A 72,089-nucleotide genomic window follows, 5' to 3' on the forward strand; every position below is an offset into this window, starting at 1 on the left:
TAATGCAATCTCTATTACATAAGGGAAGAGGGGAGGGACATTTCGATAATCCCATTTTTTCGTGTCCCCCATGTATAAGACTAAAATAACTTTCATAGTTTTACAATTTACCTCAATAACAAAGCTGATTTGCAATAAGAAACGCCCAAAATGTATATTAGGGCGGCCATAAAGACAATTGTACGCCTGATTTGACTGATAACAACCTAAAATCTTCTTTGTTATAGGAAAGGAAATCAACTTGATTGAAATTATTGATGGTTGGGTGATTAAACCAGGAAAGGAAATGAAAATCAGGGAAAGATAATACAAATACAGAATCAATAAAAAAGAATTAATACAAAAAACAAATAAAATATTACAAATTAAGAAAATTTGATTATAAAAATACAACCTTTAAGCGGTATGCTTAAAAAAGACTGACTTTATGTTTATCTAAGAATAACACAACATTTTGGACCTATCTTCTTTTAAAAGGCTCCCCTCTACAATAACTTGCTAAAATATGTAATATATTACAACATTTTTTAATCTTCTTGTTAATTATATAAAGAAAAAATGTTTAATTTGTTAGGTTGGTTTTCATATTACCTATTATATCAAGTCATTTATGAGGGGAGCCCTTTAAAAGAATACATGTCTAAAAAGTTGTGTTATTCTTAGTTAAACGAAAAGTCAGCCCTTTTTAAGCAGATCGCTTAAAGGTTGTATTCTTAATTAGAATGGATTTTTCCTACAAATTATTTCAATTGCCAAATTAAACCAAATTGGCATTCGACTTTCTGTAAAACAAAAACACAATCTAAACCATTTATATTGTTAGAAGAAAAAAACTCTAGAAACAAGTCCATACAAGTTCGTTCCAAAAACTCCATCATTGTTCTTCATGAAGTCACTCCCACACAAGTAAGTATATTTTTCTCACGAATCCTTGCAAGAAAATAAAAACAGAAATTAAATAATTTTTTAATAATAATAATTCATGAATTTTTATGCATAACCATATAAAACAGAAATTAAGAAATTAAGTTTCTAAAAAATTCGTGAATTTTTAATTTAATTGTATGGAAAGATTCAAACTTCAAGGTTAGAGCCATTAAAATCTGTCTATGCATAAAAATACAAAAATTTATTGTATGCAGTACAATTAAATGTTTATGTACTACCTCCGTTTCAAAATGATCTTACATTGTCCGTTTTAGCCGTTTCATAAGGTTCTTTATACTTTTCTTTATTCTATTTTTTGACATGAAAATTTACTACCTTACTTTTCTTACCCCACAATATTTACAATATTCGACTCAAATTTTCTTACTTTATTCATTTTTTTCTTACACACACCCACTCTTTTACACATTTCTCTTCCTTTATCCATATTTTATTATATTCAACAAACTTTTCCACTTTTGTCTTAATATTTGTGCAAACAGTAACCGTAAAGATCTTTATGAAACGGAGGTAGCATATAAGACTAGAGATAAAATAAAAACAGAAATTAAACAATTTTTAATAATTATAATTTGTGAATTTTTATGCATAAACAAATATTCTTTTTTAAGATTGTTGTTATGTAAATTGAATCTGTCTAACTAAAACACTTGAGTTTATTTATTTTTCAGATTTGAAAATACAAGGTATGTCATATTCATGCTTTTATGCATTTTAATTAATTAATTCATATTTCATGCTTTTAATTAAATAATCTCTTATATTTTTTAATCTATAATTGCAGATTTTAAAATATAAGGTATGTTTATAAGGTTTTGGGAGAGTGCAATAGCTTTTGAAAGACATAACATAAATTTGTGTTATTGGAATTATGAATTGAAAAATAATTGACTTGCATAGGTTTTTATGCAGATTTTAAGTTGGATTTTAAGTTCATAACGAGATACAATAACCAACGACATACGTATGTGCCCCATCAATCTCCTAAAGAAAAGAAAAAGTAATATGCATGCTTTTATTGCTTTTAATTATTTATTTCAGATTTTAATTCATGATTTCGAAGTTGATTTTAATCTCTGATTTAAAATCTATTGATTAAATAAATACTTTTTACAGAGATGATTGTATTGATTAAAAGCATGAATTATGTATTGATTTAAATAAATATGGAATTATCTACAAAATAAATGCACTGCTAAGTAAATCTAAAATCAATCACGAAAATCTAAAATAAATAATTATTTTTTCAGGTTTTAATTTCGGTTTTAATTTCAGATTTAAGTTGGGTGTTAAGTTCGTCAAGCATACAATAACCAACGACATAAGGTATGTGCCCCATCAATCTCTTAAACAAAATAGTAATATGCATGCTTTTATTGGTTTTAATTAATTATTACAGATTTTAGTTCATGCTTTTAATTAAATAAGCTGTTATTTGAATGTAATCTCTAATTTCATATTTTATTAGGTTCTAGGAATGAAATACACTAAACAAACACAATCCAGTAAAAATGACACAAAAACCCAATTAACTTTATTGATTCTAGGAATATAATACACTAAAAAAAAACACAATCCACTAAAAAAAGCACACAAAACACTCAAAACAACAACAGAAAAAACAGGAAAACAAGACTAATTAATTTGTTCTCACGGGTGTTTTGATTTTGATTTAAGTTTGGTTTTTTCAGGGCGCAAAACATTTAATTGTATCAGATACTATGATCATTATATCTCTACTCCGTATTACATAAGTTAAGGGCTATACAAGATTATTATACAACAATAGACTCATTTAACTGTATTATACAACAATAGACTCATTTAACTGTTCGACATCATGTATTGTCAGTTTATGTTTTTAGTTTTTTGATTTTGAAAGTGATATGATTTTATTTAGATGTAATCATAAACTAAAAAAAAAGCATATCTACAGTAAGCTTAAACAAAACAAACATTCAAAATCAAGGCCAAGCTCAGTCTCCCCTCCTCTCTTTCGAGCCCAGTTAAAAATTCCCATTTTCAAATTTAATCCATGATTCTTCAACTGTATATCTACTATATAAGTGAAAAGCTGAAATTATTTTAGTAAATTCACTTTTGGTTTCCCCCTTGGATTATTAAAATATCTCCACACTTATAGAATAGAGAATATAATGACAAACTACTCGATAGGAAAAGCCCGAAAAAGCATTTTCACCACAAAAAATTGTACCATTAACGACGGGAAATCCCGTCGCTAAAGGCCAATAATCGTTGATTAATGACGGGATTTCCTGTCGCCAACCCGTCATAAAAGGGGGCCGTCGTTAATGGAAAATTCCGTCGTTAACCCGTCGTAAAAGACATTTGCGACGGTTATTCGCGTCTTTGTTTGATTGCTAGCCCCGTCACAAAAGGCTTTTGCGACGGGATTTTTGACCCGTCGTAATTAGGTTGTCGTTAAAGATACAAATTCTTGTAGTGTTTAATCAATCTAGCCTCTTAAATAAATTCTTACCATTTTAATCAATCTGCTTATTTGTTTCTTATATTTGCACGCATCGCATTTATATTATATTTTTACATGTTATTTCAGGTTTAAATAAAACAAAAATCTGTTTTTTTATATTCGCACGCATCGCGTGCATATAAGACTTGTTGTATAATACCAAATGTCTTGGGTTCAATTCTTAACAAGTTCATTTTTTTATTCTCTTTCCTTTTGTTTTTAATTAAATGGGAGTCTCATTTAAAGAATCTGCACAGGACCCCGTAATCATAAAGCCATTGTAGCCCGACACTGCAAATAACTAAACCTTAATTACATGGTACAACCGTTATTTTGTGAACTAAATTTTTGCTGGTTTGAAGGGTAATAAACTTCCAAATGAGCAAATATAAATAAACAACCTTAATTGTACCATAGATATGATCAATTAATATATCGATTGCCCATGCAAAAATGCACCGCCATAATTAAACCTAAACCTAAAATACTATTTTGTTACATCGACTTCAGGTAATGCACTAGTTTGAAACTGTGACTGCATTTATAATATACTTGCATCATCAAAGCTTGTTCAATAATTCCAACTTTTAGTCTAATTATATTTCTAATCCATGTAATTATTTAGTATTGGAAAATTAGATTATAAATACATCTCCATTATTAGATAGTATAATAAGTTATTTCAAATGAGTACTATACTAAGTACAAGTATATAGTTGAATGATGCCCTTAACTATGAGTAGCATTTAATAATGACTAGCTTTCTAGCTAGATATGAGTAGAAGAAAAACCTCAAACAATGAAAAGTAAGATGGAGTGCATGACTACAAATACACGCGTTTAGATAACCATGAAGAGTATTTAACTATTCATAATGTAAAACACAAAGGTAGCACTAGCTAAAATACAAATACACGCGCTTAGAAATAAAAAGAAGTGAATAAAATAGACAAAACACAGTCGTCCAAGTGTCTAAAATGCAAGAACAAGTTGACAAATATAATATCTTCTTCTTTCTTTTTCTATTTTCTTCCCATCAATTTCTTTATCAAGATGGCAAGTTCTTAATGGGGATTTGTCCCATACTCCTCCCAATAGTATATGTCCATCATAAAAATATTGACATAGAATGATAGAAAGGTGTTTTCTTTGCAAAATGACCTCTCAATAAGTTTGCATATTCTTCCACATAAAAACTTATGTTGAGCAAAAATCCAAAAGTAGTCAACAATGAGAGGGCCGGAGGATTAAGTGTCGATATCTAGTGGTTAAATGTGAACACGGCATATCATCGATTCATCATAAATCAATGTAGAAAATGATTGTGACTAAATCAAGTTCGTATATTATTTGTGAAGGGGAAAAACTTTGGGCCTTCAATCTATTTTGGTACTTTTTCCTCCCACCTTTGATCGTGAATTTTATGTTGGATTGTTTCGTTGTGCGGTTGTGGCATATTCTTATTGTACGTTTGGAAGAATTTGATGGCACTTTTAAGTGGGGTTCATATGTTATAAAGGCGTGTCCTTAAGAAACTTGTGAAGGAAACATTTTGTAAAAAAGAAAAAGAAAATTATACAGTCATCAATAGGTCAAATTGGACATAGGTTAACCCGACTTTAATGAACGAACTAGACGTGTAATTTTGATTTGGGAGGAGCCGTGGAGCAAAATTAAAATTTAAGACCAACAACCCACTCCACATATCAACACATGTTCTTGCAGTCAACCATCCTGAGATTACTCACAACTAGACCTGGTAAACGGGTCGTTTGGATCGGATTCGGGTCGGGTCCATTCGGGTCGGGTCATTTCGGGTTATTTTTCTTGCGGGTCGTTTTCGGGTATGGGTCGGGTCCATTCGGGTTTCGGGTAATATCAGTTTTTCATAATTGGGTCGTGTCTGGTTTCGGGCCAGAATTTCGGATCAATATCGGATCGGGTCATATCGGATCGGGTCATATCGGATCCGGTTTTTCGGGTTATAATAATAAGAATAATATAAATAAAATAATAATAATAATAATATGATAAGCTAAAAAAACTTGTATTTTAAACTAATTGGTAAATTTAAGGTGCTAGGTTGATTTTCGGTTCGGATCGGTTCAGGTTGATTTAAATTTTACGGTTACTTTCGGTTCGGGTTAATTCGGTTTCGGGTGAATATCGGTTCGGGTATTTCGGGTCGGGTCGTTCGGGTATCGGGTCAATTCAGGTCAAATCTCTTTCGGGTCAGTTTCGGTTACGGGTCAGTTTCGGTTACGGGTCGATTCGGTTTGGTTTTCGGGTTAATTTCGGGTCATCGTTTCGGATCAATTTCGGGTTACGGGTCGGATCAATCGGGTCGGTTTTTCGGATCCGGGTCAATTTTGCCAGGTCTACTCACAACCAAGCTTGGTTAACTATGGAGTTTCTTAGTGTATAAACTCTCTAAATAAAAGTTGCACCTTGATAGTATGAGCTGGAGGAAGTGTTGACCAAGAATAACTATTTCTCAATATTGATACAAACAACCTTTATTGATACCGATTAGTTTGCTATTAGATTTGTTAGTGTCAATAAAGATTTTGTCAATACTAATAAAGCAGAAAATCTAATCGGTATTAATTAGTAGTGTATTGGTAGACTGATAACATATACATTTATACCAGTACAGGTGGTTTGCGTCCAGGACACTCATTGTTCTTGTGTTAGCCAAATTCGTATAACTAGATTTGTCAAATCAGATCATTAGTCGGTTACCTATCGGGTATTACCAGTTCAATTATAATCACATAATCTTTTATGCAGGATTATTATGCTCATGCGAATTGAGTGTGTGATTTTTTTTCCGATCACTTCGATTTTTATCGGATGTCGATCGGATCGTATCCGTTTTTAGCAATCCTATGTATGAATAGTACATCAAATCCTTTTAAATCAAAGTTGAGGTATAACTAGACCCATTGTGAAGGGGGTCGGGAGAGGGCACACAAATTGTTACATAGGAGATTTAGATCGTATTGTGGTTTGTTATCGATTCTATGGAGGTCGTAAATCAGTATAATACCGGTCTAACCACTAGTCCATCAGTCATTCTGTCATCGCCAAAGATTAAGCACCTCAATCATGGCACCTCTCACGTACATGATGAGCTCGGCGATGCGACATTCAGATAAGTGCGAGAAAAAACATATCAGTGGACAATCTGTTCATTTCAGATGTATAAAAACGCCATTTTTCCCATAAAAAAACGTTATTTTCACATAATAACACTATTGTTATTATTTTATGCCATTTTTTCATTTTCAATACAATTTCTTACAATGATATGTATTTACTAATACATATCTGATATAGAAATTTTCTTCCTCCATACATGACTGATCTTTTGACGCACAAAGCCACAAATGGCTTGAATTATGCCCTACTTCTTCAAATATGATATGGTTCTTATATTTTGTGTTGTCCTTTATATTGCTTCAACATGTACATTAAGCCAGGTACAGTATGTCGACATATAAAAAAGTAATATAATATATGTGATTATTGATTTCGGAGATAAGAAAAATATGTACATGTTCCGATAATCATACATCAAACAAAAACATATAAATAAATTGTTATCAACTATAATGATCTAGGCACTTAGATCAAGGATGGTACACAAACCTATCGCCAATCTCCCAACAGGCCCTTGTCAGAGTAGCCAGGTTCATGACGAATTTTATCAAAGCCTATCTGGTACGTGTTGGAGTGGCATATACCGCAAATGGACCTAGGCGATAAGCGGTTCGATTTTGGTGGATGTGCTACATTGTGAATGCATCGAGTGGATAACATCCGAAGCGCGTGCACCCCCGGGCTGATAGGTGTCCTTGGTCTGGACTTCCGAGATGAAACATGCTAAGGAAGCCGAGATTCGGTTATGCGGTTCTGTCGCGATCATTCGTCACATTGAATGTTCAGGTCGTCCCAACTGAATAAGGAAATAATTGTGGCGTAGCGCTCGATTTCTGCTATACGGCTTCCTCACCGACGCACTACTTGCACAGATTATTTCAATATTGTCCCCAGCGGAGTCGCCACTGTGAGGGGGTCGAAAAACACGACGGGGCGCCTCTAGAAGAGTATACGGCCCGCACGACTTTTCCCCTCTGGATGTGGCAAATATATTAAGTAAATAGGAACTAATTGTACGTGGGAGTTAGCCTCATTTTACTAGTCTATAGGAGTCGCCATTCAGTTTAAGAAAACTGACAAAACCTGGTTATCGTGATATGCCTGGAGTGCAAAAATATTTGACTCACAACAGGCATAGGTTCCCTTGTGATCCTTGGTGTGGAGATCACTCAACGTACATCCAGCGGAGCAGAGATTGAGAATTTGGGGGACGTTTACTAATACGGGGAGTGCCCAGCATTAGCCCACGCGGCGCGGTCCTTACTAGTTCAATTGTGATGACGATGGGACACGCGTTATGCTACATTACTACTCTGGATTGATTTTAATGCACAAATATTACTAAACAGATGTCAAAACGCTGATTTTGGTTGATTTAAGGTACTTAGCAATAAACCGGTTTGTCCAAGTATTATCTGATTTAGGCGTGAGCAATATAACAGATTAAAGTTAACAGATTAATATGGTGATGAAAACTGTAAAATATAGATTCAGGTTGCAACAAAGCGTAGGCTTTACTGTGGTTCTCAGGAACACCTAGGGGTTTTCATTAGCGGATAACCGGCTTATCGGGTACCCGAAAAAGCGGGTACCCGCTTTTACGGGTAGTAAAAAAGTCGGCCCATGACCCGACCCACGAAAATCGGGTACCCGGTAAGCGCGTAACCTATTATTCCGAGTCGGGTCATAGGGTACCCAGTTAATTTCATTTAATCATTTTACTATAAAAGTTTTTGATTTTTTTAATGTATGCTTCCTGCAGACATGTCTTATATACAACTAGAGATTATGAAAAATAATTAAAGTGAAAAAAGAGCACATAATCTACCGATTAACTTTATTATTCATTTATCTAAAAAGAAAACTTTATTATTCACCTGTATTGTATTACAAATTAAAAAATAAAATTGGTTATACGAAACTCAATAAGTCAGATATAATTGGATATACGAATTAAAATTTAAAACAAATTGGTTATAATTGGTTATACAAATTAAAAAATTAAATTGGTTATACGACCTCAACTCAATGAAGGGATAGGAAGATCTAACTAAAGCTGCTTCAAGCCATATTGTCTCATCACTCGAGCAGGAGAGTAGAAGACTAACATGGTAAGGCTAGGCACCCTCAAAGCAGTAGAGCCAGGTGCATATCTCATAGCAGCGATTCCCCACCAAAGAACTACCCACCTGATACAAGATTCAACCCTCGAGAGTGCGCAGCACCACTCATCCAATGAAAGTCGGCCATACATCATGGGCCGCACAGTGAATCCCCTCCTATTATAGCTTTCCTTGTTCTCCGGTGGTGCCACCAACATGAGTGTCATAAGCCAAACATTGGGGAAAATACAAGAAAAGCAATTCAAAATTCAATATTCAAAATACACGTACAATTTCAAAATACAAGAAAGCTCCAGATCCTTACTTGGAGTAATACCAGACTTCCCGACGGTAAGGAAGAAGGGTCCGACTTTAGCATATCAAGGCCCATCAATGTTTTGCTAATCACGAGCGGCATCGGGTCCCTACCACTAGCAAACTGATCCACAATCTCTATTAGGGAGGCATTGCCATTGCCAAACCCATGCTTCGAAAAGAGGAAGCGAGCAAAGATACAAAGACTCGATCAAGGCCCTCAAGCGGAAAATCTTGGGGACGTCAAGCCCAGCAAAGTAAGTGACAAGGAGGGACAATTCCACCCCTCGGCCATATACAACAACACCAAAAGTGGGGGCTTCAAGCCCAAATACCTCTCAAAGGCCAAGAAAAAGTGTTTTTCAACACTAGGCATGCAAGGCTCTACCATAAGGGGCCACCCCAATATAGCACTGAACTCTTCAGGGAGGGGACATACCTCGTTGTTTCCAAAGCGGAAGACGTGGTGGATCGGATCCCAAGCCTCCAAAGCAGCAAGAATGAAATGCAGGTCAAGTTTTACAAACCGGAAAGAGGCGAGCACCCCAAGATGCATGCCATCAAGCTCCCTTTTCTCCAATTTGCCTAGCGAACCAAGCCAAGAGTTCAAGGCGTTTTCAAAGGATATAGCCATTTTCTTTCTTTTTGTGAAGAAGTAGAAAGCAAAGAAGAGCAGAGAAGGATTGGTGCAACAATATAATCCGGAAAGCTCCCTTTTTATACAAAAACCAGCATTCATGGTGGTACTCATAAGGACCACCTGCGCTGGGCGCGATAGCCTGCGCCAAGCGCAGGGCCTGCAACAAGGACGAGCTCAACGTCCCCTTTATGATTCCAAGTAAGCGCTCTTTATAGCTTTGGACATCTAAGTGCAGCCCCAACAATTCACGCAGAAGATTTCAAAACGCCGCAAGCCGCGCAAATCCAAGCAATCCGAATCAGCACTTTGGGTCAATTTGTTCAAATTTGAAAGCATTCAAGTCCTAGATCGGCGTCCTAAGTCGAGTCAGCATATACATAAGAAAAAGTTGAATATACTTTGACTTGCGCTTTTTTTAACCAAAAAACCTCAGTCAAAATGGGGATTTATAGTGGGTATGTACACCCGAAAAAATGGGCAATTTTTTTTCATTTTGCATGCATACATATAGCTACAAATTTCAAAAGCACACACAACGCATACAAAATTCAATTCAAACCCTGCAAAGACACATACAAAATTCAAGCCATAAAAAAAAAAAAAACCGAAATTCCAAACCATACAAAATCCAAATACAAACCATACAAATCCAAATACAAGCTACAAAAATCCATACAAACATACAAAAATCAAATCACGGCAAAGCTGAAACTCACTGCCATGCAGGATCAGTTCGAGTCATCATCAGAAGCAATGTCAATCATAGGCTCCTTGTTCCTGCTTCGGCTCATATAGCGCTCCAGATCCTGGTCTTGCTCTATTCCAGGGGTAGTTGGCTCCTACTCCGAAAGGCGATGGGTACCGGAAGGCCGCTGAGTTCTCTGATGATGGGGAGGATACTGATAAGCCTGCGAAGCCGTCATAAATCGGCGCTGCATCTCAAAATCATAGGCCTGACGCATCCGCTCCATCTCATGCCAGTAAGCCCAAGATTCTGCACTCCAAGGCTGGGAGCTACTCGCTCCAAAATAAGCACCAGGGGGAGGCGTGAAAGGCACTTGGCTGCCCATACCTCCAGCAGAGGACGAATGCCTGGTAGGCTCATCATATGTAAAGGGAACAACTCCCCTATCAACATCCGAATGCCTCTGATGGGCACCAGCACTAGTACCCGGGCCCCGACCTAAGCTCCGCTCGATCTGCTCTCTCGAAGTATCCACCGGGGGACCCCTGTCCACGGAATCCCTGCGACCTCGACGGCGCTCCTATACAAGATTCAAAATCCAAGCATCAGATATCCATGTACAAGTTTCAAGAATACAAAACCCTCACAGTCAATAAACGCACCTCTCTATCCCGGCCAATAAGCTTCCTGGTCAGATTGACGCAATGCCTCTTCAGGGAATCAATCACAAGCATCCAGCAACGCACTCTCACCTGAGGCGCCTGCATACAAAATTCGAAATCAATTTCCAGATACAAGACTACAATCAATTTCAAGAAACTACATAGGTACTTACAGCTGCATAATACTCCGGTACAGCATCGTACGCCATTCGATGTGAAGGAGAAGCCACCGGAACAGTAACCTCCACTTGCTATCTATCTGAGTCAACATAGAGGATAACCCTGTCAGCATAGGGAACATTCTCTGGGTCGATCTCCTCCTCCTACAAGCACTCATACAATAATCCGATTATACAAGAATACAAGATTCAAATTCAAAGCTCACCGACGGTACTAAGCGTACAGGTGGAGCGAGTCTCGTCAAAAGGTCACCATAACGGCCTCTCCTATCAACAAAGCTCTCCCAAGGGAGACAAATAGACTCGCCTCCAGTCTCCTTATCTTCCGAATAGAGCTTGGCAACATCCTCAACCTTTGCCAGCATGGTCTCCGGAGGATCCGTAGGGAAGAGCCTGCCTCTCGTACTATGCTGGAGAGACACCCGCTCCCCCAGATACCACATATGGATATACACCCCCGGGAGAAAGACCCACCGTCCAGACAAGTAATAGGCCCGCATGGTCGAAGCGGGTGTAGGCGCATCATCAAAAGGACGCCAAACTACCTACAGAACAGACATCTCGGACAAGTATACAAATACAACAAATACAAAGATCCGGTACAGTACAAAGGCATCACTAGTGGAAAAAACCCCTGTTGCAGCCCCCTTGTTGAGGGGGGCATTTAAAAGCACGCCTCAACAACCACTAAGTCAACGCGGGTCAAAGATTTTAATGAGATATCGAGGCGGGCTTCTAATTGTTCGCTTCAACAAAGTCTATTAGAGCGGGCTTTGGTGTTGTTCGCTTCAACCAAATCAAGGCTATTGGGCCGAACAATAAATGTTCGCTTCAATAGACCCGCCCAAATTAAATCAGGTGATTTGATTAGGGTTTTTATATCTCATTCCTTCTCTCTCCTTATTTCCTTAGCCGTTTTTTTCTCTCTCTCTCCTTATTTCCTTAGATCTGATCTTTTCTCTTCTTCATTTTTTTTTTGCGATTTCATTTTACTTATCCTCTCACATTTGCATTTAATTCCTCTCGTTCATCTTCTTAATCTCTTTCCCCTAAAAAAAATCCTTCTTAATCTATCAAGATGAATAATGTTTATGTGTTTTTTGAAACTCCGACGAAGAGTCAGATGTTAACGGCGATGGACGAGATCGTGTAGGTGGCGCCGGTGAAATTTAAACGAGTCAATATTTCAATATGAGATGGAGACGGCGGAACTAACGAGGGGATGGCGGTGCAGAAGGCGAAACGAACGAGGAGAATGTTTTAAACGGCAAGTTTCCTCATAATTTTCATTTTTTTTGTTTTATTTTGGATAACCTGTTGAATTTTTTAATTGTTATTCTGAATTCATTGGAAATATCTCTTGATTTTTTTAAAAAACACTTTAGGTTCTTTGATTTTCTTATTTTATGGAAATTATCGGTAATTTATTTAATTTTTCTTAATTTTATGTTTTCATTGGATTTTAGATCTAGATCGATAATAAAACTCTAAACGGCCGATTTTGTTGGAATTACGATCCATTATATTGGATTCATCGATCACTTTTATTTTCCGCTTTAAAATTTTAAAAAAAAAATTAATTTTACCAGTTTTTCTAAGAACTATAATTTTTATATATATATTAATTTTACCAGTTTTTTTTCTAAGAACTTCAAATAATATGTAAAATGCATACAATCTGAAAGATATATTTAATTTTTTAATGTTTAGAATAAATTAATGTAAACCTATTTGTTCTAAATTTAATTTCTAATTTCTATGTACGTATTTGTTTTTTATTTGGTGGATCTTTTCTTATTGGTTTGTTCACTTCTTAGTTTAATCTTTATTGCTAATTGTTTTTGCAGGTTTATCAAATGGTGAAGTACCTAGATCCTCCGAATTGAAGACTTAAAAAAATACTCATATTTTTTGATAAATGTAACTTGATGTAATCATATATACTTATATATAGAAAGTGTTAATTTATTTAATAATGTATTGCTGGATAAGTTATTTAATTCAATATGAATAAAATTGTTCTTGTATTTTCCCAAAGGATTTCAAATTTTTGTCTCGGAAGTTCTTGTTATTGTTGGAATTTCGATCCATTATATTGGATTCAATATCAATATGAATATGAATAATTACATTTCAAATTCCAAAACAAAAACAATAATTCAATTTGGCGAGCTAATGAGGCGGGCTTTTTAAGGGCCCCCTCAATAGACTACTCTGTTGAGGCGGGCTTTTGGTAATGCCCCCCACAACAGGTCCTTAATTTTTCCTTTAGTTTTGGGCTGTTGAGGCGGGCTTTTGAAAGCCCCCCACAACAGATGACCTGTTGAGGCGAACAAAGCCCGCCTCAACAGCTAAGTGAGCTGTTGAAGCCACGTCTGTTGAAGCGGGCCATGTTCGCCTCAATAAGCCCAAAATGCCCCCCTCAACAGGTATTTTTTCCACTAGTGCATACCTGTCCTACAGGCAAGACCTGCAAAGCTCTCCGGAAGGTCGCCAAAGACACATCGCTGCGCACCGCTCCTTCCCAAGAGGCAGCAAACGGATAAGCCGCACCCCTAGGGCGAGCCGGCGCCAAGCTCGGATAATGCTCGTACGCCCAAATCTTCAAAAGCAAGTAAAGGCATCAGTTAAGTCCTATGCATACAAAATTCAAGATACAAACATACAAGTACAAAATACAAGGAGTTCCAAATACCTCCAGCATGCTCCACAAAGCAGCTACACTCGCCTTGCTCTCGGGTGCAGTCTGGGAGGCGTTCTTCATTTCATACAAAAGGTGGCTATATGCCAGACCACCCCAGTTGAGGCCTAAAACAGCCCTCAAGTCGCTCAAAGACCCCAGGAAGACAACCAGCACACGGCTATTCCTGCCCGGAGCCATCACTCTACTCACAAGGGCCAAGAGGAAGAGCCAAACGCTCTGCTTTGCGGATATGTCCGTCATGCGAATCCCAGCCAAAATCACCTCCACGGAAGCACAGGACCCGCTATCTGTAATCAAATCAGCGACAGGGCCAATCAAATCCCCGACGACCTCCGACTCCTATTTCAAGATGAAATCAAAAGTCACATCCCTCTCGGAAAAAGGGAGGCCCGTGACATAGCAAACTCGAAAGGGGTGATGGTGATATCCCCCCATGCCATATGAAAAGTGTTGGTGGTATCCCACCACCTCTCCAGCAGGGCCTGCAGCCGGGCTTTGACGCCCTCTTCCCTTGGACGCCTCTCAAAGCCTCCCCGAAAGGAACCAAACCCGTCCGAGTCCAAATCGCTCGAGTCTCCTCGACGTCTTAGACAATCGGATAAACGGTACAATGATCCCTCAAAGACCAATAGGCACGTATCGCCTCCCCGTCAGCGTACAAATGGGTGGATCAGTTCTGATCTATACAAGTTCAAGAGACAAGTTCAAAATACAGTACAAAACTCACCAAGCCAGCGCGTGGCCGCTGTGACAGATGAAACTCTGGTCGAAATGCGAGATCCGAGGGCTGCCAGCCGGTGGGTACTGCTCGTGGTACCATGCCCGGCGCTGGCACGTGCGTCGTCGCCGTTTCATTATCCGTAGCATCCTCCATAGCCGCTCGAACTGTCGAGCGTTCGGCAAGCTTCCTCCGAGAATGACGAGGCATGCTAAAGCATTCGAAATACAAAAATTAACATTCAAGCCTGGGGGCTATCTCATACTAGCCCATACAAAGATCAAGATTCCAAAAATCCCCAATGGCAATACAAGTTTAGCCAGGGACCTCTACTTCAAAGAAGATTTCTACACCAACGCCTAGGCTATCCATGCCGAAGCAAGTATTCAAGGTCTACACCAACGCCTAGGCTATCCATGCCGAAGAAGGTATTCAAGTTCTACACCAACGCCTAGGATATCCATGCCGAAGCAGGTATTCAAGTTCTACACCAACGCCTAGGTTATCCATGCCGAAGCAGGTATTCAAGTTCTACACCAACGCCTAGGCTATCCATGCCGAAGCAGATATTAAAGATTCTACAACAATGTCTAGGCTATCCTAGCCTACTCTCTTACAATAGACCCGACAAAATCACCCATGGGGTCATTATCTACAAATGCCAAGTACAAAATTAAAAAAAAAAAAAAAGTTCAACAAAGTTCCAACAGTTCAAGTTCAAGTGGCTTCCAAACAATTTTCTTCCTACAAGATACAAGAATCCTACTACCATACAAGTGTCATATCAACAAAATATTTCAAGTACAAAAAGCGAAACTACATGAAACCCTAGAAGTTATTTCGTAAACAAAACATGAAATTCTTACATGGACAAGGCAAGAGCAACAAGATCAAGGGGAGAGTAGTCGACCTTTGAGAGAGAAAGAAAGTGAAGCAAAAGAAGGTGCTCTTCTAAGGTCACGACAAGAGGGATATTTATAACCCAGCCCTGCGCTGAAAGCGAGCCCCTGCACCGGACTCAGCGCCTCTGTGCATGCGCGGAAGATTCTTTGCGCGGTCCTCTGTGATGTACTTTGCTGCTACGGTTTTCTGCACCAGGCATCAAACATCAAATCGTGCTACCTTCCGAAAATACGAGTATACATCTGTTGTCTTCAACATCAACAGATAAGTATTTCAAGAATGCAAAGTCCGAAAAATACAAGAATTCAGGCGTTCGACTCCAAACGGACCCAAGCTCCAGGAAAGTCAGCAAAAATTTTAAGATCTTACGAGTCAATAAAAAACTCTTCCCCCAGTGGACACATCCCCAACGGATCAACTCCGGGTATTCAAAATTCAAGATTCAAAAATTCAAAACTCACAATTTTCGATGCCAAGTTCCGTTCTAAACCAAAGGCAGAAAAGAAGTACAAGTCAGAGTCGTCACGACCGCGCGGAGGTAGACTCTATCCTTTTTCTAACGCTTGTCTTGTGCAGGTACCGGTGTAAAAAGAATGGTCTTGATTGCAGAACATCTTGACCGTTCTCCATCCCTATTCGAAAAATTTGACTATTGCTTTCCTAACCGAACGCTCAGTAAAAGTGGGGGCTTCTGTAGACACCGAAATCGTGTCTCCCCTATGGGATGATGACGATACTATTATCCTTGTTAGGCGGTTGGTAAAACTCCGTGTGGAAGTCACGATTGCTAAAATATATTCCAAAGTCCAAGATCCAAAGTCCAATTCCCGAGCCCGTTCCCATTACGAAACTCGTAAAAAATTCAATTTCCAAAAATCAATTTCAAAATCCAAACAAAACCTCACCCAATGGACCTCTCCATTGGCTTTACAAGGCCTTTTCCAGTCAAAATAACACTAAGCAATCCAAATTCGGGAGCCGACCCACAAAACCGAGCAAGCCGGTCCCCGTCCCGTAAAACCGAATTCAAAAACCCGAAAACGGCTTGTTTTTAGTCGCAAAATCTAAGCCTTAATCATTAAGCATTCACTACGTGCTAACTTCGTACAATTCGTACAAAGGTACACCCGCAAAAGACAAATACAAGGACGGCGTCATCGTCCTTGCTTTGGCGTTTCCTGAGCCACGTCACTTGCGCAAGACGCAGGGCCCTACGCTGGGCGCAACTGCTTTTGGAATTTAGTCGTCTAATCTTCTATTTAAACCCTCATTTCCAAGCATTTTAGGACAGCAAATCAGAAACAGAACGTCGTAATTTCGAAATCCAATCTCAAAATCAAAACACAAAAATCAGTTTTCAATCTACAAAATTCCTATACAATTTCAAATATTTAAGCAATTGGGAGCACTAATCAGAAATCCAACCTAACCCTAACTAGGTAATTCCGAATCCCTACTCAAATCTACAATGTATTATATCCTTCTACATTTCTAATACAAAATCCAATGATGTTACCACTTAGGGTTCATACCTTTGGGTAACTAGGAAAATCATACAAAGGTGTCATCTTTGGGGAGGTTTCATACTTGAAACCCTCTCCAAATAATTGTCTAAAAACACCATTTCAATTATGCCATGCAAGATTAAATTTTCTTCCAAAATGATTAGTAAAATTGACACTTATGTTCTCAAAAGTGTTACTTACAACAATCACATATTTTTACAAAATCAACACTTTTTATGATTCAAGTACAAAGTTCAAGATTCTATGATGTTTAAGGTTGTTTGTAATCACTTACTTAAACTAGAATCATTTTCAAGTTATGGAGCAAATTAAAGGTGAGACCTTTTCAACATAAAAGGTTTAATCTTTGAGATTGAAGACTCCAAATTTTAATGTTCAAATACAAGTCGATCTCATCTTCAAGATTCTATGATGTTTAAGGTTGTTAGTAATCACTTCGTTAAATTAGAATCATTTTCAAGTTATGGAGCACATTAAAGGTGAAGCCTTTTTGACATAAAAAGGCCTAATCTTTGAGATTCAAGACTCCTAAGTTCAATATTCAAGTTCAATATTCAAGATTCAATGTTCAAAGTTCAATTTCAATAATCAAAATCTAAGACACTTTGGGATGTGCAACTAATTCTAAAGTTGAGATTTTTAGAATTGAATCCGTGTCGGACGCACTTATTATTAAGTAGTCGTTTGGCGTTCGGATCTCAAATACAATAGTACAATTTCAATATCGCAATTTCAATATCGTCATTTCAATATCACAATTTCAATAACGCATTTCAATATCGCACCTTTCAATAACGCATTTCAATATCGCACCTTTCAATAACACATTTCAATATTGCACCTTTCAATATCGCATTTCAATATTGCACCTTTATTCTTGCTATTTCAATTCCGCACTCTTTACTCACCTTTTTTTTAAGGTGATGTGGTTTTGTACGCACTTTGAATAATTTATTTACTTATTGTGATGTTGATTTACGTGTTTATTGCTTTCATCACCTCACATGCTAAATCCAAAAAAAATGCAAAGTTACATCACGCTTAACAAAGATAATTTCTTGGACAAACCGGCCTTAGGTTCCTTCAAATTAACTTTAAAGCGAAGTGGTCACGATACAAGTAGAAATTCTACGTTCTAAATTCAAAGTTCAAACCCACGTAGTGTCATGACTAGGGTTATTCGAAAATGCTTCTTGTCATGTGCTCGAATACAACTCTTAAAGCTCGCGGAATAAGCATGTAATACCTCGTATTTTTATAATATTTATAAATATATTTTATTATATTTATAAAGCATTTTAGGATTTATTAGCATTTAAATAATATTTAAATGTATTTAATGTATTTTAATTAATTAGAATATTTATTATTTTAATTAATTACGAAACGAATTTAATTCTTGAGTCGGGAAATTAAATGAGTTGTGATTTTTAAAGCTTCGGGTTTTAAATGAAAAGTCCAATTCGTTTTATTAAACGAGCCCCAATCAAAAGTATTTAATTTAAATCCTAAACTAGCCCAATTCATTTAATTCCTAAGCCCAACTCAAATATCCTAAGCCTAGCCCATCAAGGGATTAGGGAGCCTATAAATAGGACTCCCCATCATTAAATAAACCCCTAAAATTTCATAAAGCCCCTTCTTTATTTCTTGCCCCTCACTCCAACTCCCTCTCTCTTCTCTTTGCTCGGCCTCACGCCCACTCGGTCTCACGCCCACTCGTGCTGCACCGCACGGCCTTGTGCCCTCGTGCTGCACGTCCTCGGCCTCGTGCCCTCGTACTTGTCTCTCGCCCACACCCCTCTCGTCCCTCTCTTCTCTCGCCCGCAGCCCGCAGCGAGCACTCGTGCCCTGCGCTGCTGCTGTCCCTCGTAGTTGTTGCTCGTGTGCCCAGCGCACACCTTGCTCGTCCCCTTGCTCGTGTGCTCATCGCACATCTTGCTCGCCCCTCTCGCTCCCACGCTGCGCCAGCCCGCGCGCGCTGCCCTGCCCCTTTGTTCGTCGCCTTGCCGTGCGCGCACCCACACACGGACGTGTGTGTGTGTGTGTGTTGTTCGTGTTCGAATTCAATTCCTTTTTTCGCCCAATCACCCTAATTCGTGATTGTTCCGTGCTATAGCCCGGATTGGTATAATTCTCTTCTTCCTTACCTATTCTATTTAAATTCCGTATTTTAAAATATTATATTAATATTGTTTTGAGTAATTAAAATGCTGGGAACCGGTTATGAATACCGTGGTTTGAGGATTTGTGTGTTGTGATTCATTAGGTTTGTTTTAATTATTAAAGGATGAATTTTTAGATTTGTTTATTTAATAAAGCATTGATTTTTATGATATTAAACTATTGTTATTGGGATTTCCAAGTTAGGGTTTTAACCTAGACCTAATGAGTCAATTGATTAGCATAATTAGGTGATGATTTTAATTATGATAATCAATTATATTTTCAGATTTGAATAAAGGTTTAAAGTGTCGATTTTTATTGATTTTAAAGGCGGAAAAAGTATGTTTTTGTACTAGGGATTGATTTTGCAAATTGAGACGACTTTATTATTGAAAAACGATTGAATTCTAAAGTCTAAAGGAAGTTTTAATTTTTATAAAGTTGCTGGAAATTTAATGAACATGGAAATAATTTAGTTTCATTATCTTGATGATAGGAGGTGATTTCTAGTTGAGTGCTCGTTATTGCAAAGTGGCCCCTACGCTTAGGTATTCAAGGTACGTACAAGTCTAGGGCGACCACACTACAAGAAAGCGCTTGATTACCAACTGATTTTACCGACCGCCGTGAAAGTAGTCAGTAAAAATAAATTTACCAACCGAAATAGAAACGGTCGCTAAATTTACCGACCGAATGTAGAGCGGTTGGTAAATTTAAAATTTACCAACCGCTTTCATAACGGTCGTAAATTTATCGACTGCATAAACTTTCATTCCGACTATTTAGCAGTCGGTAAATTCCGACTATTTTCAAAATACATTTAAAATTTTACCAACCGCCTATATAATATACCCGACCAAAAAAGCGGTCGCTAAAATTAAAAAAAAAAAATAAAAAATAATCAATGACCAAAAACGGTCACTAAATTAAAAAAAGAAAAAAAAAATCTTGTCGGCCTTCCTCCTCCTTCGACCAATTTAGAGCCTTCCCTCCTTCGACCAAAAAAAACTTGAAGAGCCTTCCCTCCTTCGACCTTCGACGCAGCCGGTGAACCACCCCCCTCCCCCGACGGCGCCACCCTAACCCCCCGACTCGGCCAGAGTGCACGACCCACCCAGCCCAGCCGCGCACGGTTCCCCCCAGCCAGCAGCCCAGCCCACGCCCAACCCCCCCCAGAGCCGCGCACGGCGCCCCCCAGCCAGCAGCCCAGGCGGACCACCCACCGGACCGGACTACTCAATCGTCGATGTTTTCCACTCCAGGTAACCTTTATTCTTAGTTTTTTCATAATATAATGCTTTAATTTTTCAAACCCTAACTTTGTTGTTTATATCAATTGTAGATCTTGTATGTGAACTCTTCGATCTTTGAAGGTAATCTTTTTTTTCTCTTCTAATTTTTTGACCCATAACTATGGAATGACTTGTTAGATAATTAATGGGTATTTTTTTCAATGAATTTATGGAATGACTTGTTAGAAAATTATGGAAAATTATGGAAATTATGGAAATTTTATGAAATTTTCAAGGAATGCCGTACTTAATTTGATGTAGGTGTAAGATTTTATGAAATTTAATTTTATGCCAAAATTTCAAGGAATTTAATTTTGATGTAGGTGTAGGTGTAAGAATTTTGATGTAGGTGTAGGTGTAAGATTTTATGAAATTTAATTTTATGCCAAAGTTTCAAGGAATGTCATATGAGAAACAACGAATAATTTAGAGAATGAATTTGAGTAGTAAGTAAGTGTATTGAATAAATTTGTGCATGTTTAGGTGTTTATTGTAAATGCATTTTATTATTTATATTTGATTTTTATCCTTATTGGCTTGTGTTTAAGTAATTATTGATCTTTATATAAATTATAAGTAAATTATTGAACTTTATATAATTTATAAGTGCGTTTGAATAAATTATTGATCTTTATATCATTAATAAATTATTTAACTTTATATCATTAATAAGTATTGATTTTTATATAATTAATAAAATCAATTATTTGATTGTTTATTTAGAAAACTTCGAGCGGTAGTTAGACTATATAGTAGGTTTAGTAACATGATTAGTGTGAGATGTGTAGAGATTGGTTAGTAACATGTTTTTTGTGAGATATGTAGAATTTGGTATCATGAAAAGAAGAGAGCGTAGTTGGATGTATGATAGACTCGACGGGCGCAATCTTAAGCCCGACTTTCTCAAGGGGGTTGGAGAGTTCATTGAGTTTTGCAAAGAGCATCCAACATGCAATGATGGTGACAAAATAAGATGCCCATGCCCCTTGTGTGATAACAGGCGTTTTCATGATACTGAAACAGTTAGAGTACATTTGTACAAGAAGGGGTTTGTTCGTAATTACTATCAATGGATATGTCAAGGGGAAAGCTTAGTAGAGTCCTCGCGTGTTCAGCCAAATCAATATCGGGATATGGTTATTGATGCTCTTGGAAATAATCAAGAGCATTTGGTGAATGAAGAGGGTAATTCAGTTGAAGAAGAACCAAATGATGAAGCTAAGAAGTTTATAGACCTTCTAAAGGCAGCTGGAGATCCATTATATGAAGGGAGCAAACTCTCTGTGTTGGAGATGGCATCAAGAATTGCAAGTTTGAAATGTGAATTCAACTTACAACACAGGTGTGTGGATGGGTTTGCATCTTTGATGAATGATGCGATTCCAAATAACAACCAAATGGGTAGAACTTTCAATAGCACAAAGAAGGTTCTTGAGGGCTTGGAACTTCCTCATGAGAGGATCCACACATGCCCTAAAGGTTGTTTGCTCTTCTGGAAAGGCGATGCACAGTTAGATAAATGTAGAGTATGCGGAAGTGATCGGTATAAGAAGACTGCAAAGGGTAAGCTTATTCCAGCAAAAGTTCTAATCTATTTTCCAATCACACCGAGGTTGCAAAGGTTGTATGCTACCAAGAACATTTCGGAGGATATGACTTGGCATGCCAAGAATCCCCGAGTTCAAAACACCTTCGCACATCCTAGTGATAGTCAAGCGTGGAAGCACTTGGATACAACCTTTCCTAATTTCGCATCAGAGCCACGAAATGTCAGGCTTGGTTTGTGCACAGATGGATTTGCCCCCCATGGTAAATTTGGATCCCAATATTCATGTTGGCCGGTTATTCTTACACCATACAACTTGCCTCCATCGATGTGTATGAAAAGACCATTCATGTTCCTTTCTTTGCTCGTTCCCGGTCCTAAAAATCCTAAAGGAAACTTGGATGTGTACATGCAACCACTCATTGAAGAGTTGAAACAGTTATGGGAGGTTGGGGCTATGACTTATGACATCTCAAGCAAGCAGAATTTCAACCTCCGCGCAGCCCTTTTGTGGACTATTAGTGATTTTTCTGCATATGGAATGCTATCTGGATGGTCCACGGCCGGAAAGAAGGCTTGCCCTTATTGTATGGATAAAAGCAAGGCATTTTGGCTTGAACATGGAGGTAAAGTTTCATGGTTTGATTGTCATCGACAATTCCTTCCACATGATCACCCTTTTCGAAAGAATAAAACAGCTTTCTGCAAAAACAAAGTTGAAAATGGCATGGGTCCGCATATAATGTGTGGAGAAGAATTGTGGCAATGCGTGAAGGACTTGCCTAAAGCAACTGATGGTCCTGAAGCTCTTAAGAAGTTGAAGAGTGCCAAAATGGGTTGGTTCAAACAAAGTATTCTATGGGAACTCCCATATTGGAAGGATTTGCTTCTTCGTCACAACTTGGATGTCATGCACATTGAAAAGAACTTTTTTGACCAACTCATAAACACTGTGATGGATGTGAAAGGTAGCACCTCGGACACCACTAGTGCAAGGAAAGATATGGCTAAGTATTGTAAACGTCGGCAGTTAGAGCTTGGAAATGGAAATCAAACCATGCCAAAAGCACCCTTTGCACTTGACAAGGCTCAAAAGAAGGTGTTATGTGAATGGGTTCGAGACTTGAAATTCCCGGATGCTTATGCTTCAAACTTGAGCAGGTGTGTTAATCTTCAATCATGCAAGCTGTATGGAATGAAGAGCCACGATTGTCATGTCTTCATGGAGAGGTTACTTCCGGTTGCTTTGAAGGAGTTGCTTCCCTTGCATGTTTGGAAGGCAATTACAGAGATTAGTCAATTCTTCCGAGACTTATGCGCCCCCACTATCAAAGCGAGTGACATAGATCGCTTGGATAAGAATATAGCTGAGATCTTGTGCAAGCTAGAGAAGATTTTTCCACCTGCATTTTTCAACTCAATGGAACACTTGCCAGTTCATCTTCCACATGAGGCAAAGGTTGGTGGTCCCGTCCAGTACAGGTGGATGTACCCATTTGAAAGGTAATCAAAATAATACAAATTAGCGTAAATAAATTATTACTTTAAATATCTTATATGTTTACTAGTAACTATTAATCAAACTTACATAATTTATAGGTTTCTTAACCATTTGAAGCGTAAGGTTGGAAATAAGGCACGTGTAGAAGGCTCCATATGCAATGCTTACCTAATGGAGGAGATTACGAACTTTTGTTCCCACTATTTTCAACCTGAGGTTGACACCAAAGCAAGGGATCTAGGAAGAAATGTCCATTCGGTTGTTGAGAACCAACATGACGTTAATATCCCCGAGATGTTCAGGGTGGATTGTGGTCGTGCACCTACTAATGGCCGTTTGCGCTTCTTGCAAGACATGGAGTATGATCGAGCACATCTTTATGTGCTTGCAAACAGTGGCATCTTAGGTGAATATGAAAGGTAAAAAACTATAATTTAATTATTGTAAACTCTTCTAACGACGTATTTAACCTTTATTTCCTTAATTACCATAGGAAATTTGAGGAGCACATTATCCAAACTCAACCTCACATAGTAATGGAGGATATTTGGAGTAAATGCGAAGCCCAGTTCCCTGAATGGTTTAAATCACATGTGAGATTAATTGTATTTTGCTTTCATTCATAAACAATATTACTTACACTAGTCATTGAAAGGAAAATAAAATTACTAACTAATTCTACGAATTAGGTTCTCCGGTCTTTGAGTCCTAATGATGTGACACGGGCGCTTGCGATGGGCCCCTCTAGACAAGTAAGGACATGGAGCCGGTTCTATGCGAATGGATATAATTTTCAAACTCATGACTACGGCAAACACAAGTCAACTATGAATTATGGAGTGTGTGTACAAAGTCCTGATGAAGTTGACTACTTTGGCATTTTGGAGGAGGTGGTTGAACTTTCTTATTGTGGTAAGCTTCAAGAGTACAAGACAATCTTGTTTAAGTGCAGCTGGATGGATTCCGTGAAGGGTATGAACATTCATGAACAATACAAACTTGTTGAGGTCAATCATTCTAAGAGATACCCAAAGTATGACCCGTTTGTATTGTCTTACCAAGTTAGTCAAGTATACTTTGCACACTACCCCAGTTTGAAGAGGGATAAAGCCCAATGGTGGGCTGTGTTTAAAACTAAGGCAAGGTCTGTGATTGATGCTCCGGTTGACTTAGACTTTCTACAAGAAGATGCAAATGAGGTTTCTTCAGCTCTTTGTGCTCCAGATGAGATCCCAGATTATGAAGATCAAGATGATGATGATGATGACGATATTAATGATGGTGATGCTGATAGTATGAGTGATGAGGATGAGGATGATGAAGATGAGGATGAGGATGATGAGGATGAGGATGATGGTGATGATGACATTGATGATGATGATGACGATGGTGATGATGATGATGCTGATGATTCTGATGGATACGACGATTAACTTGATATTGCTGATTTTGGTCCTTTTTGGTTGTTTAATTTTAGGTTCAAGAAATATTATGTAGTTGTTTGGTAAACTTATGATTGGAATTTGACATGTGTTGTCTTTTATGATTGAACTTTGAATTATGTTGTTGTTTATTGAACTTATCATTGAACTTTTTATTTTGGTTGTATAAATTTATGTTTGTTAGACAATCTGAAGTTGTTTGTTACTTGTTATTAGGTAATTATATATGTATCGTAAGTTTATTAATGTTAATGCTTGGTTTGTGTTCCATTAAATAAACAGATGTCCAATCGATGAATTGTCTTTTATGATTGAAATTTGAGTTATTTAAACTTGGTTTGTGTTCTACTAAATAAACAGATGTCCAATCGAGGAGAACATTCAGCCATCCGCAGTCGTTTAGGTGCACGTGGAGGTGGTCGTGAAGGTGGTCGTGAAGGTGGTCGTGGAGGTGGCCATGGAGCTGGTCGTGGAGGTGGCCATGGAGCTGACCATGGAGCTGGCCGTGGAGGTACTACACGGGTGACCCAACCCTCACTGGATACCTACTTTGATGATGACGAAACTCAAGGTGAATACTCTGAAGAGGTGGTACCTGATTCACAAGTAAATGAAGAAGCTGAGGATTCTGGAGTCGTTTGGATGGCACCGGGTGAACTTTGGTAAGATTTAGAGTTACATTTTAATTATTTTATCTCATGTATGAATGTTGTAAACTAAAGTTACTTGTGTTATTTCCTATTCCACTATGTAAGGTTTGATCACAGTTCCATTTCGCGGGATATTACTAACGTCATCCAGAAATATTTCAAGAGTCCTTGGACGTGTTATACCAAAGTTGACAAGGATACAAAAGATCATTGGTTCACTCTGTTCAAGGTTTACACAATTTTATATCATGTAATGTATCACTTTTTATTTTTCAACTTGCTATAATTGTAACATAACAAAATATCCTTCTTTTCTTTTCTTTTGTGTAGAGGACCTATAAATGGTTGCCTGAGTTTGATCACCTTGCTGTGCGTGATTACCATGCAAATGCATATAAACGGGTTAAGTACATCCACTACCAAATAACAAGAAAGAGTAATGGAAGGAAGCCAGCTTGGATGTCTGAGAAAGTGCATGCAGATATGATGAAGCACGTGGATGATGATGAATTCAAGAAAAGATCTGAGCAGGCTAAGAAAAATAGAAGAGGGGGTTCATTAACCAACAATGTTGAACCATCACATTTCCAAGGTTCCATTTCCACAACTGAGGCTGCAAAGAAAATGGTAAGTTTAATAATGTAACTAAATTTCATTTAACGTTGTTACTAATTTGATTATTCACAAAAATTACTTGTATTATTAGGCAAAGGAAAGTGGAGGTGTGATGCCTACAGCTGGTGACTTATATTTGAAGACACACACGAAGGAAGTACCGGGTAAAGGGAAAGTCCCTTGTAGTAGCAAAGCAAAGCAAATCAAGGTAACTTACTATTATTCAAACAAAGCTTATGAAACACGTTTTAAGTTTAAAATCAACCCTTAGTTCGTTTATTTGAAAAATGGGAGCGAAAATGCCTTATTTGGTCAATATAGGTCCTATATCGACAAAATATGACCTATGAAACATGTTTTAAGTTTAAAATCTGCCCCTAGGTGATTTAGTTGAAAAATGGGACCGAAAATGCCTTATTTAGCCTATATATGACCTATAACGACCAAATAGGCCTTAGATGTGAGTAAATACCTTTGAATGTGACTTAGCAAGCTCAAACAAAGCTTATGAAACACTTTTTAAGTTTAAAATCAGCCCGTAGGTGATTAAGTTGAAAAATGGGACCGAAAACGCCTTATTTAGCCTATATGTGACCTATATCGACCAAATATGACTTAAATGTGCTTAAATTGCTAAGAATCAGTTTTAGAAACCTTTAATATGCCACATAAAACATGTAAATGGTTTGAAATGACAAGTTTGGTTCCTTAGTTCAAAGTTGGGCGAGAAAATGACATTTTAGGCAATATATGACCTATAACGACCATATAGGCCTTAGATGTGAGTAAATACCTTTGAATGTGACTTATCAAGTTCAAACAAAGCTTATGAAACATGTTTTAAGTTTAAAATCTGCCCCTAGGTGATTTAGTTGAAAAATGGGACCGAAAATGCCTTATTTAGCCTATATATGACCTATATCGACCAAATATGACTTAAATGTGCTTAAATTGCTAAGAATCAGTTTTAGAAACCTTTAATATGCCACATAAAACATGTAAATGGTTTGAAATGACAAGTTTGGTTCCTTAGCTCAAAGTTAGGCGAGAAAATGACATTTTAGGCAATATATGACCTATAACGACCATATAGGCCTTAGATGTGAGTAAATACCTTTGAATGTGACTTAGCAAGTTCAAACAAAGCTTATGAAACATGTTTTAAGTTTAAAATCTGCCCCTAGGTGATTTAGTTGAAAAATGGGACCGAAAATGCCTTATTTAGCCTATATATGACCTATATCGACCAAATATGACCTAAATGTGCTTAAATTGCTTAGAATCGGTTTTAGAAACCTTGAATATGACACATAAAACATGTAAATGGTTTGAAATGACAAGTTTGGTTCCTTAGCTCAAAGTTAGGCGAGAAAATGACATTTTAGGCAATATATGACCTATAACGACCATATAGGCCTTAGATGTGAGTAAATACCTTTGAATGTGACTTAGCAAGTTCAAACTAACCTTATGAAACATGTTTTAAGTTTAAAATCAGCATTGAGGCAATTAAGTTGAAAAATGGGACCGAAAACGCCTTATTTAGCCTATATGTAACCTATATCGACCAAATATGACCTAAATGTGCTTAAATTGCTTAGAATCGGTTTTAGAAACCTTGAATATGACACATAAAACATGTAAATGGTTTGAAATGACAAGTTTGGTTCCTTAGCTCAAAGTTGGGCGAGAAAATGACATTTTAGGCAATATATGACCTATAACGACCATATAGGCCTTAGATGTGAGTAAATACCTTTGAATGTGACTTAGCAAGTTCAAACTAACCTTATGAAACATGTTTTAAGTTTAAAATCAGCCCGTAGGTGATTAAGTTGAAAAATGGGACCGAAAACGCCTTATTTAGCCTATATGTGACCTATATCGACCAAATATGACCTAAATGTGCTTAAATTGCTTGGAATCGGTTTTAGAAACCTTGAATATGACACATAAAACATGTAAATGGTTTGAAATGACAAGTTTGGTTCCTTAGCTCAAAGTTGGGCGAGAAAATGACATTTTAGGCAATATATGACCTATAACGACCATATAGGCCTTAGATGTGAGTAAATACCTTTGAATGTGACTTATCAAGTTCAAACAAAGCTTATGAAACATGTTTTAAGTTTAAAATCTGCCCCTAGGTGATTTAGTTGAAAAATGGGACCGAAAATGCCTTATTTAGCCTATATATGACCTATATCGACCAAATATGACTTAAATGTGCTTAAATTGCTAAGAATCAGTTTTAGAAACCTTTAATATGCCACATAAAACATGTAAATGGTTTGAAATGACAAGTTTGGTTCCTTAGCTCAAAGTTAGGCGAGAAAATGACATTTTAGGCAATATATGACCTATAACGACCATATAGGCCTTAGATGTGAGTAAATACCTTTGAATGTGACTTAGCAAGTTCAAACTAACCTTATGAAACATGTTTTAAGTTTAAAATCAGCCCGTAGGTGATTAAGTTGAAAAATGGGACCGAAAACGCCTTATTTAGCCTATATGTAACCTATATCGACCAAATATGACCTAAATGTGCTTAAATTGCTTAGAATCGGTTTTAGAAACCTTGAATATGACACATAAAACATGTAAATGGTTTGAAATGACAAGTTTGGTTCCTTAGCTCAAAGTTGGGCGAGAAAATGACATTTTAGGCAATATATGACCTATAACGACCATATAGGCCTTAGATGTGAGTAAATACCTTTGAATGTGACTTAGCAAGTTCAAACTAACCTTATGAAACATGTTTTAAGTTTAAAATCAGCCCGTAGGTGATTAAGTTGAAAAATGGGACCGAAAACGCCTTATTTAGCCTATATGTGACCTATATCGACCAAATATGACCTAAATGTGCTTAAATTGCTTAGAATCGGTTTTAGAAACCTTGAATATGACACATAAAACATGTAAATGGTTTGAAATGACAAGTTTGGTTCCTTAGCTCAAAGTTGGGCGAGAAAATGACATTTTAGGCAATATATGACCTATAACGACCATATAGGCCTTAGATGTGAGTAAATACCTTTGAATGTGACTTATCAAGTTCAAACAAAGCTTATGAAACATGTTTTAAGTTTAAAATCTGCCCCTAGGTGATTTAGTTGAAAAATGGGACCGAAAATGCCTTATTTAGCCTATATATGACCTATATCGACCAAATATGACTTAAATGTGCTTAAATTGCTAAGAATCAGTTTTAGAAACCTTTAATATGCCACATAAAACATGTAAATGGTTTGAAATGACAAGTTTGGTTCCTTAGTTCAAAGTTGGGCGAGAAAATGACATTTTAGGCAATATATGACCTATAACGACCATATAGGCCTTAGATGTGAGTAAATACCTTTGAATGTGACTTATCAAGTTCAAACAAAGCTTATGAAACATGTTTTAAGTTTAAAATCTGCCCCTAGGTGATTTAGTTGAAAAATGGGACCGAAAATGCCTTATTTAGCCTATATATGACCTATATCGACCAAATATGACCTAAATGTGCTTAAATTGCTTAGAATCAGTTTTAGAAACCTTTAATATGCCACATAAAACATGTAAATGGTTTGAAATGACAAGTTTGGTTCCTTAGTTCAAAGTTGGGCGAGAAAATGACATTTTAGGCAATATATGACCTATAACGACCATATAGGCCTTAGATGTGAGTAAATACCTTTGAATGTGACTTAGCAAGTTCAAACTAACCTTATGAAACATGTTTTAAGTTTAAAATCAGCCCGTAGGTGATTAAGTTGAAAAATGGGACCGAAAACGCCTTATTTAGCCTATATGTAACCTATATCGACCAAATATGACCTAAATGTGCTTAAATTGCTTAGAATCGGTTTTAGAAACCTTGAATATGACACATAAAACATGTAAATGGTTTGAAATGACAAGTTTGGTTCCTTAGCTCAAAGTTGGGCGAGAAAATGACATTTTAGGCAATATATGACCTATAACGACCATATAGGCCTTAGATGTGAGTAAATACCTTTGAATGTGACTTAGCAAGTTCAAACTAACCTTATGAAACATGTTTTAAGTTTAAAATCAGCCCGTAGGTGATTAAGTTGAAAAATGGGACCGAAAACGCCTTATTTAGCCTATATGTGACCTATATCGACCAAATATGACCTAAATGTGCTTAAATTGCTTAGAATCGGTTTTAGAAACCTTGAATATGACACATAAAACATGTAAATGGTTTGAAATGACAAGTTTGGTTCCTTAGCTCAAAGTTAGGCGAGAAAATGACATTTTAGGCAATATATGACCTATAACGACCAAATAGGCCTTAGATGTGAGTAACTACGTTTGAATGTGACTTAGCAAGTGAAAACAAAGCTTATGAAACATGTTTTAAGTTTAAAATCAGCCCTTAGTTCTTTTTTTTGAAAAATGGGAGCGAAAATGCCTTATTTAGCCTATATATGTTTTAAGTTTAAATGTGCTCAATTTAATATATTTGTTATGCATGGGTGATAATCATTTTAATTATTGTAGGAAAACTACGTTTGAATGTGACTTAGCAAGTTCAAACAAAGCTTATGAAACACGTTTTAAGTTTAAATGTGCTCCATTTAATATATTTTTTATGCATGGGTGATAATCATTTTAATTCTTGTAGGAAAACTATGAAAAAAATGTTGCTGAATGTGTTGAAAAAGGCATTGCTAAAGATCCCAACCAAATCTACTTTGAGACAGTAGGTGGGAGAAAGAAGGGAAAGGTCCCCGGGCTGGGTAGTGGAGCCTCTCTATACTTTGCACCATCTAGAAGGGGTGGTAGTTCTTCTAGCTCATACACCCCATCTATTTATTCTCAAATGTCATCTCGATTGGAAGAGACTCAACAACAGTTGACCCAAAAATCCATTGAGCTTGAAACAACAAAAAATCAGATGTTAAAGGCTATGGAGGACGATCTACTTTTGAGGCAAAGGGAGAGAGAAGAAAGAGAAGCAGAGCGACTACAGCACCAAAGGGAGATGGAAAGGGAGAGACAAGAGAGAGAAAGGGAGAGACAAGAAAGAGAAGAACATGCCGCCCAGATGAAAAAGGCAATGGAGTCTTACGAGCGGATGTTCAGTCAGTGTACTGGTTTTCCTTTCTCGCAGTCGCAGGACCCTCGAGATCCACCCGGAGGCGGGACACCTTTGTGTTAGGTAGTTAGTATTCTTGTATTAGTTTGAACTAGTTACAACTTTTCGTATTAACATGTTTGAACAACATTATGTGTATTATGAATCTTTGTTGTATGACTTTGAACATGTTTAATATTATAACATCGAGCAGGTTTCATACGATTTTACAAAATTTATATAAATTCGTATATATACAGGCATATATAATATTTACAGGTACATATATAATATTTACAGGTACATATATAATATTTATACAGGCATATAATACAGGTATATATGCGATTTTACAAAATTGGCTGCAAATGATATTTGCATAATTACCGACCGCAAAGGCAGTCACAAATTTAGTGACCGCCACAAAAGCAGTCACTAATTTAGTGACCGCCCCCAAGGCAGTCACTAATTTAGTGACCGCCAAAGCAGTCACTAAATTAGTGACCGCCACGAAAGCAGTCACTAATTTAGTGACCGCTACAAAGGCAGTCACTAATTTAGTGACCGCCAAAGCGGTCGCTAATTTAGTGACCGTCAGGGCGGTCGCTAATTTAGCGACTGCAACAGCGGTCACTAATTTAGTGACTGCATTGGCGGTCACTAATTTAGTGACTGCTTAGGTGGCGGTCGCTAATTCTGTCGGTAAATTTTAGCGACCGCCTTCCAGTTGGAGTTTCCTAAATTACCGTCCAGGTGAAAACTGACCGCTTTTTTGCGACCGCTGGCGGTCGCAAAATCTTTTACCAACCGTTTTTCGCGTTTTACCAACCAATTTTAGCGGTTGGTAATTAATCAATTTCTTGTAGTGCCACACCTTTTTGTCAATGACATTACATGATTGTTGATGATGTGAATTACATTATGTGGAATCATGTTTATTTTGATGAACGAGCATGTGTTTTGTAATGTTGGATTTATTGAATTAATTGTTGAACAAGCATGTTGAAATTATTATGAGTATGGATTTCATTGTCAATCATGTTGTTCAATATTTATGCATGTATGGTTCAATTCACATGCAAGGGATGGATTAATTATTTGTATGCTATTGTACGGGATGTCTAGCATACTTTGAGCCATTTATTTGTACCTCGTTGTACTATTTATTTTACCACATGTGAAGGGTTAGCTCACGTAAGCCACCGCACATGTAGGGTTTAGTTGGGAATATTATGTAAGAAACGAATCAGGATTTGTCGTGCAAGGGCACAACCCTCATGTTAATATGCATGATGTGGAGTCTCACTTTGGTGAGGAGGAACATGGTAGTAATATCACAAGTGTCTTGCTTGGTTGATCACAAGTCTTAAAGCATTAAAATAAGATTGTTTTGGTTGTTGTTTATTAATTGTATGTATGCATGTTGTCGAGTCTTGAGTTCGCCTTTATTAAAATATTAATAAACGTAAAGTGCAACCGGAACAAGCTTCAAAACTCTTGGAACGTATATACCTTGAGTATGAACAATGGGGGAAGTCTTGCCGGAAAGCTCGTACTCCTACTAATGATACAAGACGTTGTTTCATTTATATTATGCGCAGGAATTCCGTCGGTATGGCCCGACACTCGGTATGGCCCGATTTTATTATTATTATTATATTTGGTGTTTGGTTGGCTCCCATCACCTTTTCCCTTTGTGGATTATTCTTTTGGCCCGTTCGAAGCTTATTCTAATTAAATTGTGAGTCAAGAGTCGAGTCAAGAGTCGAGTCTTGTATCTCATGATTGTTTGAATTGTTATTATATGGCTTTTGCATGTTGATTAGTACTTAGTGAGTGATGCATGCTTTAGTTTCATTACTCTATGCTTGTAAGTACTCAGCTTTTGCTGACTACGTGCTTTGTGTGTTTCCGGTCATGGCCTTTGCCTTAATGACCCTATGATGATCCATCATTTGCACTTGCATTGTTGGGGAGTAGAATAATATAGCAGGTTGGTAGATCAAGTACGATCGAAATCATGTGGCTTGGGATGATTGAGAGAGTTGCATGTTTTCGTCTTTTGAAACTATTTTATTTAATACTTTAATTATGTTTGAAATGTTTGGATTATTTATATTTTGGGTTTTGGGCCATTATGGTTCCAAATTGTAGGAGGCCTCGATATTTTATTAATTATGGTTTTTCCGCTGCGTAATTCTGGTAATAGCCTTAACCGTTATCACGGTGGCGGTAATGCTTTAGTAATTCCTTTATTTTAAGTTGGAAAATGGTTTTATAAAAGCAAGGAATTATTAGGGTGTTACAAAGTGGTATTTGCAGAGCTCTAGTTTGAGAGTTGCTTTGCATTAATTAATAGTACAAAGTGGTAAATCCTTAAACTACGATTGCGGAACTTTAGGATTTTCGAAACTTATTTTCCTAAAGTCAAAACGTATTATTTTGAGTACTCAATATTTTAAAGGTCAAATATCAATTATTTTGGGTCGTTTGAAATTAGTGGAAAAGTCGGATTATTATTTAATATTAATTAAATTTTTCCAAATTTTTTATTTTTCCGATTTTTTTTTTTTTCGAATTAATTTCAAATTTATTTTCTTAATTTCGGAAATTATCTTATTTAATTATCCGAATTATTTTAATCATTTATTTATTTATTTTATTCGAATATTATTTCGAATTTATGTTTAAAATTTTCGGAATTTTTTTTATTATTTATCCGAAATTTATTTATTTATTTATTTAATTAATCAATAATTCTTATTAATTTTCGATTTTAATTTAAATAATTTCAACAAAGTTAGGAGTTATTTCGTAATTAATTTCGAAAATTAATATTATTTTCAAGTGATAAATGGGTAGACTAAGAAGGGCATATTAGTCTAAGAATGCATATTATGTGACAATGTGATTATTAAGTGCCATGTATATGTTTTTAACCATGTTTTATCTTGCTTCATGTGATTAAGTGCATCATATTTCATGTTGAGCATATATTTGTGCATTGAAATTGTATGGCTCCACGAACTATTTATTGTATCCTTTTGGGGTTGGAATTTCTATTGAAACGCGTTAGTAAGTGTAGACACCAAATTTTGATCCATAATTTTTGTTATGATCCTTGTCAAGGAAAATATATTTCTTTTTTTTTAACATAATTTTTGCTCGAGTTTCTTTGTTCATTACCTCGGCGGTAATGGTAAGACGATTTAAGGAATAACAACGGTAGTAATTAAAAATTCGAAAATATTAACAATAAAACAAAGACGATTTTATTTAAATGCCCAAAATCCTTACATTGTACTCCTAATCTACCAAAATAGCAAATAAATCGAAGTACGACTCGAATCGTGCGCATTTCGTGCCGGAAACCTCCAAGCCTCACTTGTTCATAATTATGAAAACCACGAGCGCCACTAGTAGCACAAATAACGCCATGATCAAGTTCAAATACAAAGTTAGCATCCGAAAATGCTCATCGAAAGGAGAAGGAGGTGGTTGATCTTGGTTGTTGGGAGCCATGGTGCCGTGAAAATGGAGGATTTTGTTATTTTTGGATAAAGTGTAGATAAGAAATAAGTGGTGAGTGGTGAATTGGATAGGGGTAATCTCCTTTTATAAAGAAGCACTCCGTATTCCGTATTGTATAATATACTTTGATTCTACCGTATAAGACGTCAACACGCTAACAATAACTTAATTCAAGTTTGTTATGTGTAACGACACGCAAAAATTATGTGTCTATCCCTTATCCAATATCACTACTTAAGGTGTTTTGTGTAAATGTCTAGGGTCGTACAAATTTATATGTTACTATGAGTGTGTACCCGAAAAAGATAAAAACTCCAATTCATAGGACCTGGAATAATAACGTACCATGACCGGGTTAAAAGTTTCGCCTTAACAAACTAACAAATTTAACATTACTTACTACTAACGTAACAATACCAACATACGAGACCGACTAATTACAACAAAACAATGCAAAAATGACTTAACAAAAAAGTAAACTATTAACTAATATAAAATTAGTTACTAATTTATTAACTACCTAATTTATTAACTATCTAAACTAACCAAATTAAGATAAAGCAATAAACTAACTAATAAAACAAATAGCAAAAGAAAAAAAAAATATTTAAACAAACCTAATCCTAATGCCCCTAAACCAAACCCACGTACCCCCCCCCCCCCCCAAATATTAAAAAAAAGGAAAAAGAGAAAACAAAAGCAAAAAGACAAAAAAATAAAGAAACCTAATGTGATTGATCCCCCAAAAAAGCACGTGAACCCAAGTAAAAAAAAATCCTAAACTAAGTAACAAACTCACATTCAAAAACCAAAGTAACATACTGACATCCCCAAATGAAGACAACACGCATTTTATAACCAAAAATAAAGTTTTAATAAATTAAAACTTGATTGACACATCAATGCAATAACATGCATCAATGCATGCACAATGAAATAACTGCAATGCATCCGTCAAATCAGTTTTCTAACTGATAAATTTACTATTGCTTTCACCCCATCACTTCACCATGCAATAGTCACGAGTCATGAAACTCTCCCTTTATGATAAAACCAACTGATTGTAATGTCATTCAAACAGTCCGATATCGAAACCCAATTCTTATTTATCAGTTTTGAATAAACTTAACTGATAAAAATTCCTCATATCCAATCACGAAACTGATATTTTTACGACCACTAGTTTCCCTACTACTAATATGGGATGTATTAGGCGCTTTTTAAAAGAGTAGTATCCATATCGGAATATACACCATGAGAGTAATACTTCTAAAAAGTGCTTCCCGTGAATATTGTCTCTTAAAAGTACCATTACTATTAAGAGGGGGGTATAATACGTTATTGTTCAAATAATGTGACGACAACCTTGTTAATACGCAGTATTACAACGAGCCCCCGGGTAAAGAGAATAATGTATAACCAATTTTTATATGACGCCCTCTTCGTAATAATGGGCCTACATTTCTAACGCCCGACTTTCTTTAAAAAAAAAACGGACGATAATCTCTTTCCAAAATGATCATCTTATTTATGGTTTATTATGCCATGAATTTTTTCTCTAAGACGAGTACCTTGTTTAGCCCGTTGAGCTCCCAGACAGTATAACTTATCAGTTTGGCAAATAAAACAAAAGCAGTTATGGGACAATCAAGTCATGATTACTCAAATTTGCTTATTTATTCACAAAATCCTCCTAATAATCTATTTTTATTTCGTATAACCTTCAACTATTGTTTATTTGCAACTTAGTCCCTTCCACCCCTATAAATACCATCATCTTTTCTCACTTAGGGGAGGCCCAACCCCCCATCATTCTACTCTCTCTACAAAAAAAAAAGAGCTCTAATTCACTCACTTTCTCTAAAAAAATCAGTAAAAAAGGAAAAAATATAGTTCATTCAAGTCAAAAAATAGTTTTAGTTAAAGTGAAATCAGAAAAATCAAAAAAAGAAAATAAGTTTTTAGTTTAATTAATATCAATATTCAGAAAATCAAAAAAAGAAGTTATTTAATTTTCTTGGACGATTCACTTTGCAGTCACTTTTTTTTTTTTTTTCAATTGATCATTTGGATTAATCTCTCAAACATTGCTAGTAAGAGCCAAAGGTAATATTCTTGTTCCTTTTATTTTTGTGAATTCCAATTATTTTTTCATACATTACTAACTCTTTTCTTATGTGTGCTCTATAACATGTTAGGGCACTATACGTGCCGGTTACCTAATTTGGAAACCAACTAGAATTTGACCGACCACGGGCGAGATTCGAGAGTGAGTGTACGTGAAGTGTGTTTTTATTTATGTATGTTGATCACCAAAAAAAAAGAATATTTTTCTCAAAATGAAGTTAAAGTGAGAAGGTGCATAAGAAAATTCAAGAGAAAGATGGTGGAACTATAGTACTGACCAATTTCTTCATTTTCCATTTTTTTGTCAATTTGGTTGATAATTATATAAAATATCGTCACTTTTCAAAAAAAAATTTACAGAAACTTGAAGTATTTATAAGACCACGTCATTTTGGAATTTTTCAAAAATAAGTTTTAGAAAAATCACAATAAATCCTAAACTTCAGACTAGAAAAACTGTCTTTTTCAGGTTCCGATTTCTTATTTGGTGAAATTCGACCAGGTTAAATTATTATTTTCGAAAATCTCAAAGAATATCATAGAAAGACAAAATACTAAGCTTTCTAAATTGACCTCTCTCACCTCCACACGATTTTTATTCAATTTTACAGAATATTTTCAAAAACAGAAATCTAGGAAGACAGTTTCTTGAAAATGACAGTTTCAAATAAATAAGTTTTATTTTATTAAAAATATTAAATAAACTTTAAAATCTGAGATTTTTATACACATGACTCTAAAATGTTTCTAAAGTCCATTTTAAAAATAAAAACGTGATTTTGTTTTCCAACAATTAATTTATAATTTACTTTGACTTCAAGGTCTCAAAAAGGAGCAGCTTTAAAGAAAAATTATTTATAAATTATTTACTTTTTATTTTCCCATTTTTTAACACGTTAAATAAAAATCTTATATATTTCCAAAAAAGTATTAAACGCTCAAATCCGAGTTCGGGAGGTCATGGTACCAAATTTAAAGTTCAATGAGATGTAATTTTCTCAACAGTTTTTTTTTTAAAGGAAAATTGGTTTTCTCTTATAAAATTCGATTTCCCCTAAATAAAATTCTATTTTTCTTAAATAACAGATTATATATTTTTAAATACTCCAAACCCTTTACCACTTCGTTATACTTACCTAAAATCAATTTAGGTTGAGTTAAGTAAAGTGGAAAATTCTAAATAAATCAAAATATAGGTTTTGTTTACTTAGATCCCTACTTTCCAAACATCCAAAGCGAAGAAATATGAAGACTAATCAAGGCAACATGGTTCAAGGCGAAGGGATCAAGACTTGAAGCTGCTCATTAGATAGGAATTATCATTATTGTAACATTTGTTGTACTTATGGCAATTGTAAACTAAAGCTCCACCATCAAATTAATAAAACAATAAAGGAATTATCTTATTCACACTTCTTAATAATAAATTATTCGAGTGTTTTTTTTATATTAAATTGGTTAAATCACTTTGCATGCTTGATCCATATATCATTTCGCATTTGCATGAGATAAACCTAGTGACTTATGGTTTATGACCTTGAATTGAATAAACGGGTCAAATTGGAAATTTAGTCATATAGGATTGTGAAGTGATTCACCCACCTATAAAACCTATCATCATCAAGTCTTGTTACCTATAATGAATCACTCTCAATCTAGTATGACATGATTTCTATTATGAAACTATTATTCAATTTTAGGCCATATCAGGTGTCCCAACTTATATGGTCAATTTCATAAACCCCAAACACATTACCTCAAAATCCACTCAGATAGCACATTACTATCCATCCTCAAAAGAGTGAAGTTCAACCCAAAATAAACAAGTCACAAAGTACAAAACAACTTTCTTTTCAGAAACAAGTCAATCCAAAAGTCGTCAATCGGGACGCATTTTATTGTTGAATTGTCTTTCACAAAAGACTTTATGGTGTCACTAATCGGGGTGATTTCCACAACCTTGATGGAGCGATCTGATTCACAAAAGAAAGTCAGTTAAAGACCTATTACCAACCTTGTCTTGAGTTATTCAACACTCTTTTTCCCTTCACCTATTGGAATTGACCACATAGGAAGGGACACTTGTCAGAACTACGTAGGGTTTTGATCCAGGAGTGGATTCAAATGCCACAATGAACGGTACGTAGGGCAACTTTAATGCTCAAACCCACCATACATCACCAGATTTATCTCACCATATATTATATCATATTGCATCCGAGTGTGTTTGACTACTTGCAAATTATGTGACATTATGCATTAAATCAATAACATTGTGAATGATCATAACCAATTATTGTAGAAAAATAGGGACAACATATTAGTAGGAGCCTGTTTTAGAACAGAGGGAGAGACGAGTTCCAGACGTTCGATCTTCCTAACTTATACCCCGGACCTTAATCTTTGATTTCAAAAGACCAGATTTCATAAGAAAAAAGCCTTTTATTTTATGGAGCCATCATTGTTTTCGGAAATTTATTTTTTATTAAATAATTATTTTTCCTTGAAAATGATGATTTCAAAAATCCGGTCCCTATCGGATAAAATAGGGTGGCGACTCCGAATTTTTAAACATTACAGGCCTAACCATAGGCTTATGTGGGATTCTGACCGTAATCTAGGACATTCGAGAATCGGGTCCCACAGTAAGACTTTTGAGTTGTGAATTTTCAGGAATTAAGGATGCTACCTTCTAAGTTCACCAGTCTAGGATACTTAGAGAAGATGGATAATGAGACTCCTCGCACGTATGTTCAGAAGATCGTGTTTGCTTGTGACTATTTGGCTTCGACCAAGAACATGCCCCACCTTAGGCACAAAGATATGATGGCTAGAATGATTATACATTGCTTACCCCATAAGAACCCCTACATAGACCTCAAGAATAGGTTCAGTGACATGCATTATAGTGATGGTACCCCTAATAGGTACAAATATGGGACTAGTGATGGTAGGTGGAAGTATGATTCTGAGGTTCTTACTACTATCCTAGAGGTTGCGGAAAATAGCTATGAGGATGGAAAGTATTCTGCGGGTCTAGGTATGGGCTATGGAGGAATAGAAAGTGATGGTGAGGATGGTATGATCCATGATGAGCAAGCTAGTGATGTTGAGGAGGATAGTGATGATGATGTGGTAGAGATTGAGAATCCTAACCCTATAGTTCCTGAACCAACCATTGAGATATCCAGTGGATCTGAAGATGAGCTTGAAGAGAATAATGTGGTTGATAGTGAACCACAACAAAATGATGAGGCTATGGATGAAGACTCGGATCCGGAAGAAGACTTGGATGATCCTAATGATCAAGACTTTACTCCAGAGCAATACAAGGAAAGAAATGATCGTCGTGATGACGTTAGTCTCTAGAGAAATGTAATCCTTAGTTTTACTTTTCGTTGATTAATAAAGTGGCAAAGCTACTATTTATGGTTTTAGTTTATTATAGTTGGAGAATAAATGTTATGGCATTAGTGGATGTAAGACTTATTCATTGGAGTTTTAATAAAAGAATAGAATTTCCTTTTCGTGATCCTTTAAGTTCAATTCTCAATTCTAAGCCTTGTGGGTATCGCAAAGGGATTATTTGTTATTTCTTCAATGAAATTTTATGTGCAAGGTGGTTTAGTAGCAACCATCTAAATTTACTTGCATCGAATAATGGGGTGAGAAGGCCTGAAAGTGGCGCCGACTCTTCCCCTAGGTGGCGCCTAAGTGTGTTATTGTTGTTAGTAGGTTCGTTGTAGAACCAGTACCTTAGTAATGTCGTGTCCAACAAATATTAAAGCTAGCCTTTTTATTTATTCAGGAGAAGGGATATGGCTAGCCAAGAGATTTCTGAAGTGGTTAGACAACTAGCTGAGGTAGTTCGAGACCTAGCTCAAACCAGAGCAAACCCAATGCATGACCCGGCTGGGGAAATGTTTAAGAAAATAGCTCAAAGCAAGCCTCCACTCTATAGCGGAGAGATTGAACCAAGTGTGTTGGAGAACTGGTTGAGAGAGTTTGATAAACTCATTGTAGCTGTGAATTGCCCCGATAGGGTGAATAGTGCTGTGTACTACCTGAGAGGTGAAGCTGATTTGTGGTGGCAACGATGTGAAAATACCCTTAGAGCCACACCTAACTTTGGATGGGAAGCATTCAAAACTGCACTAAGGAACAAGTTTTACCCACCCTACCTGAAGAAGCAAAAGGCGCAGGAGTTCATTGAACTCAAAATGGGAAGTCTGTTTGTGACGGAATACTATTCTAAGTTTGTAGAGCTGTCTAGGTTTGCACCTGAAGTGGTGGCAACGAAAGAGCTCAGGGCTCAAAGATTTGAGAATGGTTTGACCATGGACTTACAGCTGTTGTTGTCTGGAGAGACCTTTACCTCATTAGACACCCTGTACGGAAAAGCTGCTCACCTGTATGGGTTACAGCAAAGGAAGAATGGTAGTGCTGAAATGAGAAAGGATGGTGGAAGCTCAAATCAAGGAAATAACCATCAGAATCAGGGGAATTTTAAGAAGTGCAAAGGAAATGGGAATTTCCAGTTTAGGGCTAACAATGGTGGTAATCGCAACAACCAAGGTGGTGGAAATCAGTCTGGAAGGAATGGAGTACGGACTTACGAATGTAGGCGCTGTAACATGAATCACCCTGGAAAGGATTGTGATGGGAACTTGGTGACTTGTAGATTCTGTCAGAAGTTAGGCCATAGGGAGTATGAATGCTATTCTAAGAATGGAAAGCCTAACCAAGGTAACCACCAAGGCAATAACCGGAATATATAGAACCGGAATGGGGGAAATGCAGGTGGAAATCAAAGAAACTACCAAAGTGGTAACAATGGCAATAGCAATGGCAATCACTAGAACCATGGAAAGCCTGGAGGGAACCAACAACAGAATGGGAATCGGAACAACAATGGGAACACCAATGGAGGTGGCTATAACAAGGGAGTTACCCAAGGAAAGTTGAATGTGATATCTAGGCAAGAAGCGGAGACTTCCTTTGACGTCATAGCGGGTACTTTTTCTATTAATTCCGTTTCAGTTAAAGTTCTATTTGATTCTGGTGCGACATATTCTTTTATATCAGTAGATGCTTTGGGGAAATTAGGGTTGAAAGAGCCTGAATCGATTGAAGTACCTATAGCCATACCTACTGGTAGTATAGTGAAGTGTACCAAAATCCATAGAGATGTGCCTATGACCATAGCCAAAACCGTATTCTTATCTAACCTAATCGAATTCGAGTTAGGAGAGCTAGATGTAATTCTAGGAATGGATTGGTTGGCCAAGTTCAAAGCCAAAATAGATTGTGAGAAGCAGAAGGTTCACTTGAGGTCTAGCCTAGGCAAAGTAGTGTCATATCGTCGTTTTGGTAAGCCTAAGAACATAGGAATCATCACCGCAATGGAACTCGTGAAGCTAGTCAGTAAAGGGAACCCAGCCTTCTTATGTAATGTGAGGAACCTAGAGCATGTGATCAAGGATCAGCCTGAGGATATTGCAGTAGTCAATGAATTTCTTGATGTATTTCCAGAAGAGATCCCGGGGGTGCCTCCCAATCGACCTATTGACTTTACCATAGATTTAGTGCCTGGAACCGCCCCTATTTAAAAAGCACCTTATAGAATGGCTCCAGCAGAAATGAATGAGTTAAAAGGCCAACTAGAGGATCTATTGGAGAAAGGTTATATTAGGCCAAGTGCATCGCCTTGGGGAGCACCAGTGTTGTTTGTGAAGAAAAAAGATGGAAGTATGAGGCTCTGTATAGACTACAGGGAGCTCAATAAGGTCACAATCAAGAACAAATATCCATTACCTAGGATAGAAGACCTATTTGACCAACTAAAAGGAGCAGGAATCTTTTCAAAGATCGATTTGCGTTCGGGTTATCATCAATTGAGAATCGCTGACCATGACATACCAAAGACCGCATTCAGAACTAGATACGGACATTATGAGTTCACTGTTATGCCTTTTGGGTTAACCAATGCCCCTGCAATATTTATGGACTTAATGAACCGTGTATTCCATGCATATTTGGACAAGTTTGTAGTGGTTTTCATAGTTGACATCCTAGTGTATTCGAAGAGTGAAGAAGATCACGCGGAACACTTGAGATCGGTGTTGAGTACCTTGAGAGATAACCAGTTATATGCCAAATTCTCAAAGTGTGAGTTTTGGTTAGAAAGAGTTGCATTTTTGGGACATTTTGTGTCAAAAGAAGGAGTGGCAGTCGACCCTGCTAAGATCAAAGCTGTCAGTGAATGGCCTACGCCCAAGAGTGTGACTGACATTCGTAGTTTTCTGGGATTAGCTGGCTACTATAGACGATTTGTTCAAGACTTCTCTAGGATAGCCAAGCCCATGACTACCTTGATGAAAAAGGAAACCAAGTTTGAATGGAGTGACCAGTGTGAGGAAGCATTCCAAGCCTTAAAGACGCGATTGACAACCGCGCCAGTGTTAACCTTACCAGATGAGAGTGGTGCATACGATGTGTATAGTGATGCCTCTAAGAATGGTTTAGGGTGTGTATTGATGCAAAACGGGAAAGTTATTGCGTATGCGTCAAGGCAATTAAATCCACATGAATCCAATTACCCTACCCATGATTTAGAGCTAGCGGCTATAGTGTTTGCATTGAAGATATGGAGACATTATCTGTATGGTGTGAAGTGTAGGATATTTACGGACCACAAAAGTTTAAAGCACATCTTCACACAGAAGGTTTTGAATATGCGCCAACGAAGGTGGTTGGAGTTAATTAAGAACTATGATTTGGATATCCAGTACCATGAGGGAAAAGCCAATGTAGTTGCGGATGCCTTGAGTAGGAAATCAAGCCATAGTGTCAATGTGTTAGTAGTTGCTAACGAGCTGTGTAAGGACATGCAGCGTTTGAACCTTGAAATAGTAAGTGGTGAAAGCCTTGTGGGAATAATGAATGCCTTAACCATCCAACCGTCAATATTTGATGAGATTAGAGAGAATCAAGATGGTGATGTGAAGTTGGAGCGAATCAAGGAAACGATTTCGCAAGGTAAGGAGTTAGAATTCCGAATCCATGATGATGGAAGTTTGAGGTACAAAGGCAGGTGGTGCGTGCCTCAAAAGTGTGGAGAACTGAAAGAGAGATTGATGAAAGTGTTAGGTTATGATACATATGACAATTCATAAATCATGCGGAAAAACCATAAAGCCAGGAAAGCATATTATTTACACATAATCATTTAGCATAGAATGGATGCATACATGTTGTAGCGTGCCTTCCCTAGTTGCGCCTGAACCGAACAAGAACAAGTCTTAGGACTCCAAATGTCGTCCCTCCGTAAATAGTCCAAAGTACGTCCGGATCCGCCTCAAGTTAGACCAACTAGAATCGCCCTTAAGGTGCTTAGGAATTTCGGCTAGTGTTTGCAAGTGTATGGCTGATTTTTATTTCAAAAACTTACCCTTTGAATACTTCAATCGTTCCCATAAATTGTGACCGTAGGCACCTATTTATAGGAGTATGGAAAAGGAATTGTAATCCTACTAGGATGTGGATTTGCTAGTTAGAACTTTATTAGGACTCTAAATAACAAAACAAATCTAATAGGATTAGGATTTTAATCTTTGCACAAATCCTAATAGAATTAGGATTTCCCGCACAAGCATTGCACAAGCCATGCACCCGCGCAAGCCTTGCGGCCCACGACAGGCGCACAGCCCACGCTGCTGTGCTCTCGCGCGCGCGCGCCCTTGGCTGGGCCTGGCCTTGCGCTGGGCCTGGTCGAGGCGTGCGTTGGTGCGTGCGGCTCGTTGGGCGATGGCCTGGCTTCGTGCTGGGCCTTCGTCTAGCGGGCCTCGTCCGATGCTAATTCGTACGATACGCTTCCGATTAAATTCCCGATTCCGGAATTCATTTCCGATACGAACAATATTTAATATTTCCGATTCCGGAATTAATATCCGTTTCGAACAAATATTTAACATTTCCGTTTCCGGAATTATTTTCCGATTCCGATAATATTTCTGATTCTGACAATATTTCCGTTTTCGGCAATATTTCCGATTTCGGCAATATTTCCATTTCCGGTAATATTTTCCGATACGTACCATGTTTCCGTTTCCGGCAACATCTACGACTTGGATAATATTTATATTTCCGATACGATCCATATTTCCGTTTCCGGCAATATCATCGTTTCCGGAGTATTCATTTCTTGCTTGTGACGATCTCAGCTCCCACTGAAACCAAGATCCGTCGATTCCGAATATCCATAGATAGAGTATTTAATGCCATTAAATACTTGATCCGTTTACGTACTATTTGTGTGACCCTACGGGTTCAGTCAAGAGTAAGCTGTGGATTAATATCATTAATTCCACTTGAACTGAAGCGGCCTCTAGCTAGGCATTTAGCTCACTTGATCTCACTGAATTATTAACTTGTTAATTAATACTGAACCGCATTTATTAGACTTAACATAGAATGCATACTTGGACCAAGGGCATTATTTCCTTCAGTCTCCCACTTGTCCTTAGGGACAAGTGTGCATTTCCTAATTCCTTTGTCGCTCGATGCTTGCTCTTGAACATAAGGTAAGAGTTGTCATCCTTATTATGTCCAGAGGTGTTTCTCGGTTTCAGAGTTCAACTGATCAAATTAACAGATAATCATAGCCTATGATTCATCCGAGCACGGCCATGCATTTCACAGTTTCTAGCTCTCCGAGTGGCCTTGTACAACTTTTAAGCATCTCATCCCGATTTATGGGAGGACAATCCCAATCTTGCGATCTTGAGTTAGACTTCGTTTGATAGGTGATTACCTGAGCGTTGCCTTTATAGCCTCCTTTTACGGTGCGACGGTTGGTCAACGTCAAAGTAACCAGTTCTCAAACAAGTAATCTCAAATCACTCAGGTATTGAGGATTTAGTGTCTAATAATTTTAATGAAATTTACTTATGACAGATTTTCATCTCTTACAGTAAAGTTTCATAGGTCTGTCCGATACTAGTCTTCCCAAAGTAAGTATCTATGCAAATGATTATGACATTGCCATGTCCACATAGTTCAAGAAACAGAACTACTAGTCATCTTGCATTCTAGTCGTCTAACGTTTTCTATGCGTCCAATTTTATAGAAAACTCCGACCAGGGACCATTATCAACCTTTGACATTCAAGTTCACTTGATAGACATTTCTTAGTCACAGGACTGGTCCTGACAGTCTATCTTGAATATATCGTCAAATTTGAAGGGACTCATCATTTATTACTAAACCAAGATTAAATGGAATATGAAAATACATTTCATATATGATAAATGTTCAACCCCGATGTTTTACAACCATGGGCCTCAAACCCATCTTCTAAAACAGTTCATGGAATTCAAAGCTATGCTTGATTTCCAGTGCTACAATGTGAGTGTTGTTTCTCACTTGTGGCATAGGTTTAGTTATCATGCTTTGCCAATCTTAATATCCTTTTCATCGAATGTCTTTTCGAGATAGGATGATAAGATCTTTTGAGTGTATTTAGTTTGTGATCTATTCTTTCTAGCTACAAGAGGGGTTCTACGCATTTTGCAATGAAGAACCATCAAGTCAGCAGACATGTGATCTACCCAAGTTCAATAAAGAACTCTTTAACATAAACAACCCTGTTTAATTGCTTCTTAGGCAATAAGTACTTTTACTTCAACTGTATAGGTTGCCAGTGATGCTTTGTTTGGATTCACTTATCCAAGCAGTTCACAGATTTGTGGAAGACTTTCCAGCTATATCCTGGAACATAGAAATTAATATTTAATTTTCCAAGCAACAACTCATGGTCTCCAATCCATTTTTCCCTTTTAAAAAGACGATGCTCTATAGCTCGTCCTTATCAATGGTTAACTCCAAAGGGTCTTGCTTGATCCTTTGCCAGTGTTTATGCGTGTAGCATCAATATTTAGCATATCTTTATTTCCTTGAATCAAGAACTATTCCTATGTACCTTTCAAGTACCATAAGTATTCTTGATCTCAATCTAGTTGATCTTCACTTAGATCAATAGAGATTAGTATATGTTCGTTATGCCTAAAGTCATACGATACGTTTTTGGCGATCCTCATATTATATCATACATGATAAATTCTTTTGCAGAACAATTCCCAATTGAATTCTATTCATGTAACTTTAGCTCATTCAATTTCAGTAGATACTGAATCCAGCTAAATTCTTTGACATATAATATAGATTAAGAATCTCACTTAGATCTTTTGATGTTTAACTTGGTAAATGCTTATACATAGTTTAAACATTCATTACTTAGATTTATTCATATGGGTCGAATATCTCCAATGGAGTCTTTCGTGTTTGATTTAGTAAATGCCATCACTTAATCCAAAACAATATCATAAGATCTTTGTAAATAGATCTTAATACCCAGTATGTACTAAGTTTCTCCATGGTCCATCATTGATGAATAATTTCAAATCTAAGTCATTAGCATTTGAATGTTATTTCACAATAGAGAGATATGTGTGATACACATAGGACCAATTAAGTTTTACGTACTCCCACTAAACTTCTTATATATCTATAAGAATCATGTACATTTTATGAAACTAAAATACTTATTAGCTTTACTAAAATACATTTTCAATTTCCCAGTTGCTTGCTTAAATCCATACTTAGATTTCATAAGCTAGCATTCATTTCAAGCATTATTTGGATCCACAAATCCTATGACATGCCATGTACATAGTTTTCTTCCAACATTTGATTGAGGAATACGTTTTGTCATCCAATTGCCATATGTACCAATATGCAATCATTTCTTGAATTATAGACTTGAGCATTACGATTATGCATGAGGTTTCAACATAATCCATGCCATGAATTTGCTTGTAACCTTTAGCAACTAATCTAGCTTTGTGTGTTAACACAATTTCATGTTTGATGGTTTTTATCCTCAAAATAAACTTGCAACCAATAGGTGTGAAACTATTCTTGCAAATCAACAAAATTTCAATTTTGTCATCAAAACATTGAGTATGTTTTATGGCCTCTAACCATTTAAAATATTTGAGTCTATATATGGCCTCTAACCATTTTAGGGAATCTGGGTTTCGTCATAGCTTTCTTACAGGTCACAAACTCATTAATAGTTTGACTGCAAGTTGTAGGTTTCTTTACTATCTAATAGAAGAATTGCATAGCTTCAGTGACCTGAACTCCATGTTTCTTCACTATCTAATAGAAGAATCTCATAGTTTCAGTGACTTGAACTCTATGCCTACTTGGGTATAGAACATCAAACAATAGAATATCAATAGCCACTTGAAAGTCTTTTGAATATTCTGTTCTCCTTGAAGCACTTGTAAAGTCTTCTAAGAGATGTCTATTCTTTAAAAGCCACTTCTAAAGTCCTTAAAGAATACGTGTTCGGATTTTCTAAAGAACTTCGAAAAGCCTCCAGATTGTCCGTTTATGTTTGTTGTTCGCCTCGAAGACTTTCGAGGTCTATTTTCTCCCACTTGTCATTTTGGAAACGAATCTCCAAAAGGACATCATTTCGAGCAAACAAACATTATGTTCTCAAAAAATTCGTGGTAGGAACAATACCCTTGTGTCTCATTTGAATAAATCACAATGAAACATATATCTATACTTGGGCCTTAGTTTGTTGAATAACAAACGCTAAGCTCCCACTGAGTTTAGGAACTCTTTAGATATATTATGAAAAGATATTCTGAAATTACTTTTCAATAGCTTTGACGAATTTGGTTTAGTTTGGTGGTAGTTGAGAATTTTGTTTAGAAATTATAGGAAAAGTCTTTATGATTCATCATTAATCGAATCAAGTACTAATTGACTTCGATTATTCCAACTAAGATATGCCATATCTTATGGACCTAGATTGTAAAATTACAACACACAATCATTGATGATCATATTTGGTCTCAAGTAATCATCAACATGATCTAATCCTAGATCTTTATGATTTCTTGCCAAGTGGATTTTATACTTCTGAATCTTTGAACTAGCCAAACAGATTCAACTTATATCACATTTGAGTAAATAAACCTATATTCACTCAAATCCATGTGAAATAATAAAGTCATAAAATCTTTCTTTAGCTTTGAAATCTATTGTCTAGGCGTTCTAACAATAGCTCATATCTTTTGTTACTTTCAACAAGTAAGACTAGTTGTCTTAAATTGATCTAGAAATCAATCAACTTTCAAAAGTCTATCAAAATAGAGCTTTTGAATGTTAACTTGTTGATATGGTCTAAGCAACCGTGCCAAAGATTAGTGGAACTCAAATCAAGGGGTTGATTTGAACCTAGTAAAGTTTTTATTGTTAAAGAGTTGTTTGTTTTAATCAAGCATATTGACTCATCCCGTAAATGACCATTTCATTCAAATAAACAAACAAACAAGCATTGTTTTTGTTCTTCTGAATGTGAGTCTTTCTGTGTTTGTAGCAGAAATTAGGTATGCTGATTATGGAACAAAATAGCCATTTAGTTCCAGCCTTGAAAGGACTTAAAACAACCTAGATGACCCTACAGCTAATGTAGCATTGCCATGCTTCATTTCCCACTTGTAGGTCATTAGTGTATCCTAGCTTCCATTGTTTGAGTTATTACCGAAGTAAGAACCTCAAGCGGTATATGATACCAAGGAAGTTTGATTTCTAGGTCACTTCTCCTTAAACATAAACTTATAGGTAGAAACGGAATCGTAAATTCCTTTCAATTGTTCCTCGTTTTCCTATTTCTTGTACCATTTCTTATAGTCTTAAGAATTGATTTCTTTAGTGTTGACTTTTATACTTTGTTAGACATGTCCAATGTCACTCCAACAAGGTTCTTACCATTTAATTTATGTTGAATATTATGTTTCAACTAGATGATCTTACCAGAAGCTTTTAAAGTTCTATAAGCATCGATCTATTCGAATGTCTAGGGACTAGACTCATTCGAGAATTAAATGGACAAAGATTTTAGGTTGTTAACCATTGGTAAAGCTGAGCGTTTAAACTCAATGCTTTATGATTTCAAAACTACATTGTATTTTGAATCCACAAGCACCAATCGGTTCGCCATTCGATTTTGATATTCGAAAACAACCATAAAAGTCGCTAAAAGAAACGTAAATTTTAAATTGCTCATTTTCTCTCATTTCCGTGAATCGTTCTTGGATTCACTACCAATCGAGGAAATTTACTGTTACCTTTCTAAAAGGTTTTATTGCAGTGCAAGATATTTAATTATAAACAATAATTAAAACATATATTGAAGCATGCAAAGTCTAAACATTTATCATGAGTAATAACTTGAAAATTAAAGCAATCATGCAATTTAAACAAGTCATTAGCATTTTATTCGAATTTATTGTTCCGGCAGGTGTGAATAAAATGATTCCAAGACCCTAAAATCCATTGAAGAATTAAACACAGTTTGTCGACTCAATCCTAAAATATCTTAGGTAAGCAAAAACCTTTTGCTAATATTCTAGAAACTATTCTTGGTTTATAGGCACGTCTAAGAACTTATTAGGTAAACCTATCGATTTTGCCACGACATAAAAGGACTCCTTACTTATATCGTTGAGTTTCACCAAAACTAACATGTACTCACAATTATTTGTGTACCTTGCCCCTTTAGGACCAATAAGTAACACCTCGCTGAGCGAAAACTATTACTAGATTGATGTAAAGGATATCCAAGCAAGTGTATATTTTGGCATGGCACCTTTTAACTCAATTTTTAAGTTTGGAACTTAAGGCTCTTACTATTAAGTGAACTAAAATCCTTAATCATGCAACATTATCAAGCCACAATCTCATGTATAATTAAGACATATTTAAAGCAATAAATAACTTAAAGCATTCATAAGATAAATGTGATCTTGTATGGCCCGACTTCATCTTGAAGCTTCAACTTCAAAGTCCGTCTCGAAAATCTCCGTGGGAGGCACCATTTTCTTCAAATAGGATAAGCTATAATTAAACTAATTACAACTATTTGATGGTACGCATACCATATTTGAATTTAAAAACAATTTTGGTACTTTAGACCAATTACATTCAAATTAATGGTACGCAGACCATATTTTCTATCCTATTTGGGCCATACTAGTCACTTCATAACCTGCAAAACAGTACATATACAATATATACCATTCACTCATTCATTATCATGAATGACCCACATAGCTGGTTAGTAAAACACGTTATGCATCACATAAACATTTGCAGCAATTAATCAAGGGCACCAATAATCTACAAATTATTCAGTCCTTATTAATTCTAATCAAGTTGTTTTAACCTTAAGGATTTGTAGACCTAATCAAGATTTTATGATACTTAAACCAATAAATTCATATGCTTTACTAATTTTAAACATAAAAATGTATTTCTAGTCTAACTGGAAACATACAAATTTAATTAAAATTTAAAGCTCATATAAATTTATAATTGAATCCACATATTTAATTTATTTTCAGCCGTATTTAAATTAATTCATGATTTTAATTTTAGTAAAATAATTAGAATAAATGAAATTTATTATAATTATAATATTCAAAATTAAAATCCAAGAAAATAATTTAAATTATTAATTTTAAAATTAATTAAAATTACGTAAACTGAAAATTTCAAATTATAATTTTAAAACGATCTAATCGTAACATGAGGTGCGCAACATCATCACGCAACGCACAGCCATAGGCCACACGCACGCAGCCATCGCTGACCATGTGCGCGCAGCCTATGTGCTGCGTCGCATTCGTCGCTGCACACCATCGCAAGGTACCATCGAAGCACACGAGGCAACTGCTCGCTGCGCGCGCCAGCGCTCGATGCACGCGAGCCATCGCTCGCTGCATGTTGTCATTCGATGCTGGGCGTAGCGCTCGTCGCACGCAAGCCAGCGCTCGCTGCGCGCGAGGCATCGCTCGCTTGTGCGAGGCAGTGCGCGTTGCACGCGACTGCTCGCTGCCTTGCTCTCGCCCTTGCCCACTCGCCCATCGCTCACAGCACACGACACCAGGCAGGGCTGCTGCCTTGTGCTCGTGCACCCTAGCCTTGCTCATTGCATTCTTACCGCATGGGCGACGAGCTCCCTTGCTCGTCGTCGCATGCCCGCACTATACAACACCCCTTAAGGGTAACATGTAGCGTCCATTGCTTTGTGCGTGCAAGTTATATGAGCGAATCGCATAAAAATTAAAATTTTATTTTCAAAATTAATGACAAATTAATGAATCATATTAATTTCATAATTTTAGGGCGAAAAATCGAAAATTTATTAATTAATTAATTTCCGATTATCATGGATTCAAGTCTAGGTCATAAAAATTTAAAATTTAACATAAATTTACAATTTTTATGGTGGTTTTTAATCATAGGTATCTAATTAAATTATTAATTAATTATGAAAATCAAATCAATCCTAAATTATTTGAATTTCAACAAATTAATCATAATTACAAATTAGATTGCATAATTAACAAGGCTAGGCATTCAAACTTGTTAAACATATCCAGTAGGTCAATCAAAAATTCAAGATTTATCAACAAGAATCGCAAATATTTAATTTAACATCTTAAATTTACGAAATTTTGCATTCGAAAAACTAAAACCTCCGAAAAGTCATAGTTAGGCTTCGAATTTGAGAATTCTGGGTTCGGCCGAAAAACACTATTTTTGTCAAAATTTTAGAGTGCCTTTTACATGCGGAATTGACACAAAAATTACTTGATTTGGATGAGTAACGAAGAAACTGCCGAAAAACTGCGTACGTATAATTAAATAAACGCAATTTGCAATTAATTAACAATTACGAAAATTAATCACCCATTTTAATTCTTGCAAATTTGTAATATTTAACCATGTTTATGCAATTTAGATTATGAAAATAATAAGAAGCTCGTGATACCACTGTTAGGTTATGATACATATGACAATTCATAAATCATGCGGAAAAACCATAAAGCAAGGAAAGCATATTATTTACACATAATCATTTAGCATAGAATGGATGCATACATGTTGTAGCGTGCCTTCCCTAGCTGCGCCCGAACCGAACAAGAACAAGTCTTAGGACTCCAAATGTCGTCCCTCCGTGCTCCGTAGATAGTCCACAGTACGTCCGGATCCGCCTCAAGTTAGACCAACTAGAATCGCCCTTAAGGTGCTTAGGAATTTCGGCTAGTGTTTGCAAGTGTATGGCTGATTTTTATTTCAAAAACTTACCCTTTGAATACTTCAATCGTTCCCATAAATTGTGACCCTAGGCACCTATTTATAGGAGTATGGAAAAGGAATTGTAATCCTACTAGGATGTGGATTTGCTAGTTAGAACTTTATTAGGACTCTAAATAACAAAACAAATCTAATAGGATTAGGATTTTAATCTTTGCACAAATCCTAATAGGATTAGGATTTCCCGCACAAGCATTGCACAAGCCGTGCACCCGCGCAAGCCTTGCGGCCCACGACAGGCGCACAACCCACTCTGCTGTGCTCTCGCGCGCGCGCCCTTGGCTGGGCCTGGCCTTGCGCTGGGCCTGGTCGAGGCGTGCGTTGGTGCGTGCGGCTCGCTGGGCGATGCCCTGGCTTCGTGCTGGGCCTTCGTCTAGCGGGCCTCGTCCGATGCTAATTCGTACGATACGCTTCCGATTAAATTCCCGATTCCGGAATTCATTTCCGATACGAACAATATTTAATATTTCCGATTCCGGAATTAATTTCCGTTTCGAACAAATATTTAATATTTCCGTTTCCGGAATTATTTTCCGATTCCGATAATATTTCCGATTCTGACAATATTTCCGTTTCCGGCAATATTTCCGATTTCGGCAATATTTCCATTTCCGGTAATATTTTTCGATACGTACCATGTTTCCGTTTCCGGCAACATCTACGACTTGGATAATATTTATATTTCCGATACGATCCATATTTCCGTTTCCGGCAATATCATCGTTTCCGGAGTATTCATTTCTTGCTTGTGATGATCTCAGCTCCCACTGAAACCAAGATCCGTCGATTCCGAATATCCATAGATAGAGTATTTAATGCCATTAAATACTTGATCTGTTTACATACTATTTGTGTGACCCTACGGGTTCAGTCAAGAGTAAGCTGTGGATTAATATCATTAATTCCACTTGAACTGAAGCGGCCTCTAGCTAGGCATTCAGCTCACTTGATCTCACTGAATTATTAACTTGTTAATTAATACTGAACCGTATTTATTAGACTTAACATAGAATGCATACTTGGACCAAGGGCATTATTTCCTTCAGAAAGAAGGGCATAATACGCCATATTCTGTGCACCCAGGGGGTGACAAGTTGTATAAGGACTTGAAAAAGGTCTATTGGTGGCCAAGGATGAAGAACGAAGTGGCAGAATTTGTGGCTAGATGTTTGACTTGTCAGAAGGTTAAAATTGAGCATAGGAGACCTCAAGGGAAGGTCCAACCTTTAGAGATTCCAAGCTGGAAATGGGACTGTATTTCTATGGACTTTGTCACTTGTTTACCTAAGTCAAAGACTGGGATGATACAATTTGGGTTGTGGTAGATAGGTTGACCAAGTCAGCAGTGTTTATACCAATGAAGGAAACCTGGAAAATGGAACAACTTTCTAAAGCCTACATTAAGAATGTTGTGAGGTTACATAGAGTTCCTAAGGATATCGTATCAGATAGAGATTCAAGGTTTCTTTCGAATTTCTGGAAAAGTGTGCAGAAGAGCTTTGGTACGACATTGAAAATGAGTACAGCCTTCCACCCAGCCACAGATGGCCAAACTGAAAGGACTATCCAAACCCTGGAGGACATGCTTCGGGCATGCGTTATTGATTTCCAAGGAAGTTGGGAAGATAGCCTAGATTTGATCGAGTTTTCCTATAACAATAGCTATCATGCTAGCATTGGAATAGCACCATTTGAGGCTTTGTATGGACGAAAGTGTAGAAGTCCACTTTGTTGGAACGATATTAGTGAAACCGTAGTATTGGGACCTCAAATGATAGAGGACACCATGAACCAAATCCGAACCATCCAATCAAATATTCAAGCGGCGCAGGATCGCCAAAAGAGTTATGCAGACTTGAAACGTAGGGATGAAGAGTTCAACATAGGTGATAAAGTGTTGCTCAAAGTGTCACCAATGAAAGGTGTCATGAGATTTGGGAAGAAAGGGAAGTTAAGCCCTAAGTACATAGGCCCATATGAGATCTTAGAAAGAATCGGAAAGGTAGCTTATAGACTAGCCTTGCCTATGGACTTGCATAGAGTGCATAATGTATTCCACATATCTCAATTAAGGAAATATATCCCGGATAAATCGCATGTGTTGCAACCGGAGACCATAGAATTAGACCAAAGTCTAACCTTTGAGGAAAGACCTGTCAAAATCCTTGATAGCAAAGTGCGTAGTACGCGTACTAAAGATGTGAAAATTGTCAAAGTGTTGTGGTCTAATCAAGAATCTGAGGAAGCCACTTGGGAAGCGGAGGACGAAATGAGAAAGAAATATCCCGAGCTTTTTCCCGAGGTTAGTTGAGTTACGGGGTCGTAACTCGTGTCTTTTAAGGGGGGTAGAGTGCGGTAGAATTTCGCACTTTTTACCTTGTTTTTCCCCAATTCTATGCGTAATTTAGTGCTTTCTATTGAATTTGCACTTATTATTGTCCTGTTTAATCATGTAAAGAGTACAGCAACTTAAAACTTTTGTAAATGAACGTATTGAAAAGTCTCAGAAAGTCTCAAGTTGAGTTGAATTTTGGATTTCCGAACCTAAGTTTCGGGACGAAACTTCTTTTAAGGATGGTAGACTGTAATACCTCGTATTTTTATAATATTTATAAATATATTTTATTATATTTATAAAGCATTTTACGATTTATTAGCATTTAAATAATATTTAAATGTATTTAATGTATTTTAATTAATTAGAATATTTATTATTTTAATTAATTACGAAACGAATTTAATTCTTGAGTCGGGAAATTAAATGAGTTGCAAATGATTTTTAAAGCTTCGGGTTTTAAATGAAAAGTCCAATTCGTTTTATTAAACGAGCCCAATCAAAAGTATTTAATTTAAATCCTAAACTAGCCCAATTCATTTAATTCCTAAGCCCAACTCAAATATCCTAAGCCTAGCCCATCAAGGGATTAGGGAGCCTATAAATTGGACTCCCCATCATTAAATAAACCCCTAAAATTTCATAAAGCCCCTTTTTTATTTCTTGCCCCTCACTCCAACTCCCTCTCTCTTCTCTTTTCTCGGCCTCACGCCCACTCGGCCTTACGCCCACTCGTGCTGCACCGCACGGCCTTGTGCCCTCGTGCTGCACGTCCTCGGCCTCGTGCCCTCGTGCTTGTCTCTCGCCCACACCCCTCTCGTCCCTCTCTTGTCTCGCCCGCAGCCCGCAGCGAGCACTCGTGCCCTGCGCTGCTGCTGTCCCTCGTAGTTGTTGCTCGTGTGCCCAGCGCACACATTGCTCGTCCCCTTGCTCGTGTGCTCATCGCACACCTTGCTCGCCCCTCTCGCTCGCACGCTGCGCCAGCCCGCGCGCGCTGCCCTGCCCCTTTGTTCGTCGCCTTGCCGTGCGCGCACCCACACACGAACGTGTGTCTGTGTGTGTTGTTCGTGTTCGAATTCAATTCCTTTTTTCGCCCAATCACCCTAATTCGTGATTGTTCCGTGCTATAGGCCGGATTGGTATAATTCTCTTCTTCCTTACCTATTCTATTTAAATTTCGTATTTTAAATTATTATATTAATATTGTTTTGAGTAATTAAAATGCTGGGAGCCGGTTATGAATACCGTGGTTTGAGAATTTGTGTGTTGTGATTCATTAGGTTTGTTTTAATTATTAAAGGATGAATTTTTAGATTTGTTTATTTAATAAAGCATTGATTTTTATGATATTAAACTAGTGTTATTGGGATTTCCAAGTTAGGGTTTTAACCTAGACCTAATGAGTCAATTGATTAGCATAATTAGGTGATGATTTTAATTATGATGATCAATTATATTTTCAGATTTGAATAAAGGTTTAAAGTGTCGATTTTTATTGATTTTAAAGGCGGAAAAAGTATGTTTTTGTACTAGGGATTGATTTTGCAAATTGAGACGACTTTATTATTGAAAAACGATTGAATTCTAAAGTCTAAAGGAAGTTTTAATTTTTATAAAGTTGCTGGAAATTTAATGAACATGGAAATAATTTAAGTTTCATTATCTTGATGATAGGAGGTGATTTCTAGTTGAGTGCTCGCTATTGCAAAGTGGCCCCTACGCTTAGGTATTCAAGGTACGTACAAGTCTAGGGCGACCACACCTTTTTGTCAATGACATTACATGATTGTTGATGATGTGAATTACATTATGTGGAATCATGTTTATTTTGATGAACGAGCATGTGTTTTGTGATGTTGGATTTATTGAATTAATTGTTGAACAAGCATGTTGAAATTATTATGAGTATGGATTTCATTGTCAATCATGTTGTTCAATATTTATGCATGTATGGTTCAATTCACATGCAAGGGATGGATTAATTATTTGTATGCTATTGTACGGGATGTCTAGCATACTTTGAGCCATTTATTTGTACCTCGTTGTACTATTTATTTCACCACATGTGAAGGGTTAGCTCACGTAAGCCACCGCACATGTAGGGTTCAGTTGGGAATATTATGTATGAAACGAATCAGGATTTGTCGTGCAAGGGCACAACCCTCATGTTAATATGCATGATGTGGAGTCTCACTTTGGTGAGGAGGAACATGGTAGTAGTATCACAAGTGTCTTGCTTGGTTGATCACAAGTCTTAAAGCATTAAAATAAGATTGTTTTGGTTGTTGTTTATTAATTGTATGTATGTATGTTGTCGAGTCTTGAGTTCGCCTTTATTAAAATATTAATAAACGTAAAGTGCAACCGGAACAAGCTTCAAAACTCTTGGAACGTATATACCTTGAGTATGAACAATGGGGGGAGTCTTGCCGGAAAGCTCGTACTCCTACTAATGATACAAGACGTTGTTTCATTTATATTATGCGCAGGAATTCCGTCGGTATGGCCCGACACTCGGTATGGCCCGATTTTATTATTATTATATTTGGTGTTTGGTTGGCTCCCATCACCTTTTCCCTTTGTGGATTATTCTTTTGGCCCGTTCGAAGCTTATTCAAATTAAATTGTGAGTCAAGAGTCGAGTCAAGAGTCGAGTCTTGTATCTCATGATTGTTTGAATTGTTATTATATGGCTTTTGCATGTTGATTAGTACTTAGTGAGTGATGCATGCTTTAGTTTCATTACTCTATGCTTGTAAGTACTCAGCTTTTGCTGACTACGTGCTTTGTGTGTTTCCGGTCATGGCCTTTGCCTTAATGACCCTATGATGATCCATCATTTGCACTTGCATTGTTGGGGAGTAGAATAATATAGCAGGTTGGTAGATCAAGTACGATCGAAATCATGTGGCTTGGGATGATTGAGAGAGTTGCATGTTTTCGTCTTTTGAAACTATTTTATTTAATACTTTAATTATGTTTGAAATGTTTGGATTATTTATATTTTGGGTTTTGGGCCATTATGGTTCCAAATTGTAGGAGGCCTCGATATTTTATTAATTATGGTTTTTCCGCTGCGTAATTCTGGTAATAGCCTTAACCGTTATCACGGTGGCGGTAATGCTTTAGTAATTCCTTTATTTTAAGTTGGAAAATGGTTTTATAAAAGCAAGGAATTATTAGGGTGTTACAAAGTGGTATTTGCAGAGCTCTAGTTTGAGAGTTGCTTTGCATTAATTAATAGTACAAAGTGGTAAATCCTTAAACTACGATTGCGGAACTTTAGGATTTTCGAAAATTATTTTCCTAAAGTCAAAACGTATTATTTTGAGTACTCAATATTTTAAAGGTCAAATATCAATTATTTTGGGTCGTTTGAAATTAGTGGAAAAGTCGGATTATTATTTAATATTAATTAAATTTTTCGAATTTTTTTATTTTTCCGATTTTTTTTTTCGAATTAATTTCAAATTTATTTTCTTAATTTCGGAAATTATCTTATTTAATTATCCGAATTATTTTAATCATTTATTTATTTATTTTATTCGAATATTATTTCGAATTTATGTTTAAAATTTTCGGAATTTTTTTTATTATTTATCCGAAATTTATTTATTTATTTTATTTAATTAATCAATAATTCTTGTTAATTTTCGATTTTAATTTAAATAATTTCAACAAAGTTAGGAGTTATTTCGTAATTAATTTCGAAAATTAATATTATTTTCAAGTGATAAATGGGTAGACTAAGAAGGGCATATTAGTCTAAGAATGCATATTATGTGACAATGTGATTATTAAGTGCCATGTATATGTTTTTAACCATGTTTTATCTTGCTTCATGTGATTAAGTGCATCATATTTCATGTTGAGCATATATTTGTGCATTGAAATTGTATGGCTCCACGAACTATTTATTGTATCCTTTTGGGGTTGGAATTTCTATGGAAACGCGTTAGTAAGACTTTTGAGTTGTGAATTTTCAGGAATTAAGGATGCTACCTTCTAAGTTCACCAGTCTAGGATACTTAGAGAAGATGGATAATGAGACTCCTCGCACGTATGTTCAGAAGATCGTGTTTGCTTGTGACTATTTGGCTTCGACCAAGAACATGCCCCACCTTAGGCACAAAGAGATGATGGCTAGTATGATTATACATTGCTTACCCCATAAGAACCCCTACATAGACCTCAAGAATAGGTTCAGTGACATGCATTATAGTGATGGTACCCCTAATAGGTACAAATATGGGACTAGTGATGGTAGGTGGAAGTATGATTCTGAGGTTCTTACTACTATCCTAGAGGTTGCGGAAAATAGCTATGAGGATGGAAAGTATTCTGCGGGTCTAGGTATGGGCTATGGAGGAATAGAAAGTGATGTTGAGGATGGTATGATCCATGATGAGCAAGCTAGTGATGTTGAGGAGGATAGTGATGATGATGTGGTAGAGATTGAGAATCCTAACCCTATAGTTCCTGAACCAACCATTGAGATATCCAGTGGATCTGAAGATGAGCTTGAAGAGAATAATGTGGTTGATAGTGAACATGGATAGTAATTAAGTTTCATTATTTTAATGATAGGAGGAGATTTCTAAATTAGTGGGTGGAATCAAAAAGCGGCAACCGTACTTAGAAATTCAAGGTACGTGCTAGTCTAGGGCGACCACCTTATTTTCATGAGAATTCATGTGGTGATGTTATATTGAATTGAAATGAACAAGCATGTTATGAATGTTATGTTTGTTGAATTTGAATAACAAGCATGTTGCCCAAGTATGGTTATGCATGTATGGTTTATTCACATGTAAGGAATGATTTATGCTATTGTACGTAATGTCTAACATGTTTTTGAGTCAAGTATATTGTACATGTGCCTAGTTGCACTATTGTTATTTACCACATGTGAAGGGTATGCTCATGTAAGCCACCACATATGTAGGGTAGACTTCCGAATCATGTTTATTAAGTACATATGAAGGGTATGCTCACGTAAGCCACCGCATATGTAGAATGAGTCAAGGTGAATTTAATTAAGGACTTTTTGTGCCTGGTGCACAACCCACATATTAACAGGCATGTCGTGGAACTCAATGGTATGTTGAGAAGGAACAATGGGAGTAATTTCACTCGAGTCTTGAATGTTTGATTACAAGTCCTAATGATCTTAAAAGGAGTATTGTTTGGTTGTTCGTTTATTAAATGCTTTGCTGGATTATGTCTTGAGTCGTCTTTGTGAATAAAATATTAATAAACGTAAAGTGCAACCTGAACAAGCTTCAAAACTCTTGGAACGTATATACCTCAAGTTTGAACAATGGGGGGGAGTACTTTTCCAAGGGGCTTGTACTCCTATGAATGATACAAGACGTTGTTTCATTTTTTTTATGCCCTGGAATTCCGTCGGTATGGTCCGACAAATGGGTTATTGATGTTATTTTGGTGTTTGGTGGGCTCCCAACACCTGTCCAATGGACATTTCCGTTTTAGGGCGTTCGAAGCTTATTTTAATTAATCTATGAGTCAAGAGTCGAGTCTTGACGCCATGATTAATTTTCTATTAATCGACTTTTGCATGTGGTTTAATCTATCGTTGGAATGAAGCATGTTAGTTATAGGATTTCATTCTAGCTTGTTTGTGCTTAGATTTCGCTGATTACGTGCTTTGTGTTTGGTCATGGCCTATGCCTTAATGACCCTATGATGATCCATCATTTGCATTTGCGTTGATGGGGAGTAGAATTTTAATAAGCAGGTTTGTAGAGATGACTTGCAAGAGAAGTTATCTAACATGGGGACTGGTTGAGCGAGTTTATTTTCTCTTGCATCGTTCTAAACTCTATTTATTTTCATTAGCCTAAATTATAACGTTTTAATTAGTTAATGGATTTTGTTTTACGGTATTTTGGTTTGGGCCGTTATGGTTCAACCTTGTATGGAGGCCATTAACTACTACTTACTGTTTAAAAAGTTTATTTATTCCGCTGCGTAATTCTGGTAAATAGTCATAACCGTTAACACGACGCGGTAATACTTTAGTAATTCCTTATTTGGAGTGGGAAAATGTTTTATTTTAGCAAAGGAATTATTAGGGTGTTACAAATACCCCTGGGAATATTGAATCCCATACAGATCCTCGGCAACCCAATGATAGCGACCAACCGTCGCTTCTACCAACCAAGATCCGTCAACCTCTCGGTTCGCCGGGTCGACATTCCTAGAAACGTCGTGCAGACACGACGCGAGCCTCCCATTCAGATCTGCCTCCTCGAAAAAACGAGGAAAGAAGGAACGGATGGGGAGACGACCGGTAACACCGGCCTGCTGGCCTGACTCAGCAGGAGCACTACCCCCGGATCTTTCTGCAGCACTGGCACTTCCCGAGGCATCACGATCCCTAGAAACCTCCCTTTGTCTCTCCAGAGGAACCTCATCCTCTTCTCTTTCGCTGGAAGTCTCGACGACGAACCTGCTCTTGGCTTTATCTCCAGCCATGGCCAGAATTCTTAGATCTAGGGTCAAGCGGTGGAAAAGAAGATAAAGTACAAAAAAAGCAAGAAATTCACAAGAAAATTACCTTCATCGGAAGCGGAATTCGACGACAAATCAAATGAGGCAGAGTCCCGACGTAAATTCCCAGAGAACAGACGAATATCTGGTAGAATTTGAAAGGGGAGAATCGCCTGAATTAAATTTTGAGAAAGCGGTGTGAAGCAAAGTGCGAATAAGAGGTTGAGTTGAGTATTTATAAGGAAGCCTCCCAGAAACCGCTTAACTTCCGCTCAGCCCTACACCGTAAGATCAAAAGAAGTCGGAAAAACAATCAACACTTGTCATAAGTGCATGGATTCAAACCCCCTTGTTTGAAATAAAAGGCAGGACTTTTGGACTACAAAAACCGTCAAGATGCATATGGATCCCCGTTCATTCAAACATAAATGAAACGGGTATGGCGGGCATGTTGTTTGGGTGCCCAATTGGTAGTCAATTGGGCCTGCCGCGCAAAAACCCATTTGGCTAAATACACAACATAAAGCCATACACTCAAGGCTCTACACCCTATTCATACGGCCCAAAGGCCCATTGATCACAAATGCCCTAGTAGCATTTACTACACAAACACTATATATATGCCGCCAAAGCGCATATATCAAGGTACATCATTTTACTGCCTTAACACTCATAACTTTTTAGAAAACTCTCTATAGAATCCAAACCAAGTACTTACTTAGGAAAAGTCATTCGTGAAATCATGCACCTTTCGCCCTAATTAAAAAAAAAAAGCGGTACAGTTGGTTGAATCCAACCTATGGTCTGTGAAGATGCGTTGTTAGGTGCTCCAATTCCATTGAGGCCAAGAGCCGCCGACTCCAACTACTATCCATGTACGATCGTCTTTTTGAGCAAGAGCTAAGGTCGCTCCGTTTACTCAAAGGTTTTGCAAAAAATATGTTGATTCAAAAAATCTCAAAAAAGGGTGATAAATTGGAATCCAATTCGAACAGTTCATAAGAAGTGATCCCGTTTTTTTCATCGGGTCCGGGTAGAGACCAAAGATGTGCCGCGCGTGATTCATAAGATTCTATGAGAGATCAAAAAGGGTACAAATGCTTTATTTATCACTGGATGGGCTTTTCTCGGAAACACCCCCGAGGCTAATAATCTTGTCATTGTGCAGGTACATTTAGACTCCACACAATTATTCAAGCGATATATTTCACATTAATAAAAGGGCCTTCAAGTCGAAACTCATTGTTTCAACACCGTAACACGTAATATGTCGTTAAATTGTTTAGTGATTGTACGTCGAACGTGTCCAACATATACATTGGCATAAATCACGTCAATGAAAAGGGAAATGTATGTCATCATGCCAAGTTTATATCTGGGGATAAAAGGTTAGAGACGTGGGTCATTTTAATCCCTTTTTCAGTCATAATCAAATTAATCAAACCAATATATAGCTGGGAAAAAACGTTAATTTTGCTGTAAAGGAATACTCCAACTATATCAACCAAGTTAACGAACGACATTATTTGTGGCCATGTCATTCTTCGAACTCCATCTTCAGGTAGATTGCGAGAGGTTAATTTGGATTGTAGCCATTGTTTTATTAATGTTCTTTCCAAACACGGGGTGGAAAGTAAGCCGCAGAACATTCTCCACCAGGTTTATGATGTCAAAAGAATATCTTAAATCTATGTATATAAGTGATTATTATTCCATCCATCCCGGAATATTTGAACTGGTTGACAAGTATAAAGTTTAATACAAATAAATTGACTTATTATTTAATTATATGGTAGTTGATAGTGGTATTTTTTAATATAAATAGGTATATGTGTCAACTTTTTAAAGTTTCTTTTTGTTTGTTTTAGCTCGGTGGAAATAAAATCCCAACCGGCATAAGCACTCGTAACTGCTTCATTTTTCACTGAGCTAATAGCCCGTCGTGCGGGCCCCCAGCGGTAGGCCATTTTTCTCCAACTGGAATCCCTCTTCCTTATTTCGGGAATCGAGGGGTAGGGCCGTAGGGGGGATCGAGGGTGCATGGGACCACAAAATGACATGTGAAAGGGTAGTGATATAATATTTATAAAAGTTTACCATTTATAGAAACGGTGCAAATAATCCGGGATGACTTTATAAGAAAAGCGGTGCAAGTATTCCGGGACGGAGGGAGTACTTCCTATATTTTAAATCTACGTATATATAGATTATTTTGTATACACTCTACGTATATATGGTAGGGACGGAGGGAGTATATTGGAGGTGTTTGGTTATGAGAGATTTGGAGAAACATGATTTTTTGAGGTGCATTAGATGTTTGACCATTTTAAAATGTTAATGGAAGCGTTTGGTTAGAAGGGGTTTGAAAAAAGTCTTAGGGAACAAAATCTAATTCTGTAAAAGCTCAATATATACATTTTTTGCATTAAAAAGGGGATAACTTTATCTAAAATACTCAATATGACAACTTTATCCTGTGAGATTACTTAATATACATGAAAATTAAAATGATCACAATTGAAATTAACAATACCTTATTCAAATATGACCTAAACTGAGCTCAACAATAATCAATAATTAAATACTCCGTATGACTTTTAATGTTTATAACATTTGAATGATTAAGCTAGTATTTTTTTACGTTAAGTTTTTACAATTGGTTACTTTGATCAACTAAGGTCCTGTTTAGTTTACCTTATTTCAGGACCTTATTATTTATTTCAGATTTAATCAGATCAGATCAAACCAGACCAGATTAGATCAAATCAGATCAGAAAACTAAAATAAGTTTAGATCATATCAGATCAGACCAGACCAGATTATTATGATGATGATTATTATTATTATTATTATTATTATTATTATTATTATTATTATTATTATTATTATTATTATTATTATTATTATTATTATTATTATCATTGTTATTATATTTAATATTTATTACGGGGTACTATTATTGCTATAATAAAAAAGAAATTTGTTGTCGGTGCAATTAAAATCTATTACTTAAGGCATAAAAAAACATTAACAAAACATTCAAATTCATCATGTCCATATTAAAACCATTAAGTCCAGATCAGAAACGATATGATCAGGTCATGTCCATATCAAAACTCATTTTTATAGATCAAAACTATTACGGAGTATATATCTAGACCAGAACTGATAGAATCAGATAATATCCATATCATAACTGATCTGTACAGATCATGTCCAGATCATGTTCAAATCTGCAAAGATCTTGTCTACATCAGAACCAATTCTTACATAACCAATATGTTCAGATCAAAACCGATTTGTACAGATCATGTCCAGATCAGAATCGATATGTCCAGATTATAACTGGTCTAGATATCGACTCTATACAGATTATGTTCAGATCGGAATTGATCGACAAAGATCATGTCCATATCAGAATTGATTAATAGTGATCATGACCAGATCAGAACTGATCTGTACAGATCATGTCTAGATCAGAAATGAACTGTATAGATCATGTCCAGATCAGACCTCATCTGTACAGATCATGTCTGATCTGGACTGAACTGTACAGCTCATAACTGGTCTGTACAGATCATGTCCATATCAGAACTAATCTGTATAGATCATGTCCAGATCAAAACTGATCTATACAGATCATGTCCAGATCAGAACTGATCTGTACAAATCATGTCCAGATTAGAACTGAACTGTACAGATCATGTTCAGATCAGAACTAGTCTGTACAGATCATGTCCAGATCAGAACTGGTCTGTACAGATCATGTCCAGATCAGAACTGAACTGTACAGATCATGTCCAGATCAGAACTGATCATGTCCAAACAGAACAGATCTGTACAAATCATGTCCAGATCAGAATCGATCTGTACAAATAATGTCCAAATTAGAATCGATCTGTACAGATCATATCCAGATCAGAACTTATATGTATAGATCATAACCGATCTATCTAGATCAAGTCTAGGTCTATCTAATATAAGGAATAGTTAAATCATGAGCAAAGTCAAATAAATAATATCAATATTATAAATTTGTGTAACATTTATTTTACACGTAAGTCGTTTAATATTAATAAATTAATGTAGATTTTTGTTTAAACTTAATTATGAATAATCAGATCAAAAAAAATAAGTTCAGATCAGATCAGACTAGATCAGATCAAACCAAGAAAAATATGGTGAACTAAACAGACCCTAAGGTATTTTAAGTCATGCTTGAATAACTCCTATTGGACCTACTATGCAATTATGCATTACAGTAGTCATTAGTGGACAAACTGTTGTAAAAAACGTGTGCCATATACTTGATGCTTGTCGTGGCAGCAGCATGGAGACTTGAGAATGGCTTTACATTTCAGCCATGTGTTATTCCTTTTAGGGCAGCTCGACACGTGGAGTACCGGTGACATATTGTCATACTGACATATGGGTTGTTACTTGTTCCTGCTTAAGTGGAGCGCTAAAAGCCGCCCCAATATACTCAAAATCGCCCTAATCTTTTACATCAATACCCTTATTTAATTTAAAGTAACTTTTTATTTTTCAACCCTCCCCCTCTTAGGAGAGAGAAACTCCCTTCACCGGCAGTGTAAAAAACGGACCACCACCACACCCTTCACCATCCCCTGTCAGCGGCACCCCTTCGTTCCCCTCGTCGGCGCTGTCCCCCTTTCACCGGCACCCACTTCGTTCCCCCACCCCTCTTCGTTCCATCACCAGCTCGTCCCCCACCCCTCTTCGTTCCACCAGCTCGTCCCCCACCCTCTTCGTTCCCCCACCACCAGCTCGTCCCCCACCCCTCTTCGTTCCCCCACCACCAGCTCATCCCCCACCCCTCTTCGTTCCACCAGCTCGTCCCCCACCCCTCTTCGTTCCCCCACCACCAGCTCGTCCCCCACCCCTCTTCGTTCCCCCACCCCCTCTTCGTTCCACCACACTTCGTTGCCCCCCTCCCCCATAAACGCACCACCACTTCGTCCCACCCCTCCTCCGATCCCTCACCCCTCTTCGTTCCACCTCCACGAAGTCCCTCCTTTCGTCGGCGAAGACTGTTGAAGCAGCGGCAGAGATGACGGGTGGAAGACAACCGGCAAAGGGAAGAAAGGAACGACCATCGAAGAGTTCGAAACAACCGTCGGCGAAGAGAGCAAAACCACCGACGAGGAAAACGCGTGCACAAATTAACGTAAGTCTGATTTCAATTTGTTCATTTTTTTGTTGATTTGTTCAATTTTTTGGTTGATTAGAACTTGTGAGGGGTAGCATCTGTTCTTTCTATTCAATTTTCATATTTTGATTTTGTAATCAAATTCAATTTTGAAAACCGCCGTTGATCTGTTGTGGTAGCATCTGTTCAATTCAATCAAATTCAATTTGTTTAATTTGGAAATTGTGGTTACTGATGTATTTTGGATGATTTGTGCAAATTTTGGATGATTTGGTTAATTTGGATGATTTGGTTAATTTGGATGATTTAGGGGCTTACTGATGTATTCTTTTGATTTGTTGATTTGATTTGAATTCGTATTTGATGTGAATTCGTTTTTTTATTTGTATTCTGATGTAAATTTTATTTGTTGATTTGATGTGAATTCGTGATTGTTGTATGTTAATGTCGATGGATTTGTTGCTGGATTGGTCATGATTTTTCATGTTTGTTGTATATTGGATTATGGGTTTAGAAAACATAGACTAATGCGATTTTAGTCCCGTTCATGGTCTAGACTTATGGAATTAAGCCCCGTCCATGGTGGGAGCTTTAAACTCGAAAGTCCCTTCCATGGATGGAGCTTAAAATGCATAAGTCTATATTTTTTTTAACAACTCAAATAGATAAGGACTTATGCGATTTAAGCTTCGTCCATGGTCTAGACTTATGCAGATTAAGCTCGAGCCATGGAACGAGCTTAAAATTCATAAGCCCCTTCCATGGATGAAGCTCAAAATGCATAAGTCAATAACTTTTTAAAAAAAACAATAAACCGATATAGACTTATTCGTTTTAGGTTTTTTCTAAATTAAAAAAAATCAACTTTTTTCCATGACGTTGGCCTTAAAATTTATTATAACTCTTTTGTTTATTGGTTATTTTTTTATATAATTTGGATTGTTAATTAGGCATTTGTTATGAATAGTGAAATAATATTCAAAATTGATAGTGTTATTAGGCTCCATTGATGCTAATAAAAAAAAAACTTGTTATGAGAATAAGAAAAAGTATACTCATAATTATAAATTATTTTGATGGTAATTAATTATTGATTTTCAAATATATAGCAAAAAGTTGGGGAATCTTCCTCCGTGTATCTCACTAGCGATGTTGACTCTGGTGCTCGACATACTCGAGATCGATGTATTGATGCTTCAATTAGGAGAGAGAAGCAGGTTGCACGAGTTATGCAACCGGTGCATGAGAGTGAGTCTTCTCGTCCGTTTGATGATGAAGATGTGGATCATGGATTTGAGCAGGAGCTGGAGGCCGAGTTGGATTTGGAGGATGAGGATGTTAATGTGGCTAGGGAGGATGTTAATGTGGCTAGGGATGATGTGGCTAGTGACGATGATTCTGTACCAGATGTTGTTTCGATTATGAAGGGTGAAGGAGGGAAGTTTGTTAGATCTGAGTCGAGCACTGCGAGGATGAGTAAACGACAGAAGCAATTGGCAAACGAGTCTTGGATAGTTGGGTCTCATATCTCGGGTGGCCCGGTTGATGGAAGCGTCATTCCTAGCTTTGGGGGGCATGTCGCCCGACAGATTTGGGATAGGGAAGAGCGAAAGGTGTTGTTGTGCCAGAATAGAAGTCAGGCTTGTTCGACACTTAACTACTGGAGAGAGTCAGAGGAGTCACAGGAGTTGAAGCGACGCGTAGATGCGACTGGATTAGCCCACCTACCATATTGCATGTTTGCACACATCGATATGCCTTTGATTTCTGCGTTCGTTGAACGTTGGCAGCCTGACACGAACACTTTTCACATGCCGTTTGGGGAGATGACTATTATGTTGCATGATGTATGGCATATCCTTCGCATTCCAGTTGATGGGCGATTGATTTCTGCGCAGAGTGACTCCGTGCAGTTAAAGGTTGATATGATTGAGCTACTTGGAGTTAGTGTGGAAGATATGAAGTCTCAGTCTCACTGGCGTGGTGGAGGTGTTGCCATTGATTCCATAGTCGATTGTTGTCGTGATAGTCAGCGCTCCGTTGAGACGAGTGTGGTTGGTTGGATGTTGTTGATGCTTGGTACATCATTGTTTGTTGACAAGAGTGGTAGTAGACTGAGACCAGCGATCATACTTGAGCTTAAGGATGGTGGTGAAGAGAGTATTGCTGAGTATTCTTGGGGTTCCGCGACCCTTTGCTATCTTTATCGCCAGCTTGGGGTCGCTAGTCGCGGTGGAGCTCAGGGCATCGCCGGATGTTTGACGCTTCTGCAAGCATGGATATATGAGTATTTCCCTACTTTTCGGCCACACACTTCTCGACTTACATGTGAGCCTGGTAGAGCTCGTGCCGTCATGTGGAGCATCAGAAATGAGGGCAAGAGTTTAGTTCGATTACAGTCCTTTCGTAGGTCCATAGATCGGTTGACATCTGCAGAGGTAAATAATTTATTTTCATATGTATTACGTTTGCAACTAATTGCAATATAACTTCTGATTTTGATTTTCAATTAATATTGTAACTATAGGTGACTTGGTTGCCTTACGATCCTGATCCTGCATCGACTGTTCCGAGGACTACATTTTGTGGTTGGCTTCGATATCGTGATATTATTGAGCCATATACGCCGGACCGTGTTTTACGTCAGTTAGGGTATGTCCAGGTCATTCCATCCCCTATTTTGACACCAGAGTTTGCATATAGGCCGATAGAGAGCCATTACCTTAGGAAAAGCCCGCCAAAATTTTCCGCATGGGGTAACCATGTACCATTCAAATACTCAATTACCTTAGGAAAAGCCCGCCAGGAATCCTGCATGTTCAACACAGCTAGATCATACTCAACACTAGTTGGAGCCTCCATTATTCTCTTCCATTTTTCATTCTTGAATCTCTCACCCATGATTTTATTTCCACATATATTCCCCACAGCCGCCTCTACATCCTTGTTGATATGCCATGAACAAAGTAAGTGTTTGGAGCGAGGAAAGATTTCGCGAATAGGTCTCATAAGACCTAACTCACGATCTGTCACAATTGCTGTTGGATGTACCTCATTACCAAGCAACAACCTTAGTTTATCTAACACCCACCCGTAGCTTTCAGCAGTCTCGTCCTTCATGAATGCATATGCAATGAGAAAATTCTTGTTACACGGTGTAACCCCACAAATTTCAAGGAATGGCATCTTGTATATATTCGTCTTGTACGTAGAATCCATGCCAATGACCCATGGATATGTGCGTAACAATTTCACCGATGTAGGGTGTGCCATGAATGCGTGTGTCACGACATGAGCCTCCTCCCTAATGTAGTGCAAGTAATCACTCTCTTTAGCAAGATGAAGAAATTGACTTATACTATCTCTTCCTTCTGCATCATTCCTCCTCATCCGATCTCTAAAATTGTAGATGTTTCTTCTATTGGGGTTCTCCTCAGGGAATTGTTCTTGGACAGCCGCCAATATGACATTTGGCCTTGCTTGAGCGGAAGACATATCACGAACAAGTTGCTTTGCGCCTAGACTAAGGCCGCTCATCTGCCGATTACCCTCTCGATATGTAATTAATTCATGGTTGTGAATACCATGTTGTTCAGGACCCAAAACAATATTCCAACCTTCACCATCTTTGCATGGTGCCACCTTAATCAAAAACTTGCAACCACATGCTTGGGTTTTCGTGTTTGGTCGTTCCGCAGTTTCCAAATTTCTTCCTTTGCCTCTATTTCTTTCACCGCGGTTACATCTCAAGTACATTTCTCCTCGTTTCCATGAGGACTTCACAAGCTTAAAATCATTGCTAATAGCAATGTTTCTAGCCCACTCAACAGCATCATCATCACTCGAAAATATTTCAGAAGTTACGAATTTTGGATTATAATTAATACCATCGCTTCCAAAATCTAGTAACGGAACCTGCCCATTTAAAAAAAAAAAAAATCTTTAAACAAAGTAATTTTTACAATCAATATATAAGAAAAATACTAATTTTATTTTTATGACATAAACTTATGCAGTTTAAGCTTATACCATGGTAAGGACTTATGCATTTTAAGCTCAAACCATGGTGTAGACTTATGCAGTTTAAGCTCCTGCCATGGTATGAGCTTAAAACGCATAAGTCTGTCCCATGGTACAAACTTAAAATGCATAAGTTTGTACCATGGTCGGAGCTAGAATTGCATAAGTTTATGAATTGTTTTAAGTACACAAAAATTTTAAAAAAAATCTTGTGAATTAACAGACTTATGTATCGTAAGCCCACACCATGGTGTAGACTTATGCATTGTAAGCCCCAGCCATGGTACGAGCTTAAAATTCATAAGTCTGTACCATGGTACAAACTTAAAATGCATAAGTCACTAATGTTTTTTTCGGAAAAATTTAACCAAATTAAACAACAAATAAAAAACTTAAAATTTAACGGACTTATGAATTTCTAGTTCCATCCATGGTATAGACTTATGAAGTTTTAGCTCCGTCCATGGTTGGACCTAGAATTGCATAAGTCTGTACCATAGTTGGAGCTAGAATTGCATAAGTCTGTACCATGGTATAGACTTAAAACTCATAAGTCTGTACCATGGTCGGAGCTAGAATTGCATAAGTCCATTAAATTTTTTTCCGGAAAAAAAAATACCTCTTGTGAATTTGAATTTACTCCGGTAGTCTTGGCCATGTAAAAGTTGTTTCGCATTGTGGTGGTCGGCGTGGTGTTGGAAGTGGGTTCCGGCGGCGGTGCTCCGGGCTGCAGTCACCGGCGGTGGTGCTCCGGCAGGAGGTGGTGCTCCGGCGGTGGCGGCGCTCCGGCAGAGGTGGTCCGGCGGTGGTGC

General features: G+C 37.1%; 3 protein-coding genes across 3 annotated transcripts; 2 read left to right on the forward strand and 1 right to left on the reverse strand.

Annotated features, from left to right (window-relative positions):
- Positions 1 to 20,220: 20,220 nt before the first annotated feature.
- On the forward strand, positions 20,221 to 25,319 carry LOC130467929 (uncharacterized). Its single transcript, XM_056837029.1, has 6 exons — positions 20,221 to 20,463; positions 20,544 to 20,574; positions 21,319 to 23,542; positions 23,639 to 23,959; positions 24,034 to 24,133; positions 24,230 to 25,319. Exons 3-6 carry the CDS (start codon positions 21,330 to 21,332, stop codon positions 24,971 to 24,973), a joined length of 3,378 nt encoding a protein of 1,125 aa, XP_056693007.1. The 5' UTR covers positions 20,221 to 20,463; positions 20,544 to 20,574; positions 21,319 to 21,329; the 3' UTR covers positions 24,974 to 25,319.
- A 134-nt stretch (positions 25,320 to 25,453) lies between these two features.
- On the forward strand, positions 25,454 to 31,564 carry LOC130467930 (uncharacterized). Its single transcript, XM_056837030.1, has 4 exons — positions 25,454 to 25,570; positions 26,183 to 26,259; positions 26,339 to 26,455; positions 30,887 to 31,564. Exons 2-4 carry the CDS (start codon positions 26,257 to 26,259, stop codon positions 31,421 to 31,423), a joined length of 657 nt encoding a protein of 218 aa, XP_056693008.1. The 5' UTR covers positions 25,454 to 25,570; positions 26,183 to 26,256; the 3' UTR covers positions 31,424 to 31,564.
- A 38,411-nt stretch (positions 31,565 to 69,975) lies between these two features.
- On the reverse strand, positions 69,976 to 71,953 carry LOC130467533 (protein FAR1-RELATED SEQUENCE 5-like). The gene is made up of 2 exons (XM_056836066.1): positions 71,897 to 71,953; positions 69,976 to 71,172 (listed from the first exon to the last, which is right to left on the reverse strand). Exons 1-2 carry the CDS (start codon positions 71,951 to 71,953, stop codon positions 69,976 to 69,978), a joined length of 1,254 nt encoding a protein of 417 aa, XP_056692044.1.
- Positions 71,954 to 72,089: the final 136 nt, after the last annotated feature.

The sequence above is a fragment of the Spinacia oleracea genome, chromosome 2 (genome assembly GCF_020520425.1).
Source record: "Spinacia oleracea cultivar Varoflay chromosome 2, BTI_SOV_V1, whole genome shotgun sequence".
Classification (NCBI taxonomy): domain Eukaryota; kingdom Viridiplantae; phylum Streptophyta; class Magnoliopsida; order Caryophyllales; family Amaranthaceae; genus Spinacia; species Spinacia oleracea.

Bases quoted from the DNA above. Each gene is read 5' to 3' on its own strand.
- LOC130467929 (XM_056837029.1), top strand. From the start codon at position 21,330: ATGAAAAGAAGAGAGCGTAGTTGGATGTATGATAGACTCGACGGGCGC. The intron at 23,543-23,638 runs GTAATCAAAATA...CATAATTTATAG, and splicing joins TGGATGTACCCATTTGAAAG to GTTTCTTAACCATTTGAAGC. The intron at 24,134-24,229 runs GTGAGATTAATT...TCTACGAATTAG, and splicing joins CTGAATGGTTTAAATCACAT to GTTCTCCGGTCTTTGAGTCC.
- LOC130467930 (XM_056837030.1), top strand. The intron at 26,456-30,886 runs GTAACTTACTAT...TAATTCTTGTAG, and splicing joins GCAAAGCAAAGCAAATCAAG to GAAAACTATGAAAAAAATGT.
- LOC130467533 (XM_056836066.1), bottom strand. From the start codon at position 71,953: ATGCGAAACAACTTTTACATGGCCAAGACTACCGGAGTAAATTCAAAT. The intron at 71,173-71,896 runs GTATTTTTTTTT...TTAAATGGGCAG, and splicing joins TAAATTCAAATTCACAAGAG to GTTCCGTTACTAGATTTTGG.